The sequence below is a fragment of a genome, unplaced genomic scaffold (assembly GCF_019419815.1).
Source record: "Pyrus x bretschneideri cultivar Hongxiangsu unplaced genomic scaffold, Pyrus_bretschneideri_v1 Contig7, whole genome shotgun sequence".
In the NCBI taxonomy this organism is placed as follows: domain Eukaryota; kingdom Viridiplantae; phylum Streptophyta; class Magnoliopsida; order Rosales; family Rosaceae; genus Pyrus; species Pyrus x bretschneideri.
In genome coordinates this window covers 1867308-1931258 of record NW_025999809.1, presented here as the reverse complement: position 1 = coordinate 1931258, position 63951 = coordinate 1867308, and the positions used below count along the sequence as shown (strand labels likewise).

The window sequence follows — 63951 nt, the reverse complement described above, 5'->3', positions numbered from 1 at the left end:
AACATAAGTGCTCAAAAGAGATGTATGCCTTAATGATAAGTGTGGTTTGGCTGTCAGAATGCTGAACTCTAAAACTTACTTGTGAATATCCAATCATAAAACAACTCGGCATTCAATGCGCCGAGCCCAGTAATCTGTAACACTTCACTTCGCCGAAAATGCTAATGAGATGACCTCTGCCAATAAGGATTCAAAAATCCTTCTCGACCAAGACTTGGATAGATAATCAATCGGCCTCGACGCAGTGTTGTTTATCCAAACTGAAGGTGTTCCGCGGTCGGTTGATTCTACAGCAACAATGCTGTTTATCCAAACTGAAGATGTGTTGGCAGAAAAAAAAAATAAAAATCTCAAGGTTGTTGAGAGGTTTCATTTAGAGCGAGAGTTTGCACATGGCAATTTGTGTGTTAAATTGGAGAAGCTTGAATGATGCACTCCTCTCTATATATATAGCAGCGAACCTATTTCTGGCCGAATCAGAGATGTATCCAGACTAAAACTCCTAAATCTAATTTGATTAGGATTCGGCCAATCCTAGTTCCAATAAGTTTCTAAACTAAGCTCTATAATGAATCCGCTTCACTCCTGACTTCTCAACGCCTTCAACTTTGAAACCCTCTTGTTGTAGCAAGACTCGACTTCTTCGCTCTTATCCAAACCAATCTTTCTTGCAATAGGACTCAGTTGACTTGATTAGGCGGCTTATGATAGCTGGACGGCCCATAGTATTTTTGGAAGAACATTAGACCGAACACAAACCTAAGCTCGGCCCAATAATATTATTTTAGGCCCAAACATTACTCCCTCGCTTCTGAGGTCTTCGGCCTAGAACTCCTTAACCGAGTTTCGACCTTGAAGAAGTGAAATCAAACCCTCAAGGTATCTTTAAAAGACAATGAAAAGTCTCGAATATTCCATCCACCAGGCGCATTTATGAAGCACAATTGCACGATCTTAATTTTGTCAGACGCTCTGCCACGTGGTGATGCCTCACTTATTCATCTGCATTTAATAATGACTTTTGAATCACGCAACCATCGAAATGTCTTTTGCACCATTAAACCCGTTGCCACACACAAACGTGCATCTGCAATCTGTGAGTTCTTCAGACTCTTAACTTGGATTTTTGAATATTCATCATGATTACAAAATCCCTTGGTCGATTTTATCCCTTATTTTAAAAGACTAAATTGTTGATCTTCTTCCCAAAATGCCTATAAATACTCAACGCACCTTCATTCGAATTTTACACTCTCAAAATTCTTGAATCTCTTGTCAGTTGCTCTCACAACCCAGAAATCTCAAACCCAAAAAAACCCTCGAGTCTTCATCAATGGTTTCCAACACTTTTATTACCAAGCCTTCTGAGGAGTGCACCAAGTGCAAAGACTTCATCGACCAAAATGCTAGCAAGACCCTATGGTTCGAAGGTGATTCAAATGCTACCCACCAAATCTTGGGACCACTTTTCAAAGACGTCGTCCCAAAGGCCATCACTGACATGCTCAAGGTTCATTGCTTGAAACCCTTACTCCAAGGGTATGATTGGTCAAAGTGGGATTTGGCTAGGCCTCAAGGAGTTTGGCCCTCGACCCCTGCATCCTAGACAGCTTGGGTCAAATAAATGGAAAAATTCTTCAGCACGGAGTGGAAGACTTTTGGCATTTATGATGCCATTAAGCTTACGACTGTTGAGATTCTCATGGACTGGGAACTTCTCATGGTTGCCCTGAGCTTTTGGTGCTCGGCCACCAACACAATGGTACTCCCCCTTGGCACCATTGGTCTGACCGTGCTCGACATATCAGCCATCATTGGCAGTTTTTCGTTTGATCTTCTAGTTGATACTGTCTTTCCTGGGTATCAATTCAACTTAGACCTTAAATCTTTATTCAACGAGCGTGCCCTCGAGGCCCTAAAGAAGAAAGACCAAGAAGCCCTAAAAGAAGCAATCCAGAAGCTGCACAAGAACTTCTTCAACTATAACACTCTTGTCCACCACTTTGCTGGCCGAGGGGAAGAAAACCTACGGAAAGAGGAACATGAAGCCTTCCTATTCTACTGGTACAACAAATTTATTGTTTTTACCAAGTTAAACAAATGTTTGATCGAAAAAATGCCAGTGGCTGAAGCCCTGGCCAATGGTCACACCCTAGCTCTTACTTCGGCCATCCTTGCCAACCTCATACGTTGCCTAACCGAAGCGACCGTCACCAAAATTGACCCGCACCAGAACAAGCCACTCCGGTTTTTCCAACTCTGGTTGCAAGTCTACTTCGCCACCCTGAGGCTAGAAATCCCTAGCTTCAACTCCACTGAAGCGCTAGGTCTCCAATTGGCCTCTAGACCAGCTCCTCCTCACTCAGCCGAATAAGTCTTCAAGTACTTATTTGGCCTAGAAGATCTTTTGGACGACGAATTCCTGATTTTCCATCATCAGGATTACCCCTCTTCCATCAAGCTTCCATCCTTGGCATGGAATGAGACCTAAGACGCCAATCTTCGACAAAACTGGGGGGCGTTCGTGCTAGCTGATGTGGTAGAAACTAACATATAAATTAAACCCTATAAATCATGCAATTATAGTATGAGTAAATAGGGATAATTTTATTATGGGAATTAGAAGGGATGCTAATCAACACACATTAAACTTGTAAAACTAAAAATTAAGTTAAACTAACATCTAAACAATGACTGGGGGGATTTTGGGCAAATTTAATGAGAACAAAAGTAAATGGTAGCAAGTAAATTAAGTTGTGAATGAAATATTGGTGAGAGGATAGCTAGAGGATTCTTCTCCACACATGAAACATATGCATATAAATTGATTTCCAGTTATTCTTCCTATAAACCATGAATGACAATGCTCCAAATTAATTGTGAACAACACTAATTAACTCTCAGATTTTCCTAAGTTCATTGAATTGGACTCAGCGACACAACTAAATTATATTTCTCAAGTTCCCTAACTATGAAAAGCATGATAGAGATACATCTCAAAGATCATTAAGTTTTGTGAAAATCATAAGCATTGACAAGGCATTCATAGATCATTAAATTTTGTGAAAATCATAAGCATTGACAAGGCATTCATAACTATGAAAAACATAATACTCCTGCTAAGAATTTACTTAACTCAATCATGACTAGTGACTTTTACTACTTACAAATAGAAGTTCATAACGATTAGGTGAAATTCCCTTATATTCTAAGATCAAATCCCTGCATTCAAACTAAGTGTGCACCCTTAATAAATATACAAGAATAAGTTCTCTATAAAACAGATAAGTAAATCGCATTGATGAAATGAATTCACTTCTTTCATTCCCCACCACCAATGGAAAGGTCTTTTATGAAACAATAACTGGATGTAATCAATTTATATAAAACATATGATCATGTTTTTGAATTCACCTCTAGCTAAAAAGAAATTTAGTTACATATATTCATCATAACTGAAAAACAATATAAATTAAACATTGAAAATTAAAACAAAGAGAGAAACAACCCAGAAAACTCCAGCGACTTCAATGAATGATTACAGGTTGCAACACACTTTTCCTCTTTTATTTGCGGCAATAATGTGTGTATATAGGGTAATGGCATAGCTGAATCCCAAGAGAAAAAGGATTAGGTTGTTTGAATTATTTTAGGACTCTTAGAATCAGATAGGAAGTGTTGGAATGTGATTAGGATTCCTTCTTGCAACTGGAGATAAGATAAGATAAGGTTGGATAAGATAAGATAATGTTCATCTCTAACTAGGATTCCTTTTTTTTGTTTAATTCCTTGCCTTCCAAGCCTTAACTTTAATTTCCCTAGATTTTAGCACATGTCTAACACCATTTAAACACCAAAAACGTCCATCCCATATGCTATCCAATCCAAGTCCAAAACTGCTCCAAATTGCTCCATTTGACTATTTATTGTCATCTTTACCAACTGGACCTACAATAATACGAAAATAACATAAACTATCAAAATAAATGGATATTAACGAAGTAAATGCAAAGAAATAAGATAACAAAGTTGCATAAATATGCTCATATCACTAGCTTGCAACCTTCCTCTATGTTGTGATGCTTGACGCTCGAATTGGGAAGTCTACCACCCCCACTTTACTGCTCGGGAACTTGGCTACCTCCAAGGATGCCATGTGCCTTTACTTACCTCCCAATCTCTTCTAAGCCGAGAACGTCTCTCTGGTTTGTTAGAAATAGAGTGTAGAGAGGTTGAGTGAGAATTTCAAGAGAAGTGCACGAAATTTTGTCTTAGGCCGAACGTCCCTGAAACTCACAATACCAGCATATTTGCTAGTTGGTGGAACGCATACATCCAAGAATTCTTTGGCATACCGGTCGAAGATGTTGTCAAAAAACTTTTCGATGATTGTCCAAGGAAAACTCTCGCCCCAAAATCCAAAGAAGCGGCCCAAGGTATACGTCTTTTATTTATTTCTATTTATTGCTCAAAACTATCATCTTGACTTGAGTTTATATTCAGCGGATCGTCCAATAAAGCAAGTCAACGCGGCCATGATGGCTACAATAAAAACAAAGCATGTTCCTCCAAAGAAAGTTGCAGCTGTTTAAACTCCCATGACCTCTCCTACTCTAGTTGTGGCCACTTCTGTGCCAGTCACACCTAGCAAATGGCCTCGCCCAGAGATTGGAATGGCCAGTGACATTGCCCCGCCCCAAAAACGCATCAAAGGGAAGGCAAAGAAGGGGGCGAAAGATTCTTGTGATCTCAAGTCAAACCACAGGAGCGACTGCTCCTAGTGTTTCTCTCCCTCCTCCTGTCATCGAGGCTTCGGCGAAAGGACTGCAAAATCCTACCTTGGATCATGCGACTAATGTTTGCCCTACTCTTTCGGGCGTGGTCAAACCAGTCGTCGCTCTATTAGTCGAGGGGTTCTGCAGCTTCAAGGGCGGCCGTTTATCGTACTATTGGTCCAGCCGTTGCTGCTGTGGGGGAGGGAGCTACTCCGGCCTAGGAAAACCTTCCCCTAAATCTAAAAAATAAATCAATAGTCGTTGTAGAAGAAAGGGTACAACACTTTTGTTAGCAATTTTCTCTCTACTTAACTAGATTTCTCGACTAATAAACAAGACTTTTCTGTTTAGGAGGATGAAAGCGAATACCTTTTGTTGGTGAAGTGCCCCCAACTAGCCAAGCTGTCACCCACCATCCCTCGGCCGGTGATTGAAGCGGCTAGCCAAGTCAACCCTCATGCTACTAAGACAAACGCGGGGCATGAAGCGATACCTCCTGTCGAAACAGAAGTGACGGTAGAGAAGCCGATTCACCTTCAAGACCAAAATTTCGGCATTCCTCCACCAGAGGTTACTTTGGCCTTCGTAAGAACCTTCATCATATTTTCATTAACTTTCTACTTTAGAATTCTAAACCAAGAGTAAAACATTAAAATGTCGAGTACCTGATCATTCATTTCACGCGCCGAATCGTGTTATTTATATTTCATAGCCGCCTCAGTGGCCATCAAATGTAGATAGCCTCCATCGACCACGTGAATTAAGAGGCTCCTTAAACACTGGGCTCGGCCGCTAAGTTATTTGGGTTCGAGCAACGAACCAGAAGACATGGCCGAGGTCCCCTCTTGGCAGGTCTATCACGACTTCCTTATCTGCTAAATTTTTGGATTCTTCTTTACTAACTTCTTCTTTGTGCAGCCTTCATGGGAAGTCGAGCTCGACGTTCTCTTTTCTAGTTCTTCAGGGATGGTCAGTCCTTCTGCTATTACAACCAATCTTTCAACATCGATGATCGAAACAAATGCCCTTGTCAAGCTACAAGAGCTATTGTCTCTCTCAACTTCTCAAATCCTTGGGTGCAAAGGCTTTAACTCAGTAGGAGAATGTTTGAACAACCTTCCAGCCGATGGCCTACTCAGCAATGAAACTGTCATTCGTCTATCTTTGGTCCTAGAACAAACCCAAGAATACTTTGATATATTCGAGAGAGATCTTTGAGCAGAAGATGACTCTAAGGCTGTAATGGTCGCTCCAGAAGCTCTTAATGCAAAGGTTGAGGCAATAAAGGTGAAGAAAGACCAACTGGCAGACCTCGACCATTAAATTACCAAACTCCAAAATCGAAGGTCGGCAGTTGCTTTTGAGCTTGCAAAGGTCTTTGAGCCGAGCAAACCTTGTTTGACAGAATACGTAGCGGGCACAAAGTGGATCGAGCAGTTGAAAATGGATAAGAGGACTCGGCAAGATGAGATTACAATGGGAGAAATGAGGTGGTTAGAATTGAAGGTCGCCCTTGAAACCTTCCTTCCTTCATCTCTAAGATGGTATGCCCCCTTGATTGGTAGTTTATGAGTTAGACCAGTTCGGTCTCTAAGATGGTATGCCCCCTTATTTTCTTTTGCATCGGCTTGAAAGGCCGAATGGTTAAGAAAATAATTAATTCATCTTTTTTTTCTTTTTGTTTTTTATTTTTTTAGCAAAAGAAAATGAAAACGGCTAAATCATAATCAATAGGAGGCTAGTGATAGGATTAAAAGCACACCACAAAGTAGCACACAAATGTCCTATTGATTTTCCTTATTAACACTAAGATTTGTCAATTGTAGCATATGAAAATAAGGGTCTTTCCCGCAGAAGATTGTTTTATTTAACTACTTTAAATGACACAAAAATTGGGCTACTGTCCCTACTGGCCAGCCACCGAAAAATAATTATTAGACCGACTTACACTTATCCAAAGTCTACGAAATTTTATATGCAAACACTAGACACACATAGCTACACTCACTCACACAAATTTTTGGGATTTTTGGAGTTGATTTGCTATTTAAATTAAATTGAACAAAAATAGGACAAAAACAGATTTTAAGTAGCTCGCAAATTAAGAAAAAGAGTTAGGGGAACTGTTATCCACCACCAAATAATCGTGCAAACATGTTATGTTTCATTCAAATCTTTTATTTCTGGATGAAGATGCTCAAATTGGCTCAATGTTAGAACTCAACCTATTACTCTTTCATATGTAATATGTTAAGAGAATGGCGTTTTCAACTTAACTTAGTTCCTAGCATGCAATCTAGAATGGCGTGTTCATAGATTTAACAAGTAGAAATCATTAAGAATGAAAAGAGTTTGAGTCATCACAAGGTATCGTAAGTATTGGCGTTGTCTTACTTATCTTAGAAATTGATTCACATGTTAATCGCAATTAACACGTACTACTCTAGAACATATGTAGATCCTCATTTGACAAGGGCAGACACACACATATTCATAGCATTAGAATCCTATATATGCTTACTAAGTATGCATCCGTAGAAAACACATAAAGAATTCATCAATGAGACAAGTAGTGAACCAATTTTCATCCATTCATAAAAGTAATTCAAACGAAATGTCATAACAAACTTGCAATCATATTTGGGGCTTCAAAACAGCCCCTAACTACTAAAAATTTGGTTACACAATCCTTAAGTTAAAACAAAAGATAGACATGAGTTTGAGAAAATAGAACCGAAAGAAATTGACTGAGGCCTCCTCTTTCCTTCCTTCCCCAACGCTACTTTTAAACCAATTCTTGCTGCATCCTTTTCTTCTCCTTAACTCACCCATTAATGGCCATTTAGTGATGACAATAAGTGAGAGGAAATGGTAAAACAATTGTAACTCCTTGGATAGCCTTTATGCCAATTACTCCCTCATCTTTAATTCCATTTCCTCTGATATTTGAATAGGTGTCAGCTGGTTCGTTCTTGACTGCATCAGTTTTGGCTACTAGATAAACTGCTCAGCCTCTTAAGAACCTTTCAGTGTTAAAACGGCCATAACTTCTTCTAGAAAAATGATATTAACAATCTGTGAAATGTTCTAGAAAATAGACATCTGTAGCTTTCCAAGCATATAAGGTTCATTCTCTAATTCATCTGAGTTGTCCGCAACTTGCTTCCAAAGTCAGCTGACCTGCACAGGCAGTTTTGACAAATTTGTTACTTAAAATTCCACTTGTGCTATTTTTCTTTTCTTTGCTTGACAAATCCTACAAAACACAAAAAACAAAGTAAATAACTAAAAAATATAAGGAGCTAACTAAGAAAATACAAGTGAATTTAATATAAAATATATATAAATATGAGCTTATCAGCTAGCGATGCTTGATTCCGAGCCGAGATCTTTTTATATCAAAATTCTCAATTTGATTTCGCTCTAGGCCGAATAAAGAATCACTTTCAAATACTTTTGATTTGGTGAAATATTTCTTTTTTTTTTTGGGCTGCCGAATGTTTTGAAAAATTAAGCTTCCCGTGCATAATTATTTCCCCAATTTCGACTTTTAACTTGGCCTAATGGGTTTTCTCCATAGTCCAATAATCATATCAATTGGTGTGGTTTATTTCAGCTAGGCCTATGTCTCAGCCTTGTTCATCATTGGAGCATTCCTTTGACGAATCATTTTCTGAATCAATTTTGTATTTGGCTCAAGAACTTTTCTTCTAGGCTTACCAAACTTGCAGTCTCGACCGAAAAAACAGGTGGCCTAGGTTCTTCTTTGGCCGTCTTGACAATCTTCTTAGGCTGAATGTTGTGGCCAGAGCGAAAAATTGCCCCCCGACATCTTGCCTTTCAAGAATTCTACACCACTTCTCAAGGAGTTTTTCTTGCTCCTTTAATAAGCGACAAATCTCGTCCAATGAAGCCTAATCAAGATATATCATGTGAACTTTGTAGTTTTAGCATTGTGTCACACTAGGCAAGCCTAAATGTTGAACCTAAAACTACCAAGCCTATGTGGCACACATGCCAAGTAATCAATATGCTAACTACGTCATTTGGTTGTGTGCGAGGGGTGCCAACTCGTCGGTCGAGCTCGTTCAGGGAGTAAAATGTGTTGATGTTGCGTTGAGCGCGCTGTTGACTTCTGGATCTTGCAACTGCAGCCAAGGAAGGAACACATCTCGACCTTCGGGTTCTAGAGCCTAAAGATAAGGCTACTAGTCTTGCGAAGTTCACGAATTGTTGGCGTCGGGTTCGGTCACAGTGATTATATTCATAAGAGTATAAGCACACCGAACTGGCACCAAACTATACAAACACAAGTACTCAAAAGAGATGTATGTCTTAATGGTAAGTGTGGTTCGGTCGTCAGAATGCCGAACTCTAAAACTTACTTGTGAATATCTAATCATAAAACAACTCGACGTTCAATGAGCTGAGCCCAGTAATCTGTAACACCTCACTTTGCCGAGAAGGCTAATGAAATGACCTTTGCCAATAAGGATTCAAAAATCCTTCTCGACCGAGACTTGGATAGATTACCAATCGACTTCGACGCAATGCTGTTTATCCAAACTGAAGGTGCTCCGCGGTCGGTTGATTCTAAGGCAACAATGCTATTTATCCAAACTGAAGATGTCACTGTTTGCCTTCATAATACTGTTTATCCAAACTGAAGATGCGTTGGCGGAAAAAGAAAATAAAAATCTCAAGGTTGTTGAGAGGTTTCACATAAAGCGAGAGTTTGCGCAGGGCAATTTTTGTGTAGAATTGGAGCGGCTTGAATGATGCACTCCCCTCTATATATATAGCAGCGAACCTACTCTTGGTCAAACCAGAGATGTATCTGGACTAAAACTCCTAAATCGAATCTGATTAGGATTCGGCCAATCCTAGTTCTAATAGGTTTCTGAACCAAGCTCTATAATGAATCAGATTCACTCCCGACTTCTTAGCGCCTTCAACTCTAAAACCCCCTTGTTGTACTAGGACTCGACTTCTTCGCTCTTTTCCTAATCAATCCTTCTTGCAATAGGACTCAGCCGACCTAATTGGGCGGGCTTATGACAGTTGGATGGCCCATAGTATTTTTGGAAGAGCATTGGACTAAAAACAAACCTAAGCTCGACCCAATAATATTATTTTGGGCCCAAACACCCACAAACCCCAAATACTCAATTCATAAGCGAATGTGGAGTGGAGTGACTAGAGCTTATGCACTCACAGCCATGTGTTTTCTTCCTTTGGCCTTTGGTGGATTTTGGGCTTTTGGCACAAAGTAAATAAGTGAAAATTCATTTTCATTTATATGTTTAGTTACTTAAGTCATAATTAATCTTTTGGTTTGATCATCAAATGTATTTTGATTTATGCAGGTACCTACTTTCCACAGATGATTATTGATCTTAGTTTCACAATTCCATGAACATAAAAACACTTCAAGAAATTTTCTTGGACTGATTTGCATACTTATGGTGATACACTGCTTAAGCACATTCCAAAATCTATGGCTTGGTAGTTTTTGATAAGCTGGGGTCAAAGTACACTATCAGGAAGAACAAGCCGTGTCCAAGGTGGCTTCGCGTCGGCCTAGCTTTACTCATTTTCTTAGAAGGAGTGGAATTTTTCATGGTAGTGGCTTTTCCATTTTTGGTAGACCTGGCACCTCCAATCGGAGGGTTGACATTGCCTTTGGCATATGCTTATACCCGTGTTTCATGTGGATTGCAGTAAAGAAACCAAAGCAAAAAGGAGCAATGTTGTGGAATAACAGGGTACTTGGATGCTTGGGCTCAGCAACTTGGAATTTACCTGACAAAGGTCTAAATCCCAACTCCTATTGAAACTAAGCTACGCATAGCACTCAAATGCTAAGGGAGTGCTACTAGTATTTTAACTGTTAGATTAGATTTCTAAAACTATTAGATCTTTGCTTTTCAATCTTCATCACTTATTTTTCAGACCACTAAATGCTACGTAATATTGAACAAAAATTGTTGACCTTAATGACTTCTTTGTCAGCTTTAATTTTTCCATAGGCTTAAATTTCTAAAAGGACAGAACTTTTTTGGATCAATTATAATTTAATTTTCATGGTATAAGAAAGTGGGAATCTTCTGTAATGTGAAGTATCAAATTTTTAAGGGTTCGACAACAGGTTTAGAATTAGAAGTATCAATTGGGATTATTTTGTGGTCCAAAATGGCATCATTTTTTACGTGGGTGGCAGTCACAAGGGTTCAAAAATAGATTCTTGTGCTTAACTTGAATCTATTATGATAAAGTTTGTTGATTTTCAGGTTCAAGTGCTTAATCATACCCTTTGAAACGAGGGCGTGTCCAACTAGCTCATCACTTCATGACCGACAACGTGAATGCGAACAGACACATTAGGACTGAAAGAAAATCTCGAAAAAAACAGAACTCGACCCGAGCCGTACCTAAACCAAACCGGTGAAACAAAAAAATTCCCCAAAGCTCGGGTACAAGTATCGGGATCATCACAGGCCTGTTAGTTCGGTATATATATGTTGGAGCAGTTATGTTTTTATTTAAATATTTAAATATATTTACATTTTGTTTTATTATCAATATTAAAAGTCAATTGATTTTGGCTTAAGGAGTTATCTCCCCTAAATATGAAACGAGCAATCAAACTGTTTTGTTTCTTTTCAGTTTGAATTGAATTACGTTTAGATTCTGTCCCCTTGTGGTTTTTATGTCCTGTCCATTTTGATTTCCTAAAGTTTTTGCACCCCAAACAACTCCTTTGTCTTTCTTATGGTTTTGCAATTCCAACATCTCTTTCTTTACATAATATATATATATATTAGTCCCAAGTATTAGAGATAGAAGAAAAAATACAAGTTTTACATATATTGAGTTAATAGCAACATATCAAAAGGGTGTGAGTTTGAAGGTTTTTCCGTTGTGCAAGGAAGAACCTCATCAGAAGAAAAAGGTTCTGGGTTGTTTTTTCCTAGGGACGACGTGGTATTTGTGAACTGCTTGCACACTTTGGGTAGAGCTGTGAAACGTCTTAAAGAGAACGACTTAGTCCGCAACTCATCCTAAGAATCGTTCACCACTCAAGGCTTTTATATTTTTCGGGTAACTTCGTTCCTTTCTATTTTAGTTTCCAACAATTTTAAGATGTAATCAATCTGGGCCATGAAATTGTGTTGACTGTATGTTATGTGTTAAATAGAATTCCTAACTCAAAATCGAATATCTCTCCTTATGAAAATTGGAAAAATAAGAAACCAAATATGTTGTATTTCAAAACTTGGGGTTGTTTAGCTTATATTCGTAAACCTAATCCAAAAAGATCGAAATTGGCTAGTAGAGCATATGAATGTGTTTTTATTGGTTAAGCATGTAATAGCATAGCATATAGATTTTATGATTTGAAAAACCATGTCATAATTGAATCACTTGATGCTGATTTTTATGAGAATAAATTTCCTTTTAATCTTTAAAATAGTGGGGGTTCTAATTCTTCTAAAATTTATGAAACCTACTGTCAGATACCCCTTTATGGGAGAAGAAGCAAGATGGTTGAGAAACCTACTATCAGATATCCCTTTATGGGAGAAACCAATTTCAGCAGTTTTGATCCATTGTGATAGCACAGCGGCAATAGCTAAAGTGCAAAATCGTTATTATAATGGGAAAAGGCAACAAATACATCGTAAGCATAGCACTGTAAAAGATTACCTCTCTAATGGAGTTGTAAGAGTGGATCATATATGATCTGAAGAAAATTTGGTTGATCCTTTGACGAAAGGACTAGCACGAGAAAAGGTTTGGAAAACCTTGAAAGGGATGGGACTAAAGCCCTTAGAAAATTGAGTCATTTGTGATAGCAACCCAATCTATAGACTGAAGATCCCAAGAAATAAGTTCAAGGGGTAATAACAAGTCACAAGTGATATGAGTGAAGTCTTGCTAATTTTAATTTGGAATATTATTCCATATCCATCCCTAAGAATCATGGCATCCTGAAACGTTTTTAGGTTGAGATTTTTTTTTTCTCTTAGTAAGGTCTATACTCTATGTTGAGTGGGATATCTAGCTGCAGGAATATCCTTGATAGTCTTACCTATGTGAATGTGGAAGTGAGGCCACTTCCTATGAAATCTTGGGCAAGTTTCTAGAGCGTTCACTATACTGGGATACAAGCACATGACCGTAATGTGCTGGCTTTTTGAACTTCACCTTAATAAAGTTATGAGTGTGGTGTTGTCAGAGATAGAGTTCAAAACTATAAGTTACTCTAGTATAATTTGAATCACTAACACTATGTACAGGTTCACGTTGAGAAACACCTTTACTTATGCATAGCTTTATGATATGTTGCTTGATATATATATATTTTAAATAAAAACAAGTGGGGGATTATTGGAGCAGTTATGTTTTTATTTAAATATTTAAATATATTTACGTTTTGTTTTATTACCAATATTAAAAGTCAATTGATTTTGGCTTAAGGAGTTATCTTCCCTAAATAAGAAACGAGCAATCAAACCGTTTTGTTTTTTTTCGATTTGAATTGAATTACGTTTTGATTTTGTCCCGTTGTGGTTTTTATGTCCTGTCCGTTTTGATTTCCTAAAGTTTTTGCATCCCAAACAACTCCTTTGTCTTTCTTACAGTTTTGCAAATTCCAACATCTCTTTCTTTATATATATATATATATATTAGTCCTAAGTATCGCAGAAAGAGATAGAAGAAAAAATAAAAGTTTTACATATATTGAGTTAATAGCAACATATTGAAAGGGTGTGAGTTCGAAGGTTTTTCCGTTGTGCAAGGAAGAACCTCATCAGAAGAAAAAGATTCTGGGCTGTTTTATCCTGGCGACGACGTGGTATTTGTGAACTACTTGCACACTTTGGGCAGAGCCGCGAAACATCTTAAAGAGAGCGACTTAGTCCGCGACTCATCCCAAGAATCATTCACCACTCAAGGCTTCTACATTTTTCGAGTAACTTCGTTCCTTTCTATTTCAGTTTCCAGCAATATATATATATATATATATAGGGTAAATAGTCAAAATGGTCCCTGAGATTTGCATAACACATCACTTTGGTTTCTGGATTATACCATTTGGAAGCCCAATGGTCACCGAAGATAGCTGGAAAATAGCCTCAAAGGTGACTGGTTCACGGGAAAACTGGAAAACTCGCTAGAAACTAGGTAAAATTTAAATGTTCATCATTTCTTCAATACTCAACGAAATTGAGTGATTCAAAAATAAAAATCATACTTCTCAATGAGATGAAGAGAATGGTACCTTTCATGACGACTAATTCACCATGATTTGGCCTGAAAATGGCTCAAAAGTGGCTAACCATTTTCGAGTTAGCCACTTTTGAACCATTTTTTTGGCCAAACCATGGTGAATTAGCCATCATGAAAGGTACCATTCTCTTTATCTCATCGAGAAGTATTATTTTCGTTTTTGAATCACTCAAGTTCGTTGAGTATTGAAGAAGTTATGAACGTTTGAGTTTTTCCCAATTTTCGACGAGTTTTCCAGTTTTCCCGCGGACCAGTCACATTTAAGACTATTTTTTGGCCATCTCTAGCAATCATTGGGCTTCTAAATAGGTATAATCTTGTTCAACACTTTCTATCTTCATTTTGATATATTATGGGTCGAATTTGGTTAAGAAACGATTGAGTTATGAAACTTTGAAAATTGCACAAAGAGTTTTTAATGGAAGGACCAAAATGATGGATAGTGGACAATCTCAGGGACCATTTCTATTGATTTTCAATCTCATAGACCAAAGTGATGTGTTATGCAAATTTGAGGAACCATTTTGACTATTTACCCTATATATATATATATATTGTTGGAAACTGAAATAGAAAGGAACGAAGTTACCCGAAAAATGTAGAAGCCTTGAGTGGTGAATGATTCTTGGTGTGTAATAAGTTGAAGAAGATCAATTGAGAAAAATTAATAAAGGTGTTTAATAGGTAAAAATAGATGTGTGAATAGCACTATTCTAAATTATTATAGTCGTCGGATTGGTTAAGATTTAATCTCAAATGTTGAATTAAACTCAAAACTCTCTATTTCAGCCTCATCTAAGTTCTTCTTTTCTCCCTCAACTCAACAACTTCACCTCTCTCTTTAGACTCAACCCCCTCTCTCTCGGCCTCAACACCGACATCCCCTCTCTCCGTTCCGACAACTTCTCTCTCTCGACTCTGACGCACCACACCATATCACAGACAAGAATCAACGGATTGAAGCTCCCTATCCTTCTCAATTTCTTCACAGAATTGATGTTTGAAACAAATTTGCTCACAACCATGTGTGGAGGAGATGCACAAACTAGTTTAACCTGTAAAAGAAAAAACAACTGTAAGCAGCCAACGACCAGGGGGTGTCGTCCAAAGACTTTTTGATGGCTAAGTTAACAAGCAAATATTTGAGACTCAAGTAGTAGGCAAGAGAATAATTGTGTGATAATTGCGTTACTAGAGGTGAACCCTATAAGGGTGTATTTATACTAGTCAAGATGGAGAAGTTTTACGATATGGATTATGTATTAAACCGAGAGAATTCTAGATGATATCTAGGAGTAGATAATGCATCTTTTAGGAGTATGATTACTTGCAGAGTATGCCAATCCTCAAATTGTAAGGATTCCAAGAATATAGGAAACCTAGTTAATTCATTATTAGACTTTGCCTACTGCTTTAGAGCAAGATGATGGTAGCATCGTTGCTTCATCTGTGCAGTTCCATAAGCTATTGAGTCCATGACCAGACTACTGAGGTATTCATATGCCGATTTGTCTTACTCTGGTCCTGTAAAATCATAATCTCACAATTCAAGTGAGAAATTTCTCCAATGGCTACAGCAAACAATATCTTTCACCTTCAATGACCATTCTTAGTGTAGAAGGTAAGAAATTTCACCCAACTCAAAATCAATTCATGTTTTTCATTTTGGATTTTGATTATAAGGTTTCATTTTGGAGATTCTAATTGTATTTAGGGTTTACGATGTAGAGTTTTTAAAGCTAGCCGCATCCAGGAGCAATATAAGTGAAGTAGAGTAGACATGATTTATATGTACCATGATTATTGTTTGCAGCATTTTTTTTTTTTTTTTTTTGCTAATAACAGGGGCCTGGTCTTTTGTGGAATGGGGAATTGATCTCTTTGGACCACTGAAGAAAGCCCATAGAAATAAGGAATACTTGATAGTAGTCAAGAGTGGCATATGTGAGCAATAGTCTCGTGGAGAAGATGAATGCATCGAAGGTCCCCAAAAATAGGCTAATTGGCTAAAAGATCAACTCTTCCGCACTATACATGGTTTGATTCTTCGATGACATAAGAAGATATGTAGGTCGTCCTACTTGGACCCAACCACACAAAAAAGATCCACGCTGCCGTTTATGCTCAGTTCTTAAATAAAGTTCCTAACCAGTTGGAAACCCGAAGTCGATGGAAAAATTAACCCTGCGCCCGGTGTGGGAATAAAAATAATCGAATCAGGGTTTTTGATTTTGGGATTTTGAAATCGAGGGTTTTTAATTGCAGATTTTAAATTTCAATTTGGGTTTTATTTGGTTTGTTGTTTCTTGTTTGCAGCTGTTGACTGGTAATGATCAATGTTTGAATCCTCCTGCAGTTTGAAGCATGATCAAGGGATATCGGTTTCCCGTTCCCGACCAAAATCAAAATAATTTAGAGATTATAGATTTTTTATGAATCAAAATTTTTGGTTCAGGTAATGTTAGGGAGACAAAGCGTGTAGACTAAATTTTGTAAACTAAATGATATGGAAGTTGATGATTGATTTAAAATATTGATTAACGTGTTTATTTCTTATTGGTGATACATCATTTAGTTTGCAAATTTAGCCTATAAATTTAGCTTATCTAACTTTACCCTTTTGGTTACAAGGGTAATGATAGGGAGACCAAATTTGTAAATTAAATGATATGTCACCAATAGGAATGAGCACGTATGTCGACACTTAAGTAATAATCCAACATCAACTTTCATGTCATTTAGTTTACAAAATTTTATCTATAAATTTAATCTCTCTAACATTACTCTTTGGTTCGGTATTGTTTTTCTTCTTCTTCTTATTACCAATATGCTCAGTTCGGGTTTTAGTAACCACATTTCATTTGGGTTGCCGAACCAAAACCAGCCCTACATACATGCATCATACCCTACAACATCGACATCTTATCCGATTATATCAATTACACTTTCCTTATAGGCGCCTCATGGTTTCCTTTTGTACTGTTAGGTTAAGATACTTAATTACAATAGTCCAATTTCCACTATTCACGACCTTGCGTTTGGAACTGCAGCCAAAAAAAGCTTAATTACGTATTCTCTTGCATCATTTATCCTTTTCATTTCTTTCATTTTTTATGTCAAGGAAGAAATTAAGTTTTGTGACATATAGTTTGGTGATACCGTTTCTCTCACGATGCTTTGTTTGAAATATAAATTAAAATTCCTTGTGCCACGAGTCCGGGGGTTAGACTCCTAACCGGGACTTTAAACTCCAAAACTTGGAAATCTGTTCTTGGAATCCAAACCCTAGACTCCTTACATACTTTAATTCGTATTGAAGTCAACCCAACAAGAGAATGCATTATAATTATTTTAATCTCTATACCTAATAGAGTACCATTGTTTTTGCGTAAAACAACTAGGGCTACGAACTTAATGGACGAGACTCACAAAAAGTATTTCTAGAAGGGAGCAACAAAACCATACAACAAGACCCAACTATGCTTAATGGTTCTATGACAAATTTTTGAAGATGACGTATTGAAAGAAATTTAGTACTTCATTGCGTCGTGGATCTTGAATTGATTGGTACCAATTATCCATACAGTACAAGCTATTATTTTGATGACTTGATAGGCATATAATATTGGGTGTATTTTTGCTTACCATCATACATATGGTGTATGCTCACTATACACTTAATCATTTGTCATGGTAAGCATACATCAACTTTTAGGATGACGAGCAAAAATGCTCCCTATAATATTAGCTGGTAGGGAGTGCATAATAGTGGTTTTCATCATGCATTATTGTATGTGTTGAGAGTATTATCTCATATCAGAAATAGAAACTTTGCATTTTTGATTCAAATGATCTTGGTAGGTCTATCCACTCGTTAATTGATTTTGAATAAATACAATGCTCACGTTTTGAGAGTGCCGAATGGGAGTTTGAACTTAAGTTATTCTCAATAATTTAGGACATTTTCGTTAACGTATACTGAGTCCACAGAAGACCAAAAACGCATTTAGTGAGTTCTATTAAGAGTTCCGCATCATTAGTTAGATGATTAGTTAAATGATTGTACAGGTCAACAATATAGTTAGTAAGTTTTTTAGATTTTTGTTAGAGTTGTTAGGCTTTTTCTTATAAAAACAGAGTTATGTAATCTTTCCTTTTTTAGTTAATACAAGTCTCATTTCTCTCTCTAATTCGTCATCTTTCTCACTGTTAGTCTTCTTCATTTACTCTTCAATTCTGAAATATTTCAATGTAGTTAACATGTTTTACTCATTCCTCATTTCAATCTTTCCCCGAAAATGCCTTCTCTAATTTTTTTCATTTTTTTCTAACTTTTTTTCTATCGCTGACTCGAAGGACTTCGGGTGCGACTTGCCCTTTATTTTAACCAATTTTGTCTGATGACGACTCCTAGTTTGCTATTACGCGACTCTTTCCATTATTATGCGCAATTGGATCATTGGGGATTGACTCTTGTCGAGGTCCTCCCTTTGTTGTACGTATCCTACATGAATAGATGTGGTGGGTTCAATGGCGCCGATGCTTTGATTCGTGGTGATAGGTATGATTTAGAGTTGTGGATTCATTTAGGGTTTTAATTTTTTAGGTTATGTGAGCTTGGATTATGGGTGTTTTTAGTTGTTAGTTTAGTCTCTTGGAGTTGTTGTTATTACAGTAATATGTAAACCATCTCTATTACGGAAAATTAGTTGATTAGACTAGACACTCTTGATAGAAGTGGCATACGACATGGGTTCGAAATGTCTACCACCTCACTCCTCAAGCATTGAATTTTTTTTTTTTTCTATACTTTGGCCAAAGAAAAACCCAATATTAAAATCATTTCTATTGTCAGATTCGCGTCTCAGATTCAAATTTTATTACCTTTTCTTTAGTGCATGTAAATTAAAGTAGAATATCACTTGTATTAAAAAAAAAAATATATATCACATATTACTCTTTTATCACTTGTGGTGTCGGTAAGATTGACAAAATTGGCATATGACATGGATATGAGATGTCACTGAAGAAGTTGAGGTTCCATCATAAAATCAATTAATAGTATGGAAAATAGCCCAACTACTTATAAGTACATGCAATATCTCTCCTCTCATCATTGTGGGATTCATTCTCAACACGCCCCCTCATGTATGGTGAATTTTAAAGTCTAACACGTTGACAACACAACTTGGGTGACGTGGGCACTTGTGGCCATTGGGCTTCACACATTGACATCATGCTCTAATACCATAAAGAAGTTGAGGTTCCACCATAAAACCAATTGGCAATATGAAAAATTGACAACTAGTTATAAACACATGCAAAATCCCTCATCTCATCAATATGAGATTCATTCTCAACAGTCACCACCTCAGTCACCACCTTAGTCCTTAAGCCTTGTAAAACTATTAGTCCCTAATTACAACAGAACTACCCCTAATTCAAGAAGTTATTTATTTTTGCGTGATTTAACATTATTTTTGCAAATGCACTGAATTATTTTGTTCAAATTATTGCAAACAACATTAAAAGTAAAGAGATATATTGCACACTTAATCTCCACTAACTACCCATTTGTTGAATTTGTGTGCCACACATGATAGAGATGCTTTCACAACGTTTCACTATGGTTATGTAGTTCATACTTTAGTTTCACTCCTTTCGAGAAGAATGTCAAAAAACATAAGCTGAGGAGGTTGAACCTCCTGAGTAAAGGATATGGACCGTTAAAATTTGATCCAATGGTTACAAACAAGGAGCCTTTCTAAAAGTTATAATAATTGCAGTCGTTGAATCAAATTTCAACAATTCATATCCTTTGCTCAAGAGGTTCAGCCTCCTAAGCTCGGAAAGGGATCCAGATCCTTTTTTGTACATGCCAAATTACTTTTAAGACAATTGATTAAATATTAAAACCTAGTACACGTTTATGGATGGTAAATTAATAATGAACAATACTTGACTACTCAAAGATTAGTGGGAACTTCTACTAAAAAATTTCAAAATTGTTCGTTGTCAATTTATAGAATTTCATGTTTATAATCAGAACCATTCATATTATAAATCATCATATAAAGATCACCTCTGAAAAAATATCAATTAAAACTAAGGTATTAATCATCAAATTGTTTAAAAACAAATGAATGGTATTGGTAAAAATATTAAGAACCGTTTATGTACTTGCTATAATAGATTGACTAAACGACTTTAGTTTTAATTTATTTTTTGCATATATGATTTTTACAGTGTGATTCATAGTATGAACGATTTTGATCATAAACACAAAGCTCTATGATTAAAATATTAAGAGTTTTGAGTAGAAGTTCTTACCCATCTTTAAGTAGTTAAGTATTATTCTTAATTAATTGACAAGTTAAGCTTTTGCTTTTCCTCTCTATTGCTTTGCTATCAACTTTTTCCTGTCGATGCCTTTTACTATGCAAAATAAAGACTTTTTATTTTTCCTTTCATCTTCATAATGTGTTATTATCATATTCACAAATCTGAATCAGAATTCTTTTTAAATTTTCTTTGTGAGGATTCTAGAGATATTTCAATCACACTCGTTTATCATTCATAATATAGTCAATCTTCATCAGGTACTGTTTATATTTAATTTTAAATAAAATAATTTCAGATTGCTTGATCTACGATGAACAATTGTGATTAGAGAATTCTTAGGTTCCTCCGAAGAGGATCCTCATTCCACAAATCTCTGCAATCCGTCAAAACACAGTGCTCATAGTCCTGATTCCATTATTAATTTATAAAGGTAACTCCCAGTTCAATGTATTATGCAGCAGAACCATTACCTGGACCACACTAATATTTTAAAAATTCAAAAAGAAATTAAAATAATATAAAAATAAAATAAAAAAAAAAGCAAAAATGGCAATGCATGTGGTGCATGCATGTCCAGAAGCAAGCAATGAAGTTAATCAAATAATTTCTTGAGATCCTCTTGTTGAAGTAAATCGCTGGTATTTCATGTTTTTTCTAATGCTTGCAATGATGTATGTTTTTTATTTTATTTTTGTTACGTCACCCTGTTTCATCACTACGATGAGATCACAATGGGTAAGCAACTCAGGTCAGATTGCAAACTTCAAGATTTCAACCTTTGGAGACAAAGCGTGTCCTGGTTCAAAGGGGTTGCGAACCTTCCACTACATCTGGTGTAAATGAGTAATACAAGAGATATTAAATATGTAAATAAAATTATGTAAATTAAATAACAAATAAGTTAATGATTGGATTATTACTTAAATATTGATAAATGTACTTATTTTTATTAATGACATATTATTTAATTTGTAAATTTTAGGTTAAATTACCTTTTCATACCTCAGATTTGGGGTCTATTTTAATTCCTTACAACATCTTTAAAACATTCACTTTCATACCTTAAGTACTATTTTATTTCAAAATAATACATCTGTTACATTTTCCATCCATTAATCTGTTAAATACTGACATGGTTGTCACATATATGCCACGTGGCTGCCAAATGTCTGCCACGTGGCAAACGAAATATTTTTTAATTTTTTTTTAAAAAACCTCAATTTTCTCAAAAAAATGAAAAAAAATTGAAAGCAGTGCCTTCCCCCCCCCCCCCCCAAAAGCGACCCTAACCCAAAACCCAAAAACCTGCAAGAAGAAGAAGAAGAGGGACAAAAAAATAAAAAAAAAGCCCCAGTTCGTCCCATCCCGAGCCACCCCTTTTTCCCATCCCCCATCACCCACAAAAATTCCACTAGAGATTAGGTGGATCTACCACAAAACCAGTCCAAAAATCATTTCAAACTCAAAGTATTTTCAAAACTCACCCATATTGACCCGAGGGGGGCGTGGAAGGGGGGAAGGTCACGCGGCGCCGCCCCGGAGGGTGGGGGGGGGGGGGGGGAGGTGGGTCACGGGGGGTAGGTCGCGCGGCGCCGGGGGGGGGGGGGGTGTGGGGTGGGCGAAGGAGGTGTGTCGCGGGGTGGGGAGGTTGCATGGCGCTGGGGATTTTCAGGTTTTTTAAAAAAAATAAAAAAATTATTTTATTTGCCACATGGCAGACATTTGGTAGCCATATCAACATTTAACAGATCAATGGATAAAAAATGTAACGGAGGTATTATTTTGAAATAAAATAGTATTTAAGGTATGAAAGTGAAATGTTTTGAAGATGTTGTAAGAAATTGAAAGACCCCAAATTTGAGGTATGAAAGTGTAATTTACCCTCTTTTTTGTTTTTTCTTTTTTTGAGAAAATTTAGGTTTTTAAAAAAAAATTAAAAAATTATTTTATTTGCCAGGTGGCAGACATTTGGCAGCCACGTGACATATATGTGGCAGCCACGTCAGCATTTAACAAATCAATAGATGGAAAATGTAACGGAGGTATTGTTTTGAAATAAAATAGTACTTAAGGTATGAAAGTGAAATGTTTTGAAGATGTAAGAAATTGAAATAGACCCCAAACTTGATGTATGAAAGTGTAATTTACCCTAAATTTTATCTACAAATTTAGTCTTTTTAGCATTACCTGGGATAAATATACAATGAGAAGTTCTCGGATGAGTAACCATAATGCTGTTTACAATCTATATATATATATATACACACACACACACAGTAATCATAGAGATAAAATTGTCATGAAAAAATTATTCATGTTAAGTAAATATAACGAGAACTGCAATCCTTGCATTTTATAATTATGGGATATTTAGATGATCAATGCACACAATGCTCCGAACTAAGTAGAATCATGAGAAAAGCAAATGTAATTGAACTCCCAACCAAGAGTGCTTATTTACCATCATCTAGACAAGACACTTTACAGGTATGGACACAAAGATCAGACTCCACTCAAAGTTTTTTAAGATTAATGTTCATACAAATGGGTTTGATACATTTTCAGTTTTTGTATAAAGAAAGTTTGATAATTTGGTACTAAAGTAAACATCCGGCAAAAGAATATATTGTAGAAATATTGCAATATACTACCATAAAAGCTTCATTTCTACTTAATATTTAGTCATTATATATTGTAGACGTGAGTTAAATTAGTTGACTAAAATAGTGTGTTTGCTATCGTCTTATATTCAATATTATATCATATTTATTAAAAAGAAAACGTCTTACAAAAGCAATTGACCCATAAGAATACGCCTTGTTAGTTACTACTTTGGTCAGATAATAATAAAAAATAAATAAAAAAAGCAACTACTTTGGGTCGGTGTGAAATCCCCCACCTATGTATATATAATGAGTGAGTGGCTTGAATTTTATAGCAATTGGAGGAAAATGGCAGACTTGGAAGAGGTGGTTGTTGAAGCAAATTGCAGGGAAGAAATAAATAGGCATAGCCATTCCTTAAAAAGCTTGTTCAGAAGCTCATCAGGTTACTCTGCTCAAGTCATTCCCATCACAACTACTCCCCCAAATGAATCAACTGAAATATGGACAGGTGGTGAGCTCATTCCACAGGATGCTTGGCTGCCCATCACAGAATCCAGGAATGGGAATGTGTTTTCAGCTATCTTTCATTTACTTTGCTCAGGAATTGGGATCCAATCCCTTTTACTGCCTCTTGCATTTGCCACTCTTGAATGGTAAGTAATATCTTCTATTTTTTAACTCTAGCTATCTTAAAACTCATAAATTTGACTCATGGATTTGGATTTGAGGGATGCATATTTTTATAGCACTCACTTTGTAATGTATTTCAACGATTCAATTGTCTATGTTTTATGTCTTTCCTCACATATCATCTCTACCAAAAATTACTCAACTTAGAAGTCATATGATAGTTGAATTAAATTTAGTGTTTATTTGTAGAGTCATATTCTTCCATTTTTCACTGCAAATGAATATTGTCCTAATAGTTTTGAATTAATTTGTTGGAAAAATGATTAATGAGGTGAATTGATATATTAGACGCTTCGGATTCTCTTAAAAAAAATTTATTTTTGTAGAGTCATATTCTTCCATCTTTCAAGTCAACTTATTACGTGTTCTTCTTCTTCTTTTGCCTAACAATTTATTTTTGTTCATTTTTAAATTCTTGTGAGATATGTATTCTCACAAAACAAATATAATATTTATTAAATAATATATTTTATTGAAATGATTATTGTTTATCGTAAACAAGGTACAAAAAAAAAAAAAAATTCGACGAAAATTCTCTCTCAAAATCCAAATACAAAGTTAAGCACAAATAATAAAATATGGACTAGGCAAGCAACAAAATAAAGGGCTCAAATCAGAACAGATCCCAAGAAGCCTAACTATTCCCCTGGCGGAAGAACCGCCGTCGTCGCCATCAGCAACAAAGGAAGAGACAAATAACAAGCCTGGATAAGAGATCTGTAGAGAATGGGATTGGAGCTTCGAACTCGAGCCAACATGCGTCATTCTCAATCGATTAGAGAAAAGGGCAAAATTGACCTTTGATCCACACGACTGACCACTGTAGACCCGATGTCCACAAGTGTGGTAGGGGTGGGATGAACACCATCGGCAATCAGAGGTAAAGAAGGAACAGAAATTGAAAAATCTAAGGCATGAGGACTTAGGGATGAAAGAAGTGGAAGAGGCAAAATAGGTGGTGGGGGGTCAGAGAAGAAAGAGACAGGGAGGGTATGGCAAGGATGGAGGACCATGGGAATCGATAGAACGAGAGAGGGAAAGGGAAAACAAAAACATGGAAAAAAAATCACAAATTAGGCATATATAACGCCCAAATTTGAGACACTCACTTAGAACTACCAAGGTGAGAGCTCAAAAAACAAACATAAAAACCAAAGATAAGGGGTTGCTACTGACCCCAACCAACGTCATGGGTTACGGCAGCGAAGCTCTAATTGGTCCTTTTTTTTTTTTTTTTTTTTATGAGTTTTAACAAAACGTACTGTTCGTTTTTAACGATAAGAATATTTTTACTCTAAAAACTTATTCTTGGTACTATTTATTTTTAATACATTTTTGCTATTTTGGTTAAAATTCAAAGTTTTCAAACCTGTTTATTAGTTTTCATTTTTTTTATTTTTTATTCTTCTTTTACAACCATTAACTTATAATTTCAAACATAAATTACTCCATTCCTCAAAAATGGGGACCAATAATTTACAAGGTGATTGAGGTCTAATTCCACGAAGAATCGCCTCTTGTGTGTCTCTTAAAATTTACCAGACTTTATTTAGGTAATTAGTGCCCCATGCGAGCCCTGTCTGTCCCTACATTCTTGGACCTAGTTTAGGCTTGATCATACAGTAGTCTGAATAAAAATATCTCAATAATTTCCAATATAAAATATTCTCACGAGCTCAGCATCTGACTCCGATGGAAACTTCTTGTGCAATAACAAGGTGCCAACCAATTTTGATAGGGAATATCACCCTATTGAGTTTGTACAATAAGATATTAGGGATCCACATGAGTCGAGCCAAACCAACTATCAAAGTGTTCAAATTCGGCTCACAGTTGATATTATTTGTGCTCAAGCTTGTAAAAAGCTCTTAATGTATGCTCAAGCTCGCCTCGAATGACTTTCAAGCTTAACTCAACTCGGCTTGACTTGTTTGAAAATTGAACTTAAATTTTTGTTTGACTCAGCTTAATGAAAATTAAAAATTAATATGAATCAATAAATAAAGTACATAATAACAAAACAGTAGGTAAAGATTGTTAGAATATAATGTTGTGTAGAAAAGAGACATTGTCATTTGTAATTAGATTAGATGGTTTGTTAGGAAGTCTGTTAGAGTGACATACACTTGTAACCACTTCATCATTAAGTAAAACAATACAGAAATCTCTTTTCCCTTGTTACTTCTCTCTTGTTCTCTGCCCCACACACACACACACTCTCTCTCTCTCTCTCTCTCTCTCTCTCTACTCTCTATTTCTTCATATTAATTAACAAAGATTACATGAAAAAACAAAAACAAAAAACAAAAAACTACAAGCTAAATACTTTGAAATGGTTTGGCTGATTAAAATAAATAAATAAATAAAATGAGCCGGTCCGAGCTTTATTAGGCAATTATACCAAAGCTCGATCTTGACGCATTTTTTAACGACAGTATATATTTTGTTGTAGCAAGTCTAATATTTTATTCAAACTCACTGTAATATTTTTATTATAACAAGTTTAATACTTTGCTCAACATGTTTCCAATTGTTGCAGGGCATGGGGAATTATATGCTTGTCACTAGCATTCGCATGGCAACTCTACACCGCATGGCTTCTTGTACATCTACACGAATCGGACACCGGAATTCGGTACAGTAGATACCTCCACCTCGCTATAACAGCCTTCGGTTAGTCCAAATGAGCGCTTCTTCTTCCATACCAAACAGCATCCCGTAATGCCTAGTAGGGTATTAACTAGACATTTTATTTTGTTTTTTCAGGTCCAAAGTTAGGGAAACTGCTCACTATATTCCCAGTAATGTACCTATCAGGGGGTACATGTGCCCAGGTGATCATCATAGGAGGTGGAACCATGAAGCTTTTCTTAAAAGCTGTTTGTGATGTTAACTCAGTGACTGGCACAGAGTGCTTCTTGTTGTTCGTATGCATGGCCATTGTTGTGGCTCAGTTTCCCAACTTGAACTCCATAGCTTGGGTCTCACTGATTGGTGCCACCACTGCGATTGCCTACTGTACCCTGATTTGGGGCCTTTCAATCGGCAAGGGCAGGCCTAGTGGCATTTCATACAACCCACCGGAGATGGAGTCAAACATGGATAGATTTGGTGGTGTACTGAACTCAGTTGGCATCATTTTTCTTGCATTCAAAGGTCATAATGTTATCCTTGAGATTCAGGTGAGTGTTCTTACTATCTTTTATTTTCTGAAAGTATAACTTTAACCCCTAAAACTTAATTTTCTTTACATAAAACCCGACATAGGTTTTTTACTCGAATAAAACCCATTTACTAGATTCCACATCAGCAAATTCATTAATTATATTTGACTTAACACATTTAAAATTTTCTGGATGCCTAAAATACCCATATTTGAATGTTTGATGTACACAATTAATGTCATGCGAATTATAAGGCAGAATTAATGATTTTACTAAAAAAAACATTAATGTTATAAATTCATTGCCTGATATATAATAACAATATCGAACATGTCTAATATATATACATGCTTAATTAAGTCACTAAAATTATATTTTACATATTAATGTAGGTAAATTATTTCACACACATATATACAAAATGCCTGATGTATGTAAAAATTCATGCAAAATAATTTACCTAAAAAAATAATGTTATTTGATTCAAATAGTGCACCTACTATTAAAATTTTAAAATGTTAAATTGCTCAAAATAATTTACCCTATCTATGTAAAATACATGAAAAATAATTTACCTACATAATAAACAAACCCAATATATGCAAAATACATGCAAAATAATTTACCTACACAATAAAGAAATATTATTTTATTTAATACTAATTTACCTACAAAATATATTATTTACTAATCATAAATTTACATATAGGTAATTATTAATTACTTATAATAATTTTTAATATATATTGTCATATCCCGGCCCAGACGGGATGACTTCCCGGGCCCGCTTCCACTACCGTAGCACGATATTGTCCGCTTTGGGCTTACCATTCCCTCACGGTTTTGTTTTTGGGAACTCACGAGCAACTTCCCAGAGGATCACCCATCTTGGGAGTGCTCTAGCCCTCTTCTCGCTTAACTTCGGGGTTCCTACGGAACCCGAAGCCAGTGAGCTCCCAAAAGGCCTCGTGCTAGGTAGGATGAGAATATACATTTAAGGATCAGTCCCCTGGGCGATGTGGGATGTCACATATATGTTAGTGCTGCGCATATATATATATATATATATATATATATATTTGAAAGTATAGTAGTACTATATACATATAGGTAAATTACATATATATATATATATATATATTGAACTTTTAGTAGTACGATATACTATTGAATGTATGGATATTTATAGTAGTATTGTATACTTTTGAATGCATTTATAAAAAGTAGTACGATATACTTTGGAACGTATGTATATTTACAGTAGTACCATATTCTTTTGAACGTGTGTGTGTGTATATATATATATATATATTTGTTCATTATAATTAAGGTAAGAAATAATATTTATTCAATTGATTGCGGCACAAGTTGTAAACATCTTGTAATAATATGTCAATTAATTTTCTATTTGGCAGTTTTTTTTCAAATTTAAGTTTTATTTGGATGTTTAAAAATTAGGTGAATTTTTATTTAGAAAATAAGAATTGCAAAAATCTATATCTAAAGAACCCTTTTATTTTTTACCTCCCAATGTGGCTTGTGAGTGGAGTTGTCAAATTGGCAGGTTAGTCCAAGCACAGAACAAACACGACCTGTTCAAATTAGGCACCGCCTAGTCCAAGCATGCTTTAGACACAACCCAAGCCCAAGTGAGCCAACTTTAAATCTAAATATGCTGGGTCGGCCCATCCAATTTATTAAGTGATTCGGCCCGATCACAGCCGAAGGTCACGTAAGCCTACTTAAATGAGCTCGGCTGAGGGGCGCTATGCTGGCTCGTTTGACACCTCTAACTTGTCTAGTGGGTAGAAATGGTTTAAATTTTGTTAGGCTTTTTTAATGGGTAATGGTTTTTTTTTTTTTTTTTTGAGTTTTAACGAAAAGCCCACTGTACTGTTCATTTTAACGAAAAACCATATTTTTACACTAAAAAGTCACTCAAACCCTTTTCATTAGTTTTCCTTTTTTTTTTTGGGAACTTTAACGAAAAATTTCTGGTACTGTTCACTTTAACGAAAAATTACATTTTTACACTAAAAAGTCAATTATGGTACTATTTATTCGCTTTACCTTTTATTTTGTTCTTATAGTTAAAACTCAAAGTTTTCAAGCCCTTTTCATTAGTTTTCTTTTTTTTTTTTTGTTTTTTTTTTCAGCACAACAATATATTTTACATTAGAGGGGAGGAAGGAGTTCGATTAAGCCATACAATAAGCAACCTAATTGGGTATCGAATTTGTTAACGGGTAATTCTAGTGAGACTAAATTTGTAGACAAAATTGGCAAACTAAGGGGTAATGCTAGGGAGACTAAATTTATAAACAAATTTTGTAAACTAAATGAGGTGTCACCAATATGAATGAGCATGTTTATCAACGCTTAAGTAATAATCCAATCATCAACTTCTATGTCATTTAGTTTACAAAATTGTCTACAAATTTAATCTTCCTAGCATTACCCCAAATTAAATGATGTGTCATCAATATGAATGATCACGATTATTAATGCTTAAATAATAATCCAATCATCAACTTTCATATTATTTAGTTTACAAATTTTTTTCTACAAATTTATTATCTCTGGCATTACCCTTTTTTAATAGTGTTGGTTGAATTTTAAAGATGCACTGTGTCTAGTATAATTATATTTTAATAGATGAGTTAGAATTTAGTCATGTTAAGAGTTCGATTTTCTCTGTTGTTATCAATAAAAATTGTAGTATGATTTTGTTTAACACATGATTAAGGCTAAAAATTTCCTCATGCAGGGGACATTGCCATCTAGTCCAAAACAGAGATCTCAAAACCGGATGTGGAGAGGAGTGACTATATCTTATGCACTTATAGCAATGTGCTTCCTTCCTCTTGCCGTAGCTGGATTTTGGGTTTGTGGAAACAAAGTGAGAGACCCTTTCCAAATTATTTCAACCAAACTGTGAAAAATATATCAAACTGGGGATAATCAGAGATTTACAATGTCTTTTGAATACTCATGCAGATACCATCTTCATATGGAGGACTATTGACCTCTTTTTCACAGTTCAATGGGCATAAAAACACTTCAAAAGCTGTGTTGGGACTACTTTGCATACTAGTAGTGATAAACTGCTTGAGCACTTTCCAAATCTACAGCATGGTAGTTTTTGATAATTTGGAGTTTAAGTACACAAGCAAGAAGAACAAGCCATGTGCAAGGTGGCTTCGGATAGCTTTTCGGATTTTCTTCGGAGGACTGGCATTTTTCATAGCAGTTGCTTTCCCATTCTTGCCGAGCCTAGCACCTCTAATCGGAGGCATGACACTCCCACTGGCATATGTTTATCCGTGTTTCATGTGGATAACAATGAAGAAACCAGAGCCTAAGAGTACTATGTGGTGTGTGAACATTGGACTTGGATTCTTGGGGCTGAGTTTGAGTGTTGTTTTAGTCATTGCATCAGTTTGGAATTTAGCCGACAAAGGTTTACATGCCAATTTCTTCAGGCCTTAAATAACTATTAGTTATATATTTACATGCCAATTTTTCTGATTCTAAAGGAGATGCTAAAATCCTACATGGATTGACATTTTTCACTTTGCTGTCAAATTTGAAGGCAACATCAAAAGTTTTCTTTTTGTTCTGATTGACGTCATCAATATTGAACAGAACTCTTTGCTTGTTTCCCAAGTGCTCATGGAAATTAGTACCATTTTCATTTTGCATAAACAAATGTAAAAAGACAACAAGAACTCTAATACGTTATGCGTAGCACCTTGATGTAAAAAAAAAAGAAGATATTTTGCACGCGCATGAACGTGTGCAAAAGCTAGTATAGTTGGTATATATTTGAGGTAAAAGTCAAAAGGACTAAAATTAGTGAATGATCTTTTCAAGGACAAAGTAAAGTTTTCTAATTTTTTATTGCCCAAACGCTAGTGACAACTAGGCTTGGCAAACGGGTCGTGTCTATCGTGTTCGTGTCGTTTTCGTGTAACACCTGTTATCTTAACGGGTCGTGTCGTGTCACACCCGTTATCTTAACGGGTCCTTAACAGGTCGTGTCACTTTACCCAACGGGTAAAGTGACCCAACCCATTATGACCCGTTATGACCCGTTAAGAAAAAAATATATTTTTTTTAAATTTGCACATATCACATATTGCCACGTAAATATTACTTCAAAACATTAAAACATTTCTCGTTCAAGTACTATATCTACACTCAAAAATAAAAGCCTAATAAAAAAATAATACATACACTACTAATCTATTACAAATATTAAATGTGCAAGGATAAAGAGTTTTTGTTTTTAAGATTGTAAGTCTTTCTCAAAAGTTTACACCTTCATTTACAAAATCTTCAATTTACATCGATCATCATGAAATTGTATTAGAACTTTGGCTTGATTTATTGCCTTCAAGAGTAATGTTGAAGATGTTTTCAGTAAGGTTTTCCACGTCAGAACTCTCTTCCGCATAAACAAAGTATAGAAAAACCAAACATTAAAAATCATTCAAATTATGAAAAGTTAAACAAAATAATTATAAAAAGAAATAAAATAATAATACTATACCATATAATAATACTTTTTAGGGATATAAAATTATTAAATTAATGTATATAATTATTAATATTATAGTTGATTCATACTTTTATTAAGTATATAAATTATAACATAAGATTTTGTGATATCCACATCCACTAGTGTAAATATTTTAAATTGAAGATCGAATTCATTCATTGTATTCATATAGGATCAAAGAGTGTAGTTATAAAAAAATCATCAAAATCAGAGTTAAAATAACCATTAAATCGTGATTTTTCGTTTATAACCGTTGAAAAGCTTTGTCCCGTTACTTGATCTCTAAATTTTTTTTTTTTTGTGATTTTTTGCTGATGTGATCTCCAAGCATATACAAACAATTTTGACGGTTTGGATCGTTGAAATTAGTTTTGGAGAATTCGTAAAACGATAGATTGACTAACACTTAGAGTTTATTTATAATTTCATTAAGTATAACATAAGATTTTGTGGTATCCACTTGTGTAAATATTTTAAATTGAAGATCGAATTCATTCATTGTATTCATATAGGGTCAAGGAGTGTAGTTATAAAAAATCATCAAAATCGGAGTTAAAATAACCGTTAAATCGTGATTTTTCGTTTATAACCGTTGAAAAGCTTTGTCCCGTTACTTGATCTCTGAATGTTTTTTTTTTTTTTTGTGATTTTTTGCTGATGTGATCTCCAAGCATATACAAACAATTTTGACGGTTTGGATCGTTGAAATTAGTTTTGGAGAATTCGTAAAACGATAGATTGACTAACACTTAGAGTTTATTTATAATTTCATTAAGTATAACATAAGATTTTGTGGTATCCACTTGTGTAAATATTTTAAATTCAAGATCGAATTCATTCATTGTATTCATATAGGGTCAATGAGTGTAGTTATAAAAACTCATCAAAATCGGAGTTAAAATAACCGTTAAATCGTGATTTTTCGTTTATAACCGTTGAAAAGCTTTGTCCCGTTACTTGATCTCTAAATGTTTTTTTTTTGTGATTTTTTGCTGATGTGATCTCCAAGCATATACAAACAATTTTGACGTTTGGATCGTTGAAATTAGTTTTGGAGAATTCGTAAAACGATAGATTGACTAACACTTAGAGTTTATTTATAATTTCATTAAGTATAACATAAGATTTTGTGGTATCCACTTGTGTAAATATTTTAAATTGAAGATCGAATTCATTCATTGTATTCATATAGGGTCAAGGAGTGTAGTTATAAAAAATCATCAAAATCGGAGTTAAAATAACCGTTAAATCGTGATTTTTCGTTTATAACCGTTGAAAAGCTTTGTCCCGTTACTTGATCTCTGAACATTTTTTTTTGTGATTTTTTGCTGATGTGATCTCCAAGCATATACAAACAATTTTGACGGTTTGGATCGTTGAAATTAGTTTTGGAGAATTCGTAAAACGATAGATTGACTAACACTTAGAGTTTATTTATAATTTCATTAAGTATAACATAAGATTTTGTGGTATCCACTTGTGTAAATATTTTAAATTGAAGATCGAATTCATTCATTGTATTCATATAGGGTCAAGGAGTGTAGTTATAAAAAATCATCAAAATCGGAGTTAAAATAACCGTTAAATCGTGATTTTTCGTTTATAACCGTTGAAAAGCTTTGTCCCGTTACTTGATCTCTGAACATTTTTTTTTTGTGATTTTTTGCTGATGTGATCTCCAAGCATATACAAACAATTTTGACGGTTTGGATTGTTGAAATTAGTTTTGGAGAATTCGTAAAACGATAGATTGACTAACACTTAGAGTTTATTTATAATTTCATTAAGTATAACATAAGATTTTGTGGTATCCACTTGTGTAAATATTTTAAATTGAAGATCGAATTCATTCATTGTATTCATATAGGGTCAAGGAGTGTAGTTATAAAAAATCATCAAAATCGGAGTTAAAATAACCGTTAAATCGTGATTTTTCGTTTATAACCGTTGAAAAGCTTTGTCCCGTTACTTGATCTCTGAATGTTTTTTTTTTTTTTTGTGATTTTTTGCTGATGTGATCTCCAAGCATATACAAACAATTTTGACGGTTTGGATCGTTGAAATTAGTTTTGGAGAATTCGTAAAACGATAGATTGACTAACACTTAGAGTTTATTTATAATTTCATTAAGTATAACACAGGAAACAATGAATCACTTGCAGCCAATCGAATTGGGAGAAAAGAATAGAGGTGGAAGGGCAGTGAGGATGGGGAAAGTGGAAAACAAAGTGGGGGTGGGGAATCGGGAAAAAAGGTGAATGTATTTGGAAGTTAGGGTTAATTGGGGACAAATGGTCCTTCTTATGTTGTTTTTTTTTTAATGCCCAAAACCTGGGCTGTTTTTCATCTTTTTGTCAAACTTAGGCTCTTGCCTTCCAGCCTCTATTTGGGCTTTGGACAATTTTTATTTTATTTTTTTATATACCTAATCATTTGGATTCTTTTTTTGTGCCCCTTTCAATTTTGAGCCTTGGAAAGCCACCCTGGTGGCACTGGGCCTGGGCTGGGCTTGCCTTACATGAAGCTATTTGGGAATGCTTCTAGTTAAGAGCAGTTATGATCCATATTTGAAGATCATGCGATCCTTACCCCGTTGTTGACATCCGGACAACGATTTATAATGATAACGCAACATGCATTGAACTACTCAAGAAGGGTTACATCGAAGGAGACAACACCAAGCACATTGCGCCAAAGTTGTTATTCTCACATCAATAGCAAAAGCAATAGAAAATTGAAGTCATGAAAATCCGTTCACAAGACAACCTAGCGGACCTCTTCACGAAGTCACTACTGAAGGCGATGTTTCAGAAGCTTGTTCAAGAAATAGGCATACGTAAACTTTCTGAGTTATAACATTGTTAGTTATCTTTTGAGTTATGTCAAACTCAGAGGAAGCATCCTGAAGTATACTTTCTTGATCTTATTGTACTCTTTTACCTTACGTTTCGGAGCATTTTCCCTACTGGGTTTTAGCTACCTAACGAGGTTTTGGCTAGGCACCCACCTTGGGTTGATCATATCTTTGATGACGTCCCGTAGACGTTTTATTTGACTTTGCATTACTCACGTATTTTTCGTTGACTATGGGTTTTGTCCCTATTCGGGTTTTACCATAGCCATTGGGTTTTTTCTAAGACTTAGTTCCATATGCAAGTTCCTACTACTTTGAGACTAGCGTGTTCCCATAATTAGTGTCGACGAGTCGACTTCCTCAACTCTATATGATGGCGAATCTACTGAGTATTTACACACTTAAATGGGAGTGTTATAAAGATTATATTAAAGTGTGATTGTGTAAATCCTAGATTAGATTTGATACTTGTTTTTCTTTCCTATTAGAACTTGTATTCCTTGAAAGAGAAGGTTCTTTCCTTCCTTATTACTATAAATAAAGGTACTGCTTAGGGAGAATAAAACATTCTTTACACAACCCTACAAACACATCTTCCTACTGTGCCACCTCTCTCCCTTCTCAGATTAAATAAGCCACAACAATAGGAGTAATTAGAATCCCTAACAATTTTTTTAACTTATTTAGACTAAACCTGTGTTAGTTTAAAAAGTTTGATTAAGATGTTTTGTTTATATATATATATATATATCATTCTTTTCTTAAAAGCATGCACGAAATAGAAAACTCGGGGGTAGTGAAGGGATTTGAACCCACAACTTCGCATGAAACTAAACAAAGAAACACCTGTTCTACTAAGAGCAAACTTTGTTATTTTAGTGCACAAAAACAATATATATTTGATTTAAGAAAATTAGTCGTACAAAGGTATGAGGATAAAATAAAAGGATTTTGTTATCTGTGAGATTCGAGTCGACAGAGATGAAAGATAAGTAGTGCTTCACCGGATTTATGGCGTTGTGCTTTCCATTGACACAAAAACTTCTCGCGTTGATAACATTTTATGAAATTGAGGACAGAGGTTCAACAAGTGTGCCTACATCCTCGGGGCAGCATTAGTAGTTTCTTTCATTATTGGAAATAATAGGAGTACAAAATAACTCTCACTATTTTCTCTCTTCTCTCTAGCCTAGCTCACTGATATTTTCTTCTACATCTCTCTTCTTTCTTTTCTTTATTTCTATCTCTTCTTTCTTTTCTCTCTTCCTTTCGTTTCCTCCGTATGTTTTTCACCTCACTTCTTACCCTTATTATTCAATCTTCTATAGGCAAAAGTCAGGACACAACAAACCCTAAATATGGGTTATTTTAATACATTAATGGGAACTAAAATCATCAAGTGAATAGTAAACTTTAATCATCTTTCGAGGTCTTCTTTCATATTGCTTTTTTAGTGAGCATTCACACTGCTTTTATAACAAGCAAAAGCCAATTTGACAGCCTCATTTGGGTCGAAACTAGAAAGTTACATATGCATAGTTGAATACATATATGTAAGAAATTGTATGTTTGTCAGTCAACACAACCTTAGCTCTTAGTTTAATTTCCCAACATCTTTCAATGGTTGTATTACATTGCAAGGCATGGGGAATCATTGCTTGTCACTGGCATTTAAATGGCAGCTCTACCGATATGGTTGCTTGTACAGCACAAATTTGGAACTCGTTGTAGTATATGTACATTGACCTCGCAATGACGGCCTTCAGTTAGTAATAACACAAATGGAGCGCATACTTGTATTTATACAGATTATTCATATTTCATATTATATAATGCACTAAATACCTATGATTTTTGTTTTTTTAGGTCAAAAGCTAGGGAAGGTTTTAGCACTAGTCCCAGTAATTTACCTATAAGCTGGTACATGTGTCCAGCTAATTATCATAGGAGGTGGAACCATAAAGCTTTTCATCAAAACGGTGTGCAACGATGTGGTAAACTGTGATGCCAAGTCATTGACTAATGTAGAGTGCTTCTTGTTCCAAGTCATTGACTAATGTAGAGTGCTTCTTGTTGCTCATGTGCATGGCTATTGTTCCCAACCTCAACTACATAGCTTGGGTCTCATTGATTGGTGCTACCACAGCTATTGCATATTGTACTTTGATTTGGGCTGGCAGGCCTGGTAGCCTTTCATGCAACCCACCGGAGATGGACGACAAACTGGATAGGTTTTTTTTTTTATAGGATTCTGAATGCTTTTGGCATCATTGTTCTCCCATTCATAGGCCACAATGTTTTCTTGGACATGATGTCTGTTTTAAAGTACTGTCAATATACCATCAATAACATTGGTAGATAACATTTCAATAACAAAATGTAACAATGTAGTATCAATACCGATATTGACATTATTGATGCCATAGTCACATTACTAAAAAGAAATTAATTTATTAACAAAAGATGGACATTGAAAATTATGAGCCAAAATGTTAACCCTGAACTTATTGTCAGTACAAAGTTATTGTAGTTCGATTTTGTAATGCGATGTAAGGGAAACTTTCTCGACTGTGATGGACATTACCCACAAGCCCAAAATACCCATCTCATAAGAGAATGTGGAGTGTGGGGACAATGGCATATGTACACATAGCCATGTGAATATATGTTTCCTCTAGCCATATATAGTTGGATTTTGGGCTTGGTGAGACCACATTCCGTTTTCTTTTCTTCGTTAACTGCAAAATATCTCAAACTCCAATTATCTCAAACTCAAATTATTAGTGTGTTCTGATTTATACAGAAACCCTACACAAATGGAGCTATGCTAAAAGCAATATCACAATTTCATGGACATAACACCTCACAACGTGTGATTGGGCTAATTTACATGGTAGCCATCATCAGCTGCTGAATGACGTACCAAATCTACGGTATGGTAGCTTTTGACATTATGAATATCAAGTACACGGCCAGTTGGAAGAAGGAGAGATGCCTGAGATGGCTTCAGATATTTATTCGCCTTCTCTTCGGAGGACTGACTTTTTTTTTAATATCAGTAGCATTTACATTCCTGGGAGACCTATTACCTCTCATTGGAGGGTTTGTATCAGTACCTTTGACAGAAACCACGTCTTACAAACATGGCACTTGGATGCTCTGGTCTTCTTTTGAGCCTTCTTATTGTTGCTGCAATAGCGTGGAGTTTAGGTGTTAATGGCCTAAATGCCAACTTCTTCTAGCCTTCCTAAGAAAATTTTGTAAGCGGATAAACTGATACTTTTGATCAGTCTTTTTTGCTGAATTTTACCAACTCAAGTAATTGACAACTACTTTGCTTGCATCACCCATGCAATAAACTGTCTTTTTAATATGATTGGTATTTCCTGGTATGCGAATTGACATGAATTATATCTGACCATTACTGTATCAAACACTATTAACGCAGGGTCTTTTAACATCTATTAAAATAATATAATATATAATTATGTTTTGGGCCGAAGAGATGGGCCTGGAAAGAGCCTATTAAAGAATAAGAAGATCAAGACACTAACATAGGGGAGTCTTGATGACAAAGCGCCACTACGAGAAAGAAAGACGACCACCATCAAACGACCACTCAGAGCCCTGGATTATCTATAAAGAAGAAGAGACGAGCGCAGAGCTTACAGTACTTTCTGACCGCTCAATCTAATTGGCAGACTCGACAAGTTTTTGGCCAGAGATCTAGAGATAGGTCTATTTGGACGTCAACTAAGAGTTATATGTTGGTCATCGACATGAACAGAAGTCTATGAACAGTCATAAATACTGCCAGACCTAGTGCTCAAGTCAAGTGTTTTTCAACCATTCTCTAACGAGCTTTGTGCTTGTCAAGCATCAACCTGGGAAATCATGTAGTAGCTTTGTGTAAATGTCACTTCCACTTCACATGTCAAGCGGATAGTGGAGGAATAGCTTATAAGTCCCATTTGTGTGTTCGGCCCATTAAATGGTAGGGCGATGAGAAAGTTAAGAGCCGAGGATTTTAAGGGCTCACTTAAAGTTTATATAAAGAGGCCAAGGACCCCTTATAAGTGGTCTGATCCATGAGACGAAAATTTCATTACATTGTTGTAAAGTGCTCTTACAATTCACATCACATATATGTCAGATCACTATAGTGTACCTAGCCCATTTTTAGAGGTGAACTACTTAAATTATTTTTTTTCATAATCTAGCTTACATTCCAAGCCTACTAAGAGTTGACCATACTGGTTTTTGTCGACTTCTAGTTTTGAACATTAACAAATACATGTAAGTATTAAAGCCAATACCCTAATTAGTTATATGCTGCAAACAAGAAGGTATCAAAATCAAGTGTTGTTACCAATCCACCTGTTATAATATGGTTGGGCAACATGATTGGTATGTCATGGACTCAAGTATAGTATGGATTGGTAGCACAATGTGACAATCACCAAAAATTTCTTGATAATTGACTTTTCAAAAGTACAAAAGATAAGTTTATACACACATATTAAACTGTGATTTGTCTATAAAGAGAAAAGTACTTGTTGACAAGTATTTTCCTATCCATTATTCATGTAATACGAAAATTTTCTAACCTGAGTAAGACCCATGTTAATTCCAGCAATTTAAGTGTACTCTAAGAGAGCTTGAGACGTATAAATTTTTTCTTGTCTTGGATTTCAGACCAAAGTTTAAGAAAATTGAGATTCACTTGGATTGGAGGTTTGACGCATGTTCAGTTCGGAAAAGAGTTCGGCAATATGCTTTGATTAGCTAAATCAAGATTAAGAAAATTAAATATGACTATTTTAGTCTAAAAAGTTAGCTTCCCAACCCAAACACCGACCAAAACATGCATGTGATTATTTTAAGCGTACCATTAATCCCTTTTAATCTCCTGATCTCAAAAACCATGCACGAAACTCTTGATAACTGCAGAATCCTGCACACCGTCCACACGGACCTTCTGAGTTTTCTCCTCTCCAATGCAAATGTTACGTTTCTTTTCGTTTTTTAACCACGTAAGGAGTCTTGGTACATTTCATAGTTGCTAACAAATCTTGAAGCATTTCTTTATAAATACCAACACCCATCTGCTCTTAAAACATGCGTGAAAGAGCAGTGTTAACTAATCGCCATTTCCAACTTTAGATAAAGTTCAAAGCTTTCTTTCCATTCGATTACACTTTCGTGTTTGCTAGCGTCAACAAGTATGGCAGATCAGTACCCGAAAGCAAGTCAGACGCAATCAAAGGGAGCAGAAGAAGAAGCTCAAGGTTGTGGGATATTTGATTTCTTGAAGAAGAAGGACAGTGAAGAGAAACCCCACCAGGAGCAAGAGCAGCACAAGCACACTACTCTAGCTGAAAAGCTCCACCACCATGGCGGTGACTCTAGCTCGGTGAGCTGTCGTTGATTTTGTTAACATAAAACTATACTCTCAAACAATTAGTATCATGACTAACTGTTTGATGCACCATATAAGCATTTTTTCGGTAGATATTTTCACTCAGTTTTCTCCATCTACACTTCTCCCAATGTTTTCGTGCATTGATTCTCCGTGATGTTTTGGTTCTTTCTGAACCTAGAATTAGTGTATCCAAAGCTTATCAAAAGGTTCACTTCTTTTTTAGCTTCAAATGCAGAACATGCTTAGTCATTTTTCTTTCTTTCAAGAATCTGATTTTCAATCTTTACTGATAAACTATATGTTGCTTATTTTCCCAGTCTAGCAGTGACGGAGAAGGTGGAGAGAATAAAAAGAAGGGACTTAAGGGTAAGATCAAGGAGAAGGTATCAGGCAACAAGGAAGAGGGAGATGCTTACCATGCATCCGTTCCAGCAAAGAAGGGACACAGTGGTGAGAAGGGATTTGTAGAGAAAATTAAAGACAAGCTTCCAGGACAGCACAAGGAGGCCGAAAATGTTGCTGAGGAGAAAGGATTTGTAGAGAAAATCAAGGACAAGCTTCCGGGACAGCACAAAGTGGCTGAACACGGTGCTAGGGAGAAGGGATTCGTCGAGAAGATCAAAGAAAAGCTTCCGGGACAGCACAAGGAGGCTGGACATGGCGCTCATGCGGAGTATCACGCTCCGGATGGGCATTCCCACGACAGCGAGCCAAAGAAAGGGGTCTTGGAAAAGATTAAGGACAAGCTACCTGGAGGTCACAAGAAAGAAGAGGAGAAGCACAAGGAGTATTAGCATGAATCATGCAACCAATAAAAGATGCAGTAGCTTTGATGTTTGCCTGTAATGTGTTTGTTTTAGGGTTTTAGGGTCTTCTGTACTTGTACAATTGTTTGCTTGTTTTGTCTTCTGTTTTTAGGGTTTTTGTACTTGTATGTTTACTTGTAATGTGTTTTATATTTATGATCCTTCATCCTTTGTACTAGTAAAAGTGTTTGGTGGTTTTTTTTTTTCTTTCCTTTTTTGGATAAGAAATATTAACTACACGAAGGGGAGGAGGTTGGACTTGATTTCACAATGGGCTAGCAACATATGGTACAAATTCGTTTTAGGCGAGAATCGAACTTAAGACCTCTCACTTACAAGTGAAGAGGAATACCACTAGACCATATTATTAAGTGGCTCTTCATACGCTTTTAGCATTTAGTTAAATTTCTACATGCAAGTCTTCTATGTTCTATATATTTACCTTCTCGCTCGTTTCTCCATTAAAAAATATTTATTTATGCTCTTAAATAAGGACATTTTATTTTCGGGAAGTAATCCAGTGATCAAAACCGTTCAGCTTTTGAATTCCTTTCTTAAGAATCATTCATATAAAAAATTAGACAACTAATAACTGTTGAGCTATTTGATATTCGTAGTTTAGTTTTATTAAATGAACTGCGTTTTGGCACGTTTTAGATGACAATGGATAACCATTGAAGGAGAGCTTAAAATAGATAGTTTATATCATTGAACTGCATTTTAAGAGTAACCTTAAGGATGTGCATACAACTCAGTGGCCTGCTGGACGCTGGAGATCGGGCAAAGATAATTGATCTTTTGCACGAGTTCAATGACTATTTTGCATGACGCTACACAGAGATGCCTAGATTAGACTCCAGTTTAGTGGAGAACATAATGCCTATTAAGGAGAGGCGTAAATTTGGGAAGCAAGCGCAAAGGAGGATGTTGAAAGAGATAAGAGAAAGTCAAAAGGAAATCGAAAGGCTAGTAAAGGCAGGCTTTATTAAATCTACAAAGTATGTAGAGTGGTTGGTCAACATTGTACCTGTATTAAAAGTTGTAACTAATGTCATTCGATGTTGTGTTGACTATTGAAACATTAACAAAGCAACTCCCAAAGATGAATACCCTATGCTTATGGCTGACTTGTCCATTGATGTAGTTGCAATACAAAAAGTTTTATCTTTTATGGATGGGAATGCTAGATATAATCAGATAAAAATGGCTAAAGAAGACATATATAAGACAACATTTAGATGCCCAGGACATATAGAAACTTATGAGTATGTAGTCATGCCATACGGGCTGAAAAATGTTGGCGCTACTTATCAAAGGGAAATGAATGTTATCTTTCATGATTTAATTAGGCATAGCATGAAGGTATATATTGATGACATCATGGTGAAGTCCAGAACTGAAAATCAACACCTAGAAAACCTCAAGCAAGCCTTGCTGAGGGTGAGAACCCATAAGTTGAAAATGAATCCCAGGAAATGTGTTTTTGGGGTTACATCGAGCAACTTTCTAGGGTTCCTGGTCCATCTTAGATGTATGGAGATAGACAAGAATAAAGCTTGGGCTATAATGGAATCACCTTCCCCCACCAATAAAGTGCAATTACAGAGGCTGCTTGCTCGAAATGTAGCTTAAGAGGGAGAACGGAGGTGGTAAGAAGTCCCATACTGGACAAAGTTAAAGAAGGGGACTAGGATTGCCTGCCTGAATCCCAGTTGCATACCATAGAAATTGGGATGATGAACTTCCAGCCTGCGCTCATAGCCCGCTCGGTTGCTCTGGAATCCCCAGGCCAAGTCTTATTGCTGGATGTAGTTGATGAATTTCTCCTTGCAAGAGCTGCTGACATCCTCCCCAAAGGAGTCTTGGAAGAGTTAGTCTGAGAACCAAGGGTATCTCCTGAGCGTGAAGGCACCCTACTCTAAATCAGCGCGAGTTCGACAGATTTTGAAGAAGTAGGGACAGACTAAAGCGGAGTGGTTAGTAGTAAAAGCCTCAGTCAGAATTCGGGCAGGAAGTGCTCCCTCAAGGAACTCCAAATTGGCAGCCTGAAACTTTGGGAAATACCATTGAAGCTAGAGCTGCACCATCTAGGTAGCTTCATTAGCATTTATCTCGAAGGGCTGGGCCTTTGTCATCTCATAGAGGAGTTGGTAGAGTTGCGCCAGAATGAAGGGCCCAATGGCAATATCATCCAAAAAGTGCGGCGCCTTCACTAAAGGGATCCACTCCAGCTTTACTCTTTTGGATTTATTGAGGAACATATGCTTATTTAACCAATAAAGGAGAAAGTACATGTGTTCCTGAGCAAGGTCAGTACTGAAAGAGGGTGGACTAAACATCTTCTTAGCAAATAGGATAAAGCCTATAAAGGAGGTCTTATAACTCTTGAAGGTAGTGGAGTTGTACTCCAAACTGGTGATGGACTTGGAGGCCTCTGAGCTTTCAGTAGTCGGGCGAGAGGGGAGGACTAGTCGTGTGTGATGTCCACACACCTACCCGATGGCCTCAGACCAAAAACTTGAGCCATATCCAAGATGGTGGGAGTTATGGAACCCACTTTGAAGTCAAAAGTATTGGTCCCGTTGTTCCAGAAGAAAAAAAAAAGAGTTATTGAGAGAAGCTCGTCGTTGATACAGACAGTGGTCTTAGACATCATGATAAGCTCATAGATGTCATTTGTCATCCACTTTTGCTTCCAAATAGGCTCCAATTCAGCCACCCACTGCGACCATGCTTCATCCTTCATCAAAGGAAAACCCCTCTTGAAGTTAGACCACTTGGAGGCAGAGAGTCCAACCTCAGCAGAGAGGTTAGGAGTAAACCAGTTAACATCGAGCATGTTACCTTCCATTGCAACAGGGACTCCGGCAGTCCAGCGGGCCCTAGTGAGTGTACCTTCTTCCTCGAAGAAGATAGACAAATTCAGGCCAGCCCGAGGACGATGGAGGTCATTGAGCCGACAGTGCAAGTTGACGATTCCTTCTCCAGACTCGCATGCAGGGCACGATTTGGGAGCCATTGTTGAAATCGAGATGAAGGAATAAAGGGTCACTAGAAATTAAGGCTAGAAAGAGCTGAGAATGCAAGAGATTTGAGAGCTTAGAAAGTCGAGTTGGTTGAAGAAGATGACTGAGAAAAGTGAAGTGGAAGTTATTTAACGGGCAGGTAGTTAAATTTTAGATATCATGAGTTATTGCAAAGGTTTATTCAAAACGGCTAATTAAGTGGTGCTAATACCCAGTTTCAACATGCAATTAATTTTAATCATTATCAATGTCTTGTTTAGCATACTTAACAATGATTAAAAGGGGCATTGTTTGGGTGGATATTTAACACTAGGCTTTGTGACAATGGAGGCCCAAGAACACAAAAATAAAGAGAGGACTAGGCTCAGACAAGTTGATGGCCTAAGAAGAATTAAAAACCATTTGAACAAGGCATAGGCAACATGCCTATGTGAGAAGTGATAAGCGACATGGGGGCAGCTCACCGTCAGCAAAAAACACTTTTCAAGGGTATAGATGGGTAAATACATGGTGACTCACCATTCTCCAAAGGCTATCAGCAAAAGGCAAAGCTTAGAATGTCGGGCTAAAACATCTATAAAAGCAGCAAGAGACACTAGAGACAAATACACTCAACCAATCAATCAAAAGACATCTAAACTTTGCTCTCAAACAAGAAAGAAACCAAAATGCTGCATTTCTTCCAGACTCTGCCTTTTTAGTCATAGATCCCCCATAAAAAGCCATCTCTTGTCAATTTTGGAAGCTTTGCTACCTTCCCTTAGTACTGTAGTATTGAATCCCTTTAGGAAACCTTATTTACATTTCATTTTCTAGAGTTTACAAACCCCTGTAAACACAAAGAGAAGTGGTTGCAAGAAGTTAAACCTTGCCCGACAAAGTTAATATCTTGCCCGAGTCTTTTTTGTTTCTACTTACATAAAGTAGATCTGTTGTTTAATGCATATTCCATTATGTTTTCAAATCACTTTCAACTATCTTTTGTTCAAAGTCTCATATGTGATCAATATGGCCAAACTAATTAACTTTACGTCTTTAAGTGTTAACTGTAATCAAAAGAATGGTTGGAAAGGCCTTGAACCCTCTTCATTTTAGACATACAATATTATGAGTAAAAGTTCTTGCTTAGAAGGCAAGAAAAACAACTTTATACAAACTTAACCCATCTGTGACAATCTAATAGAATCAAGAAATCTAAATAACTTGTGTCGCAAGCAATCAACCCAACTAATAACTAATAAAGAACAGTCTGTTATACAAAGATAACAGTGACACGCTCAGACCCATGTTAGATTTGATTGTGAGCCTCAAGGCCTAACAAAAAGCTCCACAAAGGCACCGTTCAAACTAACAGCAAACCCATATTGTAGCACACCAAACAGCAAACCTTGCTCGACAAGCAAGAGCCACGGGGAGCTGTGTGAGGGACAAATCCAACCTACACAAGAGCACATTCAACTGACAAAGCACTTAGCAATAGAAACCTACTCGTGCAACTTTAGCATGATTTTTCCCCTTATCTTCATTTTGGGCAAGAGTGCTAGTGGATATAGGAAGGGAGCAACATGTTGCAGAAGAAGATAATAGGTAGAGCCAACAACCCACTAAAAGATTGCCTTAGTTTAAATAGTCATGAGAGTAGTGGCGTCTTAAGTGGACCATCACGTTAGTATGCTAATCTTGAAAGTTTCCACGCCAATAATTTTTTGAGTCCAGATCTATCAAAGGTTCGGCTTGTTTTTCCCTTACCCCTTAGCGTTATGGGCCCCTGATAAAATATAGAAACCCAAAAAAAAAACAAGGAAAATAAGAGAAACTGGACCATGTTTTTCGAGAAAGGCTGCCTTTTCTCATGCCAGGAATCTTCTACTTCTAGTCCTTGCTCAATGACGGGCTTCCCAGTTTCTAAACTTTACTCGCTGGTATACAACACCACCACTTTTTTGTTCATAACGAGGGAGAGAGAGAATGAAGTTCTTCATGAAGTTCGAGACAAAAGAATAAAAAGAGTTTCTCTATGACCTTTTCATTTTGAGACATTATGATTTTGGGAACTAGTTTCCTCTACCCCTAGGACCCTTCCCCCTTGCCCTTCTTCAAGTTTCCCAAGATGTTCTAGAACCAACTTGAGGATGAGGCAAAGCGGAATCTAATGCGATCCTGTGCATACAAGGCGATGGATCACGCCTTGGAATGATAAAGCAAAGTTATTCTAGTCCGAAGTCTTGTTATCAGGAAAGGGCTTTTCTTGCCTGTTGTTTTCTTTGCATGCTTTTGCACATAATACATATATAAAAAAACAAGTGACATATTCTAAGAATCGAATGCGCTTGTTTGGTTGCAAGCAAGTAATTCCTTTACCTGGTGAGAGTGAAAGATGAAGCCATAGGCTACGACTGGTAAATTTATCGGTCATCAAATTAAGTAACTTGTCGCCCGTTCGCTCTCTGTTTAACAAAGACCATCAATATAAACTCACTTCTTTATAAAAATCCACCTCTCATTTTTAATTGTGGATCATAGGGATGGCAACTTTATCTGATCAAGGGCCAAGGCACAAGGGTCCTTGTACTATCCAGGTGCGAAGAACCCTGGACATGATTGCATAATTGGGCAACGTACTTTGGTGTTGTGTTGGTGGTTACTTGATTGGTGGAGAACACCTCTATGTAGTGCCCACCGCTCTCCCGATCAAAACGAGCATGCGGCACGGCTAATACTACTAATCTAACAAGTGAAGTCGTCGTCGTCGTCGTCTGGCCAATTGGCTTGGACACCACGGCCAATTGTCTATATCGTTAAAACTCAAAGTTTTCAAGTCATTTTTTTATTAGTTTTTCTTTTAAATTAATTAGCTAGTTACTTTGCTTCGTACCTTTTCCATTTTGGCCCCTGTAGCTGCTCATTTCGGTTCTTTCCAAAGTCCTTCCAGTGTCTAGCATCTTCCGCTCCTATTAATCCCACCAACTCATTTTCGAGAAGCCTTCGCTAACAACAAGAATAGCTTGTTGGATGGATGTTGTTGCCGCATAGTGAGCTTGGCCACTGGATAATTCCCTAGCGCTCAAGTCAAGGTAAGGTAGGAATGTTCGGGCTGAGCAAAGATTTTAAAGTTCAGGCTTACTTCTGAACTAACCAAATCATGCAGAACTTCATCGAGAAAGAGATGCTGCTTGAGACATCAAGATAATCTAAGCAGTTAAATTGGTACAATTAATCCACACTAAGAGATCCCCTAAAAAATTACAAGTGATAAACAGAGTATATCATTCAGTCGTACACACAATAGTCTGTCAAATTAGAGTGCTTGCCTAGTGTGCTTCCTCTAAGGGTGACAGAACATCTGATTCTCTCATAAAACTTGGACTTCACTAGTTTTCCCAAAATGTCGGCTCTTGACCTCACAACGAACGTCAGATTCAGTGGTATTACCACTCTCTGCTGATCCTCTTTAACATGTTGAATATCTGAAATTCCACCGTAAAGAGCCACTTGGTACCCTAGCACAACCGTCCTTATTGTTCGATGCGTCTTCCTTGCTTGGTAGAAGTTTTCAATCTGTTTCATTTCATCGGAAAAAAGGGTCTCAGTTAAATAATCAATAAGGGTCATAAGGACGACCAAACTTGCTGCAAACTGACCAAAAAAATGCTTCAAGCTAGGTAGTGATCTTGTTATCAGTTCTGAACATAAATGGCGATCATTAAAAGCAGTACTTCCAGTTAACCCTTTTAATTTCTTGATTTATGTACTAATTCCTATGTTTTCATGTACATTACTTGCATTACCTTCCATCCAGTTTATTGACCACCAAAAAAATAAATAGCAAACAGGGGTATCTCTTTGGCAATGCCGAACTATCAAATGACTTGAGCTACAAGATAAGAAAGGCCATGTCTTCAGAAGTTGGAATCATCACCCGGCTTTTGGTGGTCTTTTAAGACTTTTACCAATTAAAAGATGAACAAATAGCTAAAAAGTGGATTCTGATTCTCCAATCTCCATTGAAATCCGTCAATCTTTGGAATTTAACCTACTCTTATGTTTGATTGCAAGAGCATATATAGTAATGCATATAGATATTGCATAGAAATATGAAAATTTCAAACTAATCGAGTAGTTTTGATCATGGTTATCCCAAATGAAGAAAACTCTACTTTAGTAGGTTTTTGACGTGAACACTATATCGCCATCTGTTGTTACCAACTCAGATGCAATAACATTAAGCCCTAAACAACCCACCTCATAAAGAATTTGCTTTAATGATTTTATTCAAAACGAACACATACTCTACATGTCATTCTTTTTTATTGTCTGACCTATAACAATATATTTATAAACATTATATCTCATATCTATGAATTTTTTTAGTGTGACTATTAGTGTCATATATTCACGTTTACAATTTACATCTACACTATGAGTATTACGTCGTGAATCTTTAATCAGTAACATCACATAACAACTCGGATCACTCTAGACTCACAACACAACCATTTTCTTATATTCATTGTTTTTGGTCAAACCATTTTCACATTTAACCTAGCAACATTGAGCCCACGCGTCCCCACAGAGATGTTTGCATTAAAGGTGTTGGGGTTTTCATGCTCTGGCAGAACACACAGCTTTTCAGTCACCCCAATAAAGACGATTAAACCTTCAACTGCTGTCCCAACTCCCGACGTCTGCTGTTTTGACCCCACACCCACACCCCCATAAAACTCAAACCGTATTATTTCGGAAAGAGATGCTTTTTTCCATCAAAGTTATCCGTTCAAATAATTCGAATCCTTCAAATTATATTCAACGATAAAAAATTATAATAATTTTTACAAAGTTAAAACAGATGAATCAAAGAATAAAATTTGAAAAACTTGAATCACTTAATTTGATAGTCTTTGTAGAAGAAATTCAGTGAAGATCTATTTTCTATTATTTCCATTACAATAGTTTAAATTTTAAAGTTTCTGTCACTTTACTCTACATATATTAATTTTTTAAATTTTTTTAGCAGAATGCAATGACAATGTTCGTTACTTTATTTATATCTATCAATATAAATATCAAAAAATAAACTTATCTAACATAAGTAAACAGTAAAAATCAACACCACCTAGTTATAGTTAACAAAATATTCTCATAATATATAACCAGCAAAGTACAAAACCCATTAACGTTGGAACTCAATCATATCTAAAGTTTAAGATAAAATGACCAGATTACCCATCCACAAACATGCATTTATTCATGTTCCCCGTAGTTATCGACGGTAAAAATGGACATTACGCACCTGCCCGGACGCAACCTTGAGCTGGTAATAGTGGAGCTCCAATGGAGTAGAAGTGACGTGGACGCCGAAGAATGTCGCCGGATTCCTGTAAGAGATCCTAACCGTCGAATTCAACGACAGCAATTCCGTCGACACCCCCGTCCTGTCGCTCCCCGCCTGTATATTGAAACTCTCGAACACAATATTCTGCTCCCCCCAAAACAAAACGCCGTCAGTCAAATCAAATCAAATCCCCGTCAAGCGAGTCAACTCGGTCCATTACCGTGTAAAGAAATTAAACAAAGTGATTCCGGCATGCTTTCTTTTCTCTACATTCACACTCTGTTAATTTTTGAATATTTTAATTAAATAAATTAAAAGAAAATCAAACAACTAATCGTCTCATTTAAGTTCTTGTTAAATAAAAAATATATTTTTCTTATATTGATTAAATAAATTAAAAGATAATCAAGTAACATAAATAAATAGAACATCTTTTTAGCACATTATTCATGTTTATTTTTGTTATTTTAATTAAATAAATTACAGAAAATTAAGTAACCAGAAAACGTTAAAGAAAACTAAAGTGCGAAAATCATTTATCGGTAATTACCTTAACAATGACTCGAGGCTCGTAAGCCTTGCTGGCGCCCCACAAGATCAAAGAAAACACCGTGAAGAGTACAACGAACAGCAGCGCGAAGCAGAAGTACAACCTAATATTACGCGCTGGGCCGCCGTCGTCGACTGCGGAGTCACTTTCGTTGTCTTCGGACAATTCCACTTCGTCGCCGCGCTGCAGCTTCCGCCAGGCGGACATGCTGCGGGGGTTTTTCAGGGAGGCGGAGAATCTCGACGTGGAGGACTCGCGGGAGTGGTGCACAGGGGAGCAGTGGTAGTAGTGGTGCTGCGGCGAGCCGATGGGGCTCGAACCGTAAGACATCTTATCGACGTCGTGGTTGGAGGGGCTCTGGACGTAGTAAATCGGGCGGCGAGGCGACCGCGGGGGCGTCGACTGCTCCACGCTCATCGTCACATCCGAATCCGACTTTTGGTGCATTATTGTCCGTCGTTCGGGTGCGTTAGTGTAATTTTGGTAAAGTTCTGGGCGGAAACGAAGGGACAGAGATCTTCAGTCTTCACTCTTCGTTTCTGATTACTGCGGTATCGTTCGTTGTTTTAGTTTTGGAAGACAAAGGGAAGGACTTGGTAGTGTGCGTTTGTTCACGCCTGTTTATATTGGCAGGTATCTGCCGTTGGATTTGATCTGACGGTGAATATGAGGTGATCTTGGGTGCACATTCTTTAAGGAAGTTTGCTTTGGTGGTATGAATGCATGCTGAGGGCGAAAGGATGAGGTTTTTGGTAAGATGACAGAAAGTGGCTAGGTCCGCCTTAATCAACCCCCTGTTTTCTGTGAATTTGTTAACTCTTCCGGTTCTTACTAAACGTGCAAATTAATTAATCTCATTACCTTATGAAGAATGTAGTTAACCGAAGTTAATGTTTGTTCATAATAAAAACCAAAGTTAATTGGACCACATTATCACGTTGAGATGTATTTTTCGACTGACGCTGTTAAGTTTTTTATTTTATTTTATTTTATTTTATTTTTTTTAAGGGATCAGCCGATGGTTTAGTCACGATAGTCCATCTTTTAGAAGGCAAGATTCACAGAAGTATTTTAGCCTCTATCTAGTCATCATTGTGTGATTTATCAATGCCAGGAGTCAAACTCATATGTTTTGCCAACAATAACCTCATTTTCTTATGAAATACTATGAGCATTAGAATTTCAGCAGGTAGCGAAACTGAAATCAATGGACGCAATAGATCATTTGGATATCACAATAGACAGCTAAAAGTGCCAATAATTACCGAGGAAAAATGATACGCCAATCAACTTTCGGATTCTTTTTTTTTATATATTATTTCAAGATATTTCAACTTCGAATACCTCTTCATTAATTAAATATAAATGAAAAAAAAAAGTAGAAGATTTTGTTTCTATGTTCTCTTTTTTCTTCTACCTTAATGGGAGAAAAGTGAGAATGAAACTTTTTTTGCCTTTTCATTAATTAAAAATATATGAAAATAAAAGGTAGAAGATTTCGTTTTTATGTTCTCTTTTTTCTTCTACCTTATTGAGAGAAAGGTGAGAATCAAACTTTTTTTTATAGTAAAGATAAATGAAAGTTCATTCCTTCAAACTTTATATGCCCTCTGATGAAATCATCTGTAACAGTGGAAGGCTATATTTTGGTCGTGTAATTCTTATTTCCTTTTTCAATATGTAGTGTCGGCTATTTTTTTTCATCTCTATCAATATAAGGCTAAATATTTGTATTTTTGTGTATAAAAAGTGAGGAGAGAAGAAAAAGATAGAATCTCCCTCTTGCTTCACAAAAAAGCTTTGTGAAAGGGCTAAATATAGCTCGCTCTAGGGCTACAAGTAGTGAACTATACTTTGTGGACCTGGTTTTTCTGTCCTTCCACTTCTCATACACTTTCATCCCTCCTATTTGTACGGTCACGGTTAAGCCACGTCAACATTCTATATTACTATTGTTTTTTGTCTTATTATCTCTATAAAAAAATTAGTATAAAATATTGACGTGATTTAACCATGACAATACAAAATAAGAGGAGATAGGAGTGTTTGAGAAATGAGAGGATAGAGAAGCCGGGTCCATACTTTGTAGCCAACCTTGCCTGTTAACTAGAAAATAGCCCTTTTACTAGAGATACAGATGGTTATTGAAAATTATAGGCTATACTATGGGATTTGGCGCTCACATAATTTTACTATTGTTTTCATGAAATGGTCAAATGGTCAAATAGTCAAAAGTCATGAGTTTTGCGATTGTAAGACATAATCCCTTCACTATTATATGTATTTAAACCACTTAGTACTACGATTTTATGATATTTTTTTTACGTGTAAGTTAAAGTTTTAATTTCGATTCTCATCCAAGGTAAATTTGAATCACATTATTGTCAGTTTTTTATGAGGCTAAACCTACACTTAAACTTAAAATTTTTAACCCATAAATGATTTTTCTTCTCCAATCCTTATGAGTTAAATTTTTAATCCGAGATTATTAAAGAATGAATTTAGAATATTTTTTCTTCTTAAAGTTACTTTAAAAAAAAATTATGTAGACTTTCCTAATTTAATTTTATGAATATTATAACCTAAAAATATTTAGATTCTGATAAATATTGAAAAATCACTAAACCAACACCATAAAACTGGTGAAACACTATGAAAGAATATAAAACACATAAAATAAATTTTTTTTAATTACTTTAGCCGTTGAATTTAAATTTATACCGGTAGATTTTTTATTTTTTTTACCTTTGGATTTAATCATATTAGATTTTAGCCGTTGAATTCAATTGATTTATAAAAATAAAACTAAAAAAAGTACACATATATGATGGCCAGCCCTATTAAGTTGGGGGGGGGGGGGATTCTAGGCTAAATTTGTCTCAGAAATGAGTTTTGACAAAAAACTCATATTTGCCCCAAGGGTAAACTCATATTTGCCCCAAGGGTTGGAGTAAGTTGGTGTAAGTTTAGAACCTAAAATTTGAGTTTTACTCCAAGGGTTGGAGATCGTCTTAATGCAAATAATATTGTGTGTTAAAAAAAATTATAATCATCATCTGACGATTAGACATAGTTTATGTGAATATATGTATTTATTACAATCACCATCTTACAGTTACAATATCTTGAAGTTACGGGGCTATTTTGCCAAGTTCCTTAGAGAGAGTTGTCTCGCACCCCTAGGTGTTCTCTACCTACCCACTTGTGTTGATTTCAAGTACATGTACACTTTTGTTGAAGGTCATTCGAGCTTTTCCTCGTAGGCTGGCATGAGTTACTTCAGCGCTGTGGCGCTTGGTACTCGAACATTAGCTCGACCCTTCTTTTAAATTAGGGGCACCCCGCCCTACCCTTTTTAGTACTCCTTGAGCTAATTTTTCATTGTTTTGGCGCATTAAGCCCAGGAATACGTTTATTTGCTAATATGATGGCCAATCATAGTTCAGTAAAGATTTTAAGTGGGATCACTTGGACTATGCTATGTATGAATGATCTTTTATTTTTTTTATAGGAGATCCTAGTAGACTTGATCATCAGATTATAGATTATAAGTTCATAACCCTAGACCACTCCCATTTTTGGCGTAGTAGATCTACAAATTCTTTGATTCCAAAAAGAGAAAGTTTGAAAAAATTGAATTTTTTTGAAGATTGGATGCAATTACTAATTCATGATTTAGCATTTACATAATGAAAACTTCATTCTCGATTCCCCCGCCCTTTTTGAAATATCATGAACAGTTTTTGTAGGTTGAGCACCTTTTTCAAGGAAATATAGAATAGCAGGAACATTTATATAGATTTGATTCTTTAGCGGATCATAAAAATTCATGTTTTGTTCTCTATTTCTATGATAGGGGTACTCGAAGGGGGTTCATATTTGTTAGCTAAGAGGGGTTTGCTCTTCTTTTCTTTGCTCTTGTTGGCTACCATTACTTCTTTCTTGTGTTAGCGCTCGATTTTGTTGGTACGATCCAACTGAATCCAATTCAATTGTTTACTTATTCAATTTCAGACTTGAAAAATTCAACCAAATTTTCAAAACATTGTGTATAAATAAATTCTTTGATAAAGTCTTTTATTTGCCTATCATTATAAACAAGACCTTCCATATTATCTATGGAATTCAAATTTGAACCCTATAAATCACGATTTGTTGTTTTGGCATTAAAAGCGTTTTCTCGTAATTATAAGACATTGGAGGAAGGTGGGTTTTTTTGTTTTGTTTTTTTTTTTTTCTTCAGTTTGCAGAGTCTAAAGTTATATTTTCAGCTATTAAAAAGTGAGGTGGTTTTTTTTTTTCACCAAAAGAAATGAGTGCTATTGGACCCACCCTAGTGTCGTATTTTCCCACCACATGATAATTTAGGAATATGATTGTGTAAATCTTATCATATTTGGAATATCGTTATTGGATTCTACCATATCTCTTAGACTAAATATTATTCTATTAAAGTTGTGATCCTATTAGGGTAAGAAATTTACTTTTCCTACTACTGTAAATAAAGTTACAATGGGGTAAGAAATTTACCTCACAATTAAATCTCTCTCTTCTCTCGGCCGCCCCCTTTCTGTCCTCTATAATTATTTAGTAAAATAAGCCTACAATACGATATCAGCACACTCTTGATGCTGCGCTATAGAGAGTTTGATCTTCAATCAGGAGAGTATTACATTTTTAATCATTCTTTTTATATGATTACTTTATTATTTTAATGAATTCATCTACATGCTATTGATTCAATTTAGTTTTTCTATGTTGAACATGATACAACGCATTAAATTAAGGGAAGATATTTGAAGATATTTAAAATAAGGATCTTCTACGAATTTGAAGGCTTTTATCGTTTTCTGCCAATTAGGTACACTTAAAATAAGGGAAGATATTTGAAACGACTATGAAGCATGAACCCCTTACATTTACATTTACCTTCCGATATATATTGTATATGACACGCCCCGATTGAAAGCAAGGCGTGCTGCCCATCACGTGAGGGTGACGTAGCCATGTGCACAGTGTGAAAGCAATAATAATATAAGAAATACGAATAAATAAAAACCAAACTAACTAAAGCACTAGATAAGATAAGTTGCAATACGATTTAAGTGTGAATTCACAACTAGAGAATAAGTAGCCTAGGTGCAGTCCAGCAGGACAAATACTAATTATACAACACCAAAGGTAATCCTACAATGGTGATAATCTGTTAGAGTTGTCGTGGATTCCTCACAAGCCACCAAAAGCACTCCTAACTAGAACCTAGAGGGGCACAAAAAAGAAAGTGAGTGGGCAAAAACAAAGCTTTTCAAAACCATCTCAATTATCAAAGATAGTAACCCCTTGTCGTAAAACCTGTATAATTTCCTAGAAAATAGAATATATACATAAACCACAACCATGCTCAGAATAGCAAAATTCACAAATATGCTATGTTAAATATCTCAGCATAAAAATATGTAAGCCAGGTGATATAAATTAATGCAAAATGATATGTCAACAGGAGTCACCTAACGTGACATGTACGGATGAATCTAAAGCTCATCCAACTTGCCAAAGTCACCTAACGTGACCTATATGGCTCAAATCCACATCTCAACAAATATACCTGCACACGAGTCGGAACCACCTAAAGTGGTCTGTACGACAAGACTGGTGTAAATAAATACGCTCAAGTACTACGATCACGTGAAAAATGTACGAATAATTGTGAGTCACCTACGAGTCGGAACCACCTATAGTGTTTTGTACGACAGGACTGTGCACTTAACTTGGATCCAAGGTGAGCGTATGGTGCGGGAGGTGAACATCACGTGAAGGATTATGCCCTAACCACAGACGGGAGCACTAACACCGAGGTGCAGGTTTATGAGCTCTCAACGCATCTCACATAATCATTAATTACATAAACAATCTACAACTCACCTGGTACTTACTTGAGCGTCCACCGTGTCAAATCACAATAAGCACATAACATACAAATTCAGTGATGATGTACGTATAAATCAATATGCATGGCATTTCTATACATAATTTCATTTAAATCTATTTTCTGGGAAAAACTCAAGTATATAGGTATACACGGAAAACCAAAAGCCCACTCACTGGTATGTCGAAGGGTCGTAGCCCCCAAGTCTCAATTAACTGCTCTCGTCTTGAGAATAGGTCTCGCCTATATGCAAACCACTATATAAACATTAATTTCAAGCACATAAACAAAACTAGCTAATAACTTCTCATTCATTACTCAAATGGGGTGTTTGAATATAACAACGTAATCTACTCAACACCCCAAACATCCCTATATTTTTAAAATAATTTTTGGACGACCCACGTGCCGGCCAAGGCACGGCCACACGCAGGCACGTGCCTAGCACGTTGGATGGAATTCCTAACGGCGTTAGGGAATATTCCGTTAAATGATGGAATATACCGTTAAATATACATGACACCGTTAATTGCCGTTAGGAATATTCCGTCAAAGTCGATGGAATATTCTCCTTCTCCTTCCTTGGTTCGCCGGAGTCTGGCGCCGGTTGCAACTGCGTCGTCGGTTTCTAGAAAAACTTCAAAGCTTGATAACTCACTCATTTCAACACCAAAATTCATGAAATTTTCACCAAAATGATGCTCTCAACTAGGAGAACATGATCTTACCACTTTGGAGCCCGAAAACAAACGAAATCTCGCCAGGAAAACCTCGAACAATCTAGTAACCTCTGCAACTCGATGAACTCGAGCTTCCCGACGTCTAAAATACTTCAAAATTCTTTTCCGAGCTTCGGGAGGATGTCCTAAAGCTTCCTAGAACCTTATAACTCCCTGAAAACTTCACGATCACATTTGCATGAACAGTGCACCAAATTGGGAATTCTTGGTTCTCGGGTTTTTGAAGGCTTCACGTCCAACCAAGGGTATGGATGACTTCCTGGGCTTGCTAGAAGTCCAAAGCCAACCTTCAAAGCTTCGATCCATGCATGAAATGATTGGTCCAAGGTTTGTCCGTACAACTGTATGGAATTTGTAGAAAATTCTAAAAGGAGGAAAGAGAATGTACATGGGTTGAAGGTGTGCATGTGTGAGTGTGGTCCTGTTGGCAACTAAACAAAATCAACAAATTCTTACTTCCAATTAAGTCCAAAAACTTAGGAAGAAAAAATAGATTGGTCCAAAAGCTTAGCCCATTTACACACACAACCACACAACGTTCAAGGGCAAAATCGTCATCTCAAGCTATTGAAATAAATTTCGGGACGGGCTGTCACAACCTACCCTCCTTAAGGAAATTTTGTCCTCGAAATTCACACAATAAATACAAACCACTAATAATCATAAAACAAGGGTGGATACAACTCTTTCATACGCTCCTCAGTCTCCCAAGTAGCTTCTTCCACTGAGTGATTTCTCCACAAAACTTTCACTAAATGCACAGTCTTATTCCCCATAACTTTATATTTCCAATCCAGAATAGTCATTGGCTCCTCATCATAAGTCAAATCTGGATTAATTTCCAAAGGTTGAAGAGGTATCACATGTGACATATCTGAAGCATAATGACGAAGCAAGGAAACATGGAACACATCATGCACTTTAGACAACTCTGGAGGCAACTCAAGCTTGTAAGCGACTTCACTGACTCTCTCAGTGATCACATACGGTCTGATGTACCTAGGATTTAGCTTACCTTTATTCCCGAACCGTACCACACCTCTCCATGGTGAAAGCTTTAAAAATACCCAATTACCAACTTTATACACCCCGTCAGTGGCATGTTTATCTGCTAAGTTCTTCTGTTAATCTTGGGCCATTTTCAGGTTAGACTTAATCACCTGAATATTCTGAGTAGTCTCCTCCACTATCTCAGGGCCCTCCAAAACCTTTTCACCAACCTCAGACCAACACAAAGGTGTACAACAAGACTTGCCATAAAGTGCCTTAAATGGTGCCATACCAATATTTGAATGAAAACTATTGTTATAAACAAATTCCATCAAATCCAATCGCTTATGCCAAGCGTCACGAAACTGTAAAACTGAAGATCTCAACATATCCTCTAATGTCTGAATATTCCTCTTTGATTGTCCATCTGTCTAAGGATGATATTATGTACTGTAAAGTAATCTCGAACCAAGAGCTTCTTGGAATGCTACCCAGAACTTAGAAGTAAATCTAGGATCACGATCCGAGACAATACTAACTGGAACTCCATGATACTTCACAATCTTTGACCTAAATAATTCAGCTAATCGACTTAAAGAATACTTTTCCCTCACTAGAATAAAATGTGCTGACTTAGTAAGCCGATCAACTATCACCTAAATACCGTCATAACCATTATGTGTATGAGGAAGCTTGTACACAAAATCCATAGTTCCTATTTCCACTGTGGAACGAGAAGTGGCTGCATCAACCCAAAATACTTCTTCCTTTTAGCTTTAACCTGCTGATAAATGGCACACCTACTCATATACTCAACAATTTCTCTTTTCATACTCGGCCAATAATAAAATGGTCGAATGGTATGATACATTTTAGTATATCCAGTATGCATTGCATAAGCCAAACAGTTCGCTTCATCCAAAATTTCTTTCTTTAATTCTGCATTATTCGGCACATACATTCTATTCTCCTGCATAAGCATGCCATCAGTCTCCCAAACTCTGACATCTTTCTTTTTCCCCCGACTTCTTGCTTCAATTAACTCCTGGATTTCTTCATCATTCATCTTAGCCTCGAGCACACGATCAATTAAAATTGGTCTAACTTGGAAATTAGCAAGCAAAGCTTCTTCTCGTTCTTCCACCCCTAACTTCACTCCAGTGGACCTCAAATTAGCGAAAAGAGGAAAATGATAAGCATATAAAGCATTAAGTCTAACTAAAGTCTTCCTACTAAGTGCATTAACCACCACATTTGCACAACTAATGTGATACTCAATCATACAATCATAATCACTTAGCAACTCAATCCACCTCCGCTGCCGAAGATTAAGATCCCTCTAAGTAAAAAGATATTGGAGACTTTTATGATCCGTATGAATCTTACATTTTTCACCATAAAGATAATATCTCCAAATCTTCAAAGCAAAGATAATGGCTGCTAATTCCAAATTATGAGTAGGGTAATTCATCCCATGAGGCTTTAATTATCATGAAGCATAAGCAATCACCCTACCATGTTGCACCAACACACATCCCAAACTATTCAAGGAAGCGTCACTATAGACCTCAAAATTACCGCTATCATCTGGAAGCGCCAAAACAGGTGCATGAGTGAGACAATACTTCAACTGCTGGAAGCTTCGCTCACAATTATCATCTCTCTCAAATTTAACATCTTTCCTTGTCAACCTCGTCAGTGGTAAAGTAATAATTGAAAAATCTTTAACAAACCGTCGATAATAACCTGCTAGACCAAGGAAACTTTGTACCTCCGTGACGGTTCGTGGCTACTTCGCAATTCTTAACGGCTGCTACCTTTTGAGGATCCACCAAAATACCTTGGGCGGATATAACATGTCCCAAAAATGCCACTTGATCTAACCAAAATTGACATTTGCTAAACTTAGCATACAATTGGTGTTCCCTCAATCTCTTCAACACCAAAGTGAGATGTCGAACATGGTCTGATTTAGACTTAGAGTGTACCAGAATATCATTAATAAAGACAATGACAAACCTGTCTAAATATGGCTGGAATACTCGATTCATCAAATCCATAAAAGCTGAAGGTGCATTAGCTAATCCGAATGGCATCACAAGAAACTCATAATGAATATATCGAGTCCTAAAAGCTGTCTTAGGAACACCCTCGCTTTCAATCTTCAACTGATAATGACTAGACCTCAAATCAATCTTAGGAAATATGCAGGCGCCTCGAAGCTAATTAAATAAATCATCTATATGTGGCAATGGATAACGGTTTTTAATTGTTACCCGATTCAATTGCCTATAATCAATGCGTAGCCTCAAAGTCCCATCTTTCTTCCTCATAAATAACACTGGAGTTCTCCAGGGTGAAGTACTAGGCTGAATAAAACCTTTATTAACTAATTCTTGTAACTGAATCTTCAATTCCCTCAATTCAGCAGGAGCCATTCTATATGGAGTCAAAGATATAGGATCCGTACCTGGAAACAAATCAATAGTGAATTCCACATCTTGGTCTGGTGGCAATCCAGGTAAATCATCAGGGAATACATCAGGAAAATGCATGACTATTTTTACATCCTCCACACTACCAGGACAAGATCATTCAACACCACATGAGCTAAATATCCCTGGTAACCTTTTGATAATAACCTTTTTGCTCTCACAGCAGAAATAACGCCATGCCTCACCCCACTCTGCTCAACCGTAAAAGTAACCATAGGTAATCCAGGATGATGGAAAGTAACTGTTTTCCCGTAGCAATCTATATTGGCACGATTATAATGCAACCAATCTGTGCCTAAAATCACATCAAAATCAACAATATTTAACGTGATAAGGCTGGTTGGCATAACTATATCCTCCACCATCACTGGACATCCTGGATATACACAATCAACATAACATCTTTCCCCTCTAGGCATAACAAACTCTAAATCATACCCTAGAGGTGTAGGATGAGGTTGCGTTACTTGAGCAAATGTATGAGAAATGACAGAATACGTAGCACCACAATCAATTAAAACTCTAGCAAAGTGACCAAGAATGTTTAACATACTTATGATCAAGTCCGGATTATTTTGAGCATCTTGCAGAGAGATATTATTAACACGTCCCTAGCCTTGTTGTCGTCCCCTATGACCTTTACTAGCTTGATTATTTTGCCCCTGCACACCACGGCCTTGACTTCGCTGACCAGATTGCCTTGAAGATCCTGCACTACTAGAAGCAATCTCTCCTTGCTGGGGCTGTCCTCCATGATACCACTGAGCTCCACTAGCTGGAATGGAAGGATACGACGTATAACCTCCAGAATATTGAGGATACCAATTATGATAATAAGGATCCTGGGAATATTGATACTGCCCTGAAACATAAGGAACGGCGTCACCATGATAATGGTAAGCACCACCACGACCAATCTGACCATAACTACCAGCCCCTGGAACTTGCTGGATCGGCGTTGGTGGTGGCAAGGAAGGCTGCTGGGGCTTTTGCTGATTCTGACGACAATTTATAACTCTATGTCCCATTTGCCCACAAGTAAAACATCCACTGCTACCCCATATACACTCTGCAAAATGCCTATTATTACATATGCGGCACAACATAGCCCTTCCTCTACTAACATCCCCCTATTTCTGGAATCTAGGACCCCCAAAAAATCTACCACCTATTCCTTGACTAGTGGCACTAAAACCCTCGCTGGAAGAACTAGAACTAGCTCCACTTCGCTTAAAGCTCTGAGTCTTGCAAGGTCTTTGAGATGATTGACCTTTACCTTTACCATTTTTCTTCTAATTGCCATCATTTTCTTCTTCCACACGATACTAGGAATATTTTCTGAATCCTCAATCCTCAACAAAATCTGATAGAACTCCTAGTAAGAAGCACAAGGAGTAGTGGTCGCCATAGAACGCCACTTCTTCTTAGTAATTAATCTGAAACGACGAAGCATCTCAACCGGATTAGTAGCAACATCCAGATGATAACGAGACAAGTTAGTGAATTTCCTATAATACTCAGGGAAAATAAACCTTTTCTGAAACAACCGTTTAAACACTTTCCAGTCAGCAATTTCCTCTAGGGTCAACTGATAAAGCTCATGTTCCCATCAGCATGCCGGTTCTTGACCTAAGAACCATGTAGTCATCTCGACCCACCTTTCAGAAGGAAGATTCCCTTGACTTTGCATCACTCAGAAAGTTTTTTCAAGATGCTCGAGCCACCGCTCTGCTCCTTCATATCCTTCATGACCCTCAAACTTATCTAACTTTAAGTTATACATAGTCTTCAGGGGAGTCCTCTGAGGAGGGCGAAGTGAAGACTAAATAGCATGAGCTATAGCTTCCCCCAATTGAGCTATATCGGAGAAACTAGGCTCAACTGAATGACGTGGCTCCCTACGAGGTGGCATAGCTCTGATAGAAGACACCAAAATAATTATAATATTCACCAAATATGCAGGACTACCAAACCTAGGCTCTGATACCAAACTGACAGGCCCCGACTGAAATCAAGGCATGATGGCCGTCACGTAAGAGTGACATAGCCATGTGCATAGTGTGGAAGCAATAATAATATAAGAAATGTGAATAAATAAAAACCAAACTAACTAAAGCACTAGATAAGATAAGTTGAAAGACAAATTAAGTGTGAATTCATAACTAGAGCATAAGTAGCCTAGGTGCAGTCCAGGAGGACAAATACTAATTATACAACGCCAAAGGTAATTGACAGTCCTAGGATGGGTACTAACTTAACTAGAAATATAAATAAATTTCAACTTAATACTAGTTCAAATTGTGATTTATGTTAATCAATTATGCAGCTCTATTCTTACACAAAATATCCAGCATAAATATAAAGAGTACACACATGATGTAGGATTTTACGAGGCAAAACCCACCACTGGGAAAATCCTCGGGCTACCAAGCCAGGAATCACTAAGAAAGAAGGAATACATAAAGACTTACAAAAAACCTCATCAACCAGACACACATACCAGTTGGCAGCTTTGTATTCGCGCTTTGCTACTCGATCTTTCTTCAGTCTTCGAGTTGAAGTGGCACAACACTGACATGATCGTCAATCACCTTTTCCTCGAACTTTGCAAGAAACTAACTCGATCATGCAGAATGTTTATATGATGAAGTGTTTGGTTGAAAAATCAATCAATTACGAAAATCACAAGGCACATTTTCATAATTGACATTCAATAAAAAACCAAATGAAAATCAGCATGAAAATAATATTTTCTCTTTAAAAACACATGCTATTGAAACCGTAAGATGGCAGCAACATAAAAATAATTTTCTTTAATAAAAACACACTGCTGCCTTTAGTTACCTTTTTTTCGAAGAACAAAAATTTCATGCATATACGGCTTACCCAAAACCAATTTCAAACATACCTTATAAACCCTCAAGGCACGGGAACCAATTTGGAACTGATAAGATTTCATAACTAATAATAGGTTTTAGGTAAATGACAATCCTTTTAAAACCACAAATCCTAGATACACACGACAACAACTTTTTTTAAAACAATGACAACCATGCAATCCATTTAGTTGGATAACTCTCATCAATATGCAATCAGATAAGTCTTTTGAAAATACAATCAAATTATCTTGAAAGTAGTTTTAATAAAAGACCTATCTCAAATACAATATCATGAGATATAGATGAATGTAATTGGATGCATGCATGGAAACATACCTGAATGTGTATCTTGTTCACGTAACATCTTCTCATCAAAAGAGTAAGAGACCTCCCTAGACTTAAACAATTACAATTGAAAATATATAACAAGTCTAAGCTATTACAGACTCATGCATTTTGTCAAGAATTGCCAATATTGCACTAACAATCTCCCCCTTTGGCATTTCCTTGACAAAACCCTCAAATACAATATTTCAAAATTTTAAAACTTATGCACTGAAGTCTGTAATCTGCACACATTAAACAAAACACCTGTGACGTACAAAAGACAGATGTTGCATGTTTATTAAAAAATAAGGATAATCATTCAACTATCTTTCATCGTCCAAAAGAGAAAATAAAAATAAGCTTTATTATGAAATAAAGATAATCATTCAAACATGATGTATCATCCAAATAATAAACTAAAAGAAACCCTCACTGACTAAAACATTATTCTAGCAAAAAATCATTCCCCTTAACTTCTAACTAAAATCTCTCCCCCTAACTATAGTCTCTCCCCCTTTTTGTCATAGGAAAAGCCAAATTAATCATGCTTAGGCAACAATTCGTCATCGGTAACCCAGTAGAGATCTTCCTCTGGATCATCGTCTGAAGTAGGAGTTGGCAGCGGTGTGCGTTCCAGAATTGGTGGACATGGAGTACGAGAAGGTGGTGGAACACTAGCAGGACGGAAGTCAGAATCATCATCAGAGGATGAAATATGAATGAGAGGAGTAAGCATGTGATTGGGGATACGATGGATACATTGCTCCAATTGAGAAAGTCGATGACTAAGATCCATGATAGAAATCTTAATGAACTGCTCCAACTGAGAGAACTGTTTGCTGAGATCAAGAAGACGCTTGAAAACCTCAGTGGGACAATCAGCAGAAAAAGTTGAAGGAGCAGGTGGGGACGAAAATAGTCTGCGAGTCACAGACCTTGTGCGGGGAGAAGAGAAGGGTGGAATAATGCTCAGAGTCGTGCCTTTCAAAACATGAGAACGTGCAGACTTGCGTGATGAAACCATGATGAAAAAATTGTATGGAAAACAAAAATAAGGATGACAGCAAAGGAAGATGGAGGCCACGGTAATAAGAAACAAGGATGAAAAAACCAAGGCAATAAATAACAAACAAGGACGAGATGTTCGACTGACAATGAACAAAGGAAAAGCA

At 36.4% G+C, this 63951-nt stretch overlaps 3 protein-coding genes and 1 pseudogene across 3 annotated transcripts; 3 read left to right on the top strand and 1 right to left on the bottom strand.

Moving 5' to 3' along the window:
• The first annotated feature begins 23300 nt into the window (after nucleotides 1–23300).
• Nucleotides 23301–30493, top strand: LOC103933579 (lysine histidine transporter-like 8). The gene is made up of 5 exons (XM_009343271.3): nucleotides 23301–23670; nucleotides 26247–26380; nucleotides 26474–26889; nucleotides 29639–29770; nucleotides 29869–30493. Exons 1-5 carry the CDS (start codon nucleotides 23324–23326, stop codon nucleotides 30358–30360), a joined length of 1521 nt encoding a protein of 506 aa, XP_009341546.2. The 5' UTR covers nucleotides 23301–23323; the 3' UTR covers nucleotides 30361–30493.
• Nucleotides 30494–34174: 3681 nt separating this feature from the next.
• LOC125472442 lies at nucleotides 34175–36648 on the top strand (annotated as a pseudogene).
• Nucleotides 36649–39486: 2838 nt separating this feature from the next.
• On the top strand, nucleotides 39487–40502 carry LOC125472441 (dehydrin COR47-like). Its single transcript, XM_048573902.1, has 2 exons — nucleotides 39487–39699; nucleotides 40026–40502. The coding sequence occupies exons 1-2, from the start codon at nucleotides 39511–39513 to the stop codon at nucleotides 40500–40502; spliced, it is 666 nt and encodes a 221-aa protein (XP_048429859.1). The 5' UTR covers nucleotides 39487–39510.
• A 6189-nt stretch (nucleotides 40503–46691) lies between these two features.
• LOC125472366 lies at nucleotides 46692–50261 on the bottom strand. The gene is made up of 3 exons (XM_048573680.1): nucleotides 49423–50261; nucleotides 48831–49016; nucleotides 46692–47098 (listed from the first exon to the last, which is right to left on the bottom strand). Exons 1-3 carry the CDS (start codon nucleotides 49867–49869, stop codon nucleotides 46811–46813), a joined length of 921 nt encoding a protein of 306 aa, XP_048429637.1. The 5' UTR covers nucleotides 49870–50261; the 3' UTR covers nucleotides 46692–46810.
• Between the last annotated feature and the right edge of the window lie 13690 nt (nucleotides 50262–63951).

Coding starts and splice junctions, on each gene's coding strand:
- LOC125472366 (XM_048573680.1), bottom strand. CDS start 49,869: ATGCACCAAAAGTCGGATTCGGATGTGACGATGAGCGTGGAGCAGTCG. Junction 49,017..49,422: donor AGCCTCGAGTCATTGTTAAG/GTAATTACCGAT, acceptor TGGGGGGAGCAG/AATATTGTGTTCGAGAGTTT. Junction 47,099..48,830: donor TCAAGGTTGCGTCCGGGCAG/GTGCGTAATGTC, acceptor GAAATGAAACAG/ATTGAAAACTTCTACCAAGC.
- LOC103933579 (XM_009343271.3), top strand. CDS start 23,324: ATGAGTGAGTGGCTTGAATTTTATAGCAATTGGAGGAAAATGGCAGAC. Junction 26,890..29,638: donor ATGTTATCCTTGAGATTCAG/GTGAGTGTTCTT, acceptor TTCCTCATGCAG/GGGACATTGCCATCTAGTCC. Junction 29,771..29,868: donor TTTGGGTTTGTGGAAACAAA/GTGAGAGACCCT, acceptor ATACTCATGCAG/ATACCATCTTCATATGGAGG.
- LOC125472441 (XM_048573902.1), top strand. CDS start 39,511: ATGGCAGATCAGTACCCGAAAGCAAGTCAGACGCAATCAAAGGGAGCA. Junction 39,700..40,025: donor ATGGCGGTGACTCTAGCTCG/GTGAGCTGTCGT, acceptor TTATTTTCCCAG/TCTAGCAGTGACGGAGAAGG.